The sequence below is a fragment of the Rhincodon typus genome, chromosome 2 (assembly GCF_021869965.1).
Source record: "Rhincodon typus isolate 14 chromosome 2, sRhiTyp1.1, whole genome shotgun sequence".
In the NCBI taxonomy this organism is placed as follows: Eukaryota; Metazoa; Chordata; class Chondrichthyes; order Orectolobiformes; family Rhincodontidae; genus Rhincodon; species Rhincodon typus.
The window spans coordinates 112,699,463-112,771,551 of record NC_063333.1 but is presented as its reverse complement, the minus strand read 5'-3'; the positions used below and the strand labels follow the sequence as shown (position 1 = coordinate 112,771,551).

Here is a 72,089-nt window from a genome sequence, read left to right as displayed (position 1 = left end):
TGTATTGAAATAAATGCAGTTTAATTCATCAGTCTTCCCTCGTGCTCTCCCATGCTCTTGTCTGCCTTGTCTATTTAACTTGCTCTCTAATTTCTGTACCAGACTCAACTTTCCCTCTTGTCTCACTACTGCGTAGGGTCCCACCCCACTGCCAGACTAGTTCAAACCTTCCCTAGTAGCTTCAGCAAATCTCCCTGCCAGTATATTGGTCCCCCTTCAGTTTGGGTACAATCCGTTCCTTTTGTACAGGTCACTTATGCCCCTGAAGAAATCCCAATGATTCAAAAATCTGAATCCCTGCCCCCTGCACCAGCCACACATTCATCTGCTCCATCCTCCTATTCCTGCTCTGACTAGCTTGTGGCACTGGGAGTAATCCTGAGATTACTACCCTTGAGGTCGTGCTTTTTAACTTGCTGGCCAACTCTCTATATTCACTCTGCAGGACTGGATCTCTTTTTCTACCTATGTCCTTGATACCAATGTGTTCAACAATCTCCAGATGCTCACGTTCCCCTTTGAAAATTTGCAGAAACTGCTCTGAGACGTCCTTGATCCTGATTCAGACAGGCAACACACCATCCTGGAATCTCACTTGAGGTCACAGAAATGCCTGTCTGTACCCCGACCAGAGAGTTCCCCACCACAATTGCTTGCATGGACTTTCCCATGCCCTTCTTTACAGCAGAGCCAGTTGTGGTGCCAAAGACCTGGCTGCTACTGCGATTATCCCCTGAGAGGCTATTCCCCCACAACAGTATCCAAAATCATATACTTGTTTGAGAGGGGGATAGCCATAGGAGTCTCCTGCGCTACCTGCCTACCTCTCCTGGTAGTTACCCATCTTCCTTACTGTCCCTGCAGTGAGACCTCCCTGAATCGACTATCACACTCTCTAATTCCTGTATGCTCCTCACTTCCAACTGCCATTCCAACTGATCCATACGGTCTGAGAAGAGCTGCAGCCTGATAAACATCCTACAGACATTGTTGCCAGGGACACTCAACTGCTCCCTGATCTCCCACATCTGACAGGAGGACCATAGTGATCCCTGGCTACCACCTCTGCCCTCTTAGCAACTGGTGGACTTCAGGAAAAACATGGTTTTACCGTACACTTACCTTGTTGCTGCTCACCCTCCTTAACAAAGCCTCGTATTCACTTAGGCTTGCTCTTCAATCTAACTACAAAGCAGCCCCTTACAAAAATGGCCATAAAAAGGCACAGCAAAGCCTCCTTCCTGCACTTGTCGAAACTCCCACACTTAGCTCAACTCCAAGCATTTTCACTCTTTTGCTGGGAGCACTATAGGTTTAGCTTTTCTAGTATAAGGCCTGCCCTGATACAAGAACTAGATCTAACCAGTTTACATAATTAGCTTAAGTAGATAAAGTAGCTACAGCTCTAGGAGAGCTTGTTTAAACTTTCCTTAGGCCTGAAAAAAAAAATACAACCTTAAATATCTATACTCCCCAATCAATGGTTTTAGATTTTAAGAATGCAAAAGATTATTCTTAAACTCCCACACTTAGCTCAATTCCCAGCATTTGCACTCTCTTGCTGGTTGCACTCTGTAGCCTAACCAATGATTTATACAGTTCCAGCATAATCTCCCTGCTCTTAAATTCTATGTTTCAGCTAATAAAAGCAAGTGTTATACCATATGCCTTCTTACCACTTTATCCACCTTAAGGGACAGGTGTACATGCACAACAAGGTCCTCTGATCCTCGGTGCTTTCCAGAGTCCAACCATTCATCATGTATTCCCCTGCCTTGTTTATCCTGTGCAAGTATATCACCTCAAATTATCCAGATTGTATTCTATTTACCACTGATCAGCCCATCTGACCAGCTTACCTGTATCCTCCTGTAATCTGAGGCTATCCTCCTCATTATATACCAACCCAGCAATTTTCATTTCATCTGCGAACTTACTAATCAAACCTCCTACATTCAAGTCTAAATCTGCTTCCTGCCTCTCAGCCAATTTGCCAAATTTCCTTGAATCTCATGGGCTTTTATTTTTGCTATCAGTCTCCCATGCAAGACCTCATCAAAACCTTGCTGAAGCCCAAGTACATTATATCAAAAGCATTGCCCTCATCCACACAGCTGGTCACCTCTTTGAAAAATTCAATCAAGTTGGTCAGACAAGAACTTCCCTTAACCATGCTGACTGATCTTGATAATTCCTCCCTCTCTTAACGCAGATTAATTCTGTCCCTCAGAATTGCTTTTAATAGTTTGTCCACTACCGAGGTTAGACTGACTGGCCTAGAGTTCCCTGACTTATCGCTTTCTCCTTTCTTGAGTAATGGTACCTCATTGACTGTCCTCCATGGCTCTGGCACCTCTCCTGTGGGCAGGGAGGAATCGAAAACTTTTGCAAGGATCACTGCTATTTCCTCCCTTGTCCCACTCAACAATCTGGGATACATTTCTTTCAGTCCAGGAGATTTATCCACTGCCAGAGCACTCAGAACCACCTCTCTACCTGTGCTAATTTCTTTAATTGTATCGTGGACCTTTTCCCTGATTTCTAAATCATTCATCCCTCTCAATCATGAGCACCAATGCAAAGTATTCATTTAGAACCCTACCTACATCCTCTCGTTCCATGCACAAAGTACCACTGTGGTCCTTAATGGGCCCGACTCTTTTCTTCATTATCCTTAATGTCTGTAAAACAATTTAGGATTTTCCTTTACATGCTGGTATCCTTTCATGTGCTCTTTTAGCTCTTCTAATCTTTTTTAAGTTCTCTCTTGCACATTCTATACTCCTTTAGGGCTTCTCCTGTTTTGAGCCCTCTGTATCTGCTATAAGTCTCCTTTTCTTCTTAATCCAATACTTTGCATTCCTTTGGGACCACAAAATTTGATGGTCCTACCCTTTTTCTTTATTGAAACTTATTGACTCTGTGTTAGATAACACAGTGTGGAGCTGGAGGAACACAGCAGGCCAGGCAGCATCAGAGGAGTAGGAAAGTTGATGTTTTGGGATGGGACCCTACTATCTCTTGACTCTGTACTCTCCATACTTCCTTCTTGAATGAATCCCATCATTCTGAGACAGATTTACTTGAAAGTATGTGCTCCCAGTCCACTCTAGCCAAATTATATCTGATCTTATTAAAATCTACCTTCTCCCAGTAGAGTGCTTTGATATCAGGCCCATTCTTGTCCTTTGCCATAATAAGCTGGAATCTTGTGGTGTAATGATAATGTCACTGTACACCTTCAATATTACCCTGAAGAAATTGACTACACCATTCTCAAGAGAAAAATGTCTGCACCAGCATCCACCCAAAAAATCTTTAAGGGAGTGGGCCATTCACCCAGTGATAAAGAGCCAAGAGCTCAACCAAACCATTTAACTGGTAGGTTCACATGTTCCTCTGGAGGCCAAAAATAATCCTTACCTAGCTGAGGACATGATCATGATGACAGGTCAAATCACTACAACAACTGATAGCAGAAGCAAACTTTCGGGGAGGGATTGGTGTGCAGATTAGTGAATAGAAATGTAAACATTCAAGGACTCTATTAATACTTGCAGGTAGAGCTGGATGAACACAGCAGGCCAGGCTGCATCAGAGGAGCAGGAAAGCGGACGTTTCGGGTCTGGACCCTTCTTCAGAAATGGGGAGGGGAAGGGGACTCTGAAATAAATAGAGAGAGGGGGAGGCGATGATGGAAGGTGGATAAAGGAGCAGATAGGTGGAGAGAAGATGGACAGGTCAAGGAGGTGGGGATGGAGCCCGTAAAGGTGAGTGTAGGTAGGGTGTTGGGATGGGGGTCGGTCAGTTGGTAGGGAGGGGCGGGTGGGTGGGAGGGAAGATGGACAGGTCAAGGAGGTGGGGATGAGCTGGGCTGGTCTTGGGATGAGGTCGGATATGGGGAGATTTTGAAGCTTGTGAAGTCCACATTGAGACCACTGGGCTGCAGGGTTCCCAAGCGAAATATGAGGTGCTGTTCCTGCAGCCTTTGGGTGGCATCATTGTGGCACTGGAGGAGGCCCAGGATGGACATGTCATCCAAGGAGCGGCAAGGGGAGTTGAAGTGGTTCGCAACTGGGAGGTGCAGTCCTTTGTCACGAACCGAGCGTAGGTGTTACACAAAGCGGTCTCCAAGCCTCCGCTTGATTTCCCAATGTAGAGGAGGCCACATCGGGAACAGTGGATACAATATACCACATTAGCAGATGCCCAGGTGAACATCTGTTTAATGTGGAAGGTTTTCTTGGGGCCTGGGATGGGGATGAGGAGGGAGGTGTAGGGGCAGGTGTAGCACTTCCTGCGGTTGCAGGGAAAAGTGCCAGGAGTGGTGGGGCTAGTGGGGAGTGTGGAGCAGACGAGGGAGTCATGGAGAGAGCGGTCCCTCCGGAAGGCAGATAAGGGTGGGGAGGGAAAAATGTCCTTGGTAGTGGGGTTAGATTGCAGGTGGCGCAAGTGGCGGAAATGATGTGTTGAATCCGGAGGTTGGTGGGGTGATATGTGAGGACGAGGGGGATTCTGTCTTTGTTGCTATTGCGGGGACGGGGTGTGAGGGATGAGTTGCGGGAAACGCGAGAGATGTGGTCGTGAGCATTTTTGACCACTGTGGAGGTGAAATTGCAGTCCTTGAAAAACCACCCGAAGGCTGCAGGAACAGCACCTCATATTTCTGAAGAAGGGTCTTGACCCAAAACGTCAGCTTTCCTGCTCCTCTGATGCTGCTTGGCCTGCTGTGTTCATCCAGCTCCATACCTTGTTATCTAAGAACATTACTTTCACTATTTTACTGCCAACTGCAAAACTTTGGGACCTACATTTGTTCACAACAACAGTATTGCATTGTTAATAAATCCTGGACTCAGGATCATAGGGTAATAGAGGCATTACAGTGTAGAATGAGGTCAATCAGCCCATCAAGTCCATACTGGCTTTCTCCAGCATAATCCAGGCAATTCCATTCATCTGCTTTATCCCTTTAGTTATGCAAGTGTATTTCCCTCAAGCGTACATCCAATTTCCTTTTGAAATTATACATCATTTTTGTTTCCAACATTCTCATAGGCAGTGAGTTCTAGGTCATTACAGGAAAAGTTATTCCTCACATTTCTCACTGCATCTTATGCCTAAAACCTTAAATTAGACTTCCCTAGTCCTTTTACCACAGCTAGTGAGAACAACTTTTCTTTGTCTACTGTATTTAATCCTGAGATAATCTTGTACAGGGCGGCACGGTGGCTCAGTGGTTAGCACTGTTGCATCACAACACCAGGGACCCGGGTTCAATTCCACCCTCGGGTGACTGTCTGTGTGGAGTTTACACATTCTCCCTGTGTCTGGTGGGTTTCCTCCGGGTACTCCAGTTTCCTCCCACAGTCCAAAAATATGCAGGTTAGGTGGATTGGTCATGCTAAATTGCCTATAGTGTTCAGGGGTCTGTAGATTAGGTTGGTTATAGGGGGATGGGTCTGGGTGGGATGCTCCAAAAGTCGGTGTGCACCTGTTGGACCAAAGGGCCTGTTTCCACACTGTAGGGATTCTATCAAATTTTCCCTCCAAGGAGAACAAACTCATAATCTCCAACCTAACCTTTTAGCTAAAATCCCTCATCCCAGGAATCATTCCAGTAAAATTCAAGGTCTCACATTTCCTTCCTGGAGTGTGTTGACCAGAAATACACTAGTTGTGGCCCAACCAGAGATTTATGGAAGTTCAGCTTCACTTCCTGCTTTTGTATTTAATGCTTTATGAAACTCATCATCCCACTTTACTAACTACTCCCTTAATATATCCTGCCACCCTCATGTCTCTATGTCCATGTTTGTGTCTCTCACTATCCCTTCTGCCAAGATTCATCTCAAACCTTTCAGCATTAAATTGCACTTTCCCCTTGTCTCCCCATTCTTCTAGCTTATCTCTGTCCTTTTGCAGTCACACCTCCAAGTTTAGTACCATTGAGACATTGCAATAATTTACTTTGCATTCCAATATCCAAGTCACTTATATATATCAAAACAAAAAGCAGAACCTCCATCACCAATCCTTGGGGAACACCACTGTATAACATCCTCCCGTTTAGAAAAATTTACAACAACTTGATGTTTTTGTCCTTAAGTTAATTTTTATAAAAGTTGATTCTGACCTTCTTTTTCCATAAATCTCAGTTTAGGAATAAGCCTTTCATGTGATACTTAGTCAAATTCTTCTTAAAATCTCTGGACAACATCTGTTGCATTCCCTTCATCTGTCTTCTCTTTGGAAGACTGGGAGAAGGATCTGCTACCTTGAGGCCACCTGCTGCTATTCAAGCTAGATTCTGCTGCCTCTGGGACTTTAGAGGCCAAATGAAAAATCTCTGTCAGCATCCTTTCATTGACTATAAGTGGCCTTTGTGGAGCCTAGCTGGTTGACTATCACCTCGCCCCCATCCCATCTCTGTGAAAATAGCTATGTTGAGATTCAGTTGGAGAACTGGTTCTATGGCCAGCTATGCTATTTTTATTGCTCCCAACCCCAGTGCAGTCTTAAAATTGACTCCAATTTGTAACAAGGGAAATTTAGAATTTTTTGCAATCCATATATAAGTCTGAAAGATCCTAAGTATGTGGTTTTAAAAATATATTCTTTGTTGTAACTAGTAAGTGCTTGTTTTGCAGGTTCATGAGAGAAGAAAAAAGGAATGGAGACCTGTCACATCAGATTCTGGTTACCACATTGCTGCTCTGGTTTCTTTTGGTGCATTTTTTGACACTAAGCCTAGGATTGGATCAGGGATATTTGTGGGATAAGTATCATCAGTTTATTTTCACTCTTACATGGGATGAGAGCAGCCATGATAACAGGGGCAAATTTCTCAAATCTATAACTCCAGCCATGATCTCAGTGCCTGGCTATGTCACTACAGGAATTTGTGGCAGCAGTGTGCCAGTGATGTACAAATGATCAGTGTCACTAACAACAGGGATAGATGAATTGCAATAGTTTGAATGTATTCCTCTCCTGTTTGTAACTGGGATCAGCTTCCAAAATTATTTACTTATTTTCTTTCCCCTCTCAAAAATCAATGGTGGTGTGTTTCCCCAAGGTCTGTTAGTGAAGTCCAATTTAACAATGACTCACATCAAATTCTTTAGGATTAAATCAAAGTGGGATTTATTTTACTACATTCATAACCTGGGAGAATGGTGAGGAACACATATTCACACACGCATACATCCAAGAAAAAAAAAGAGAAAGGAAGGGAGAGAAGTTATAAATTACAAATTATTTTAAATCAAAGGTGTCTGCATTATTTCATGTGAGTTAGACAGTCCAGTACATCAATGTCCAATTGAGGTTCTTTAAGTTGACTGTGCGCAGAAGTCCTTTATGTAGGTCAGATACACTCAGTTTGCTGATGCAGGTGTTGTAGTGTTAAGCTGGAAACTGAATGAAAAGCAAAATACAAGTTTCTTTCCAGACTTTTGCCAAATGCTAAGATTAGAGGCATTTAGCTGAGGCTGGAGCTATTTATTCTTTGGCTGTTACAAGCAAACTAATCCACAGACTTCAAAGCTGTATCATTGAATGTGATCAAGCAAACTGGTCATTTCAGTCATGTGACTGAGGCTTCTGGTGGAAACACTCAGCTCATGAAATGATTTTGATGTTCCCTTATCAGACACCATTGTGCTTTTGTAGTAGATGATTGAGGAGACGTTTGCTTTAAGTCAAGCAATAATAGGTTTTGATGGTCCCCATTGCTCACAACTAGGTGAGATGAACATCTAATCCATGAGTCCTTTGTGTTGGCTTGGTTGGAATGTTCATATAATGGCTGTTATTTTAAGAGAATTGAAGTATTAGAGTAAGGAAGATTTACTGCAACTGTACTAGGTGCTGGTGAAATTACATTTGGTGTACTGTGAGCAGTTTTGGCCCCCTTACTTAAGGAAAGATATTATTTCATTGAGGCAATTCAGAGAATGTTCATTCGGATGATCACTGGTATGGAGGGATTGTCTTAGGAGCAAAGATTAGACAGGATTTGACTCCTACTGATTGGAGTTTAGAAGAATTGAAACATATAGGACTCTTAAGGGGCTTGACAGTATAAATGCTGAGGCAATGTTCCCCTCATGGGAGAGACTAGTATTAGAAGGCTTAGGTTCAGAATAAAGGGGCACCAATTTAAGATTGAAATGAGAAGGAATTTCTTCACTCAGAGGGTTGTAAGTCTTTGGAACTCCTTACTGCAGAGAGCTGTGGGGGCAGCATCATGTGCATATTTAAGGCTTGGGATAGATAGCTTCTTGATCAGTAGGGGAATCAAGGGTTACAGGGAAAGGCCAGTAAAGTGGACGTGAGAAATACCAGGTCAACCATGATCCCATTGAACAGCAGAGCAGGCTCAAAGCCAAACACCTACTCCTGTTCCGTATGGTCTTATACAAGGAAGATCATATTCCACAAATAACCACTACAAATCAAAGAACCCTGAAGTTACCTTAACTTCACTTCCTCACACCCTGCCTCCCACAAGGACTGCACTCCATTCTCCCTGTTTCTCCATCTCTGTTGCATCTGTTCTGATGATGCCACTTTCCACTGGACTGCCTCCAACATGTCCCCCTTTTTTCCTCAACTGAGGATTCACTTCCACTGTTGTTAATGTGACCCAATTCTGACACTTCTGCCCTCACCAATCCCCTCCTTTCTGGAACAACAATAGGGTACCCCTTGTCCTCACTTTCCACCTTACTCCTCTCTGCAATCAAAGAATCATCCTCTACCATTTCCACCACCTCCAGCAGGATGCCACCTTCCCCTCCCCCCACTGTCAGCACTCTGTATGGATCGCTCCCTCCACAATATCCTGATACAGCCCTCCATCACTCCTAACATTTCCTCAGTCTTCTATGGCACCTTCCCATGCAATCACATAAAGTGTAACACTTGTCCATTCATCTTTTCCCTCCTCACCAATGCACCTTCCAGGTGAGGTAGCATTTTACTTGTACATCTTCCAATATAGTCTACTGTACTCACTGCTCACAATGTGGATTCCTTTACATTGATGAAACCAAAAGAAGACTGGATGGCTGCTTTACAGAACACCCTAACTCTATCCGTAAGAGTGACCCTAATCTTCTAGTTGCAATTCTGTCCTGGGCCTTCTACAAAGTTCCCATGAAGCTCATGCACACTTGAGGAACAACATCTTATTTTCCACCTCAGCAGTTTTTTGCCTCTAGGGTTCCAAATCCCTCTCCAGCTGATACATATTGGTGTCTTGTTGGCATTGCTCTCAGCAGAGCAGACCCATTTTCTCCTTTTCACAACTATCATTTACTCCTATATCACATGTCTATCCATCCTTCACTACCATTAGCACTCTCATTGTCTTTTGCTCTGGACACCCTCACCATCTGTTCCACTTATTCCTACTCCCCCTCTGTCAAAAGCATAATAACCATCATTAGCCAAAACCCTTTCAGTTGTGAAGAAGAGTCACATTGGACTCCGTTTCTCTCTCTGCCAGATCTGCTGAGATTCTCTAGGATTTTCTGCTTAGATTTAAGGTTTTTGTCCTTTAGTAATTGCTGGTCAGGACCTTCCAGAAATTATGATCAACCGGCATCACATGATCAGTGGCATCCATATTGTCTATTCAGCCGTGTCAATTTTTAAGAAAATTTAAGCAAACAGAAGCAGTTTCAAACAAGACAGTGTAGGATCTCTTTTTTCCTGCCTTCTGCATATAACACCAGGATAAAGAAATTGTGTGTGTATGTACCTCACATTTCACTTGTAGGATAACAGACTAAGATGCCTAATTAAAAGTTTCTGCTCTGAGTAGGCATTGAGATTTCCCTGCAACCATTATTATGAACTTAGCAATTGTTTTGCTTATTTTGAATTGTAAATACAGTAAAAAAAAGTGGAGGCCTCAGAACTGGAACATTCTATTTCTATCTTTAAGCTCCTAATATTAAAATTGTTGTTAAGGTATTGCCACTGGGTCATTGACTTAACACATTATCTCATTAGATTTGGAACTTTCTGATTTAATATTGCAGGCTGTTATCTGAGAGTTCAATTTTTGCAGTTCAAACATTTAAAAGTTAAATTAATACAACTTTTTTTAAGATTATTGTTACTTGTCACGTTATTCCTCTTTAGAAATAAAATGCCGTATTAGAAAATGCATGCAGAAAAACTGTCTTTGTGCAACCACCAGAATCAATGTGGTCTTGAAATATGGTCATTATTGTCAAGATCTGGAAAATCCACACTGTAGTGGATGACAGAAAGCGATACAAAGAAAAATAGAAATATTTCTCTAATCCAAATGCAACTTCAGTGGGGAATTTAGCATTATTATGGCATTTCAGGTGTTGGTCAGTCAGACTGCAACAAGAGCAACCTCTTTTTGAGAGAATGGTAGATTCAGTCCTCCTAAGCATCATTTCAAAATTGGAGAAAAATAGTTTCAATCTCTAAATGAAACTCTTTGAAACATCTTATCTGTAAATTCACTCATCCCAAATTGAGTCAAATCATTTCAAGTCAATAGGCCTACAACTCCTATGGCACTTTCATCTCTTTTACTAGGACTTTCTGTAGCTTGAGGCTGTTGTATAGGCTGCATAATGTTGCTCAGCACTGGACTGGTCATTGGTGATACCAATGGTTTTGCACTGATGAAGTTTTAAAACCATTACCTTTACCACAGTGTTTTTCGAAGTATTTTCCATTGTGGTCCCATTTTGGAGCTTGATAAAAGGTGTGATCTTAGACCTGAGTGAATGGAATGTTGGCAGGTGTTCAGACAGGTAACGACTCATTCTTAAGAATATTAATTTAAAGAAACAGAAAATTTACCAATAAGTAATGTACTGGAGAATATGATCAATAGCCGTCACAAAAGGAAAGCCAATGTTTATCTATAAAGCCATATCACAGCATTTAGAAAATTTATGGTAATTATAAAGTCCTCAAATAAAAAACAAGGAAGTGCAAGTCTCATCTAATGCATTAAGAGAAGCCAAGAAAGAATGACCACAAACCTGTTTATTGGGAAAATACCCCAGCAAATTGGAAGAGATAAAGAAATTAGGAATGGAGTTAAAAGTCAGCTGTCTCCTAACTCCTGAAAAGTCAAATTATACAAACTGAATGAAAATAACAGTTTCAATATCAATCGTGTCATAGATAAGTTTGACTTTGATTGTTAGCGTAAAAGACGAAATTCAGTCCGCTGCCTCTCCCGATTTCCACTTCCCTCAAACAAACACAATAGGCAAAAGGAGCCTTTATTTGCTCTCAATGCTGGGTGGTCTGTGCTAACCTAACCTTTTTTTCTGTTCCTTCTAAACGCTCTCCTCCCTGTCTACATTCGTTTTGTGTTCAAATCGAGACTTTGAACCAGCTAACCTCATAAATTGAATTTGTTTCCTTCCTTCGTCTTCATGTCCCGAAACCATCGGATTGATGTAAACTAATTTATAATTTATTTTCATCTTCCCTGTCGTGTTTCCTTAAGTATTCACTCTATTTCTAGAATTTATAACCACATGGCCGCAATAAACTAAGAATAAGAGATTAAGCACAAAAGGATCTGGACAGTTTGGGAAGACGGACTTCTCAGTTGCACCTAGCATATACATGTGGATTTTTGACAGAGAGGTAAACAGGGAAATAGATGCAGACGACAGGACACAACCCAGGCTGGGGATTTGTACGATTTCGTTCATCGAAGTAGGAGCAGTGAGGAAAGTTAGCAGGATCTTAGCAAGTGTAGCCAAAGCACTGCGAACTTTTATTTGGTCATATCAGGAGTACCCAGTGCAATTCTGGTGGCTGACTGGTAAGATGTTTGGGCTGTAAAGGACAACCAAGTTGATATGGAGCTACGAAGAGATGCCAAAGAGAGCTGGGATTATTCACTCTGAAGATTGGAAAATTTGGTGGAAGCATCATGCAAGTATTCAAGATTGAATCCTGATCATTTGTATTAGATTGCTGCAGACTGTAGAACTAGGGGAGGCCCACTTTGGAATAGACGTTGAGGAGTTTTGATTTTAATCACACGGTGGGTAAATAAAAATGTGAAATCGACTCCCCAAGCAGGCAGGCCGTGCAGGAAAACAAAACAGCACCGGAAAATCGGAGATAACAAGGTGTAGAGCTGGATGAACACAGCAGGCCAAGCAGCATCAGAGGAGCTCCTCTGATTCTCCAGCATCTGCAGTTCCTACTATCACCGGAAAATTGGAGGTGATTGACCGGCGATGGATTTGGGAATATAGAGTTTCTTTTTATCTCGTTCTGTGCTTAGTTATGTCTTTAAGCAGGCACTCAACTGTTAAAATAAACTGAACACGTTTTTCCTTCAAAGCCCTATTTTTTGAAAACAAACATTTCGTTTTAAGAAAGTGTATTTTAAATGTACGGCAGTAACCACCGTTTTCCCCGTTCTAACAAACCTCGGGGCAGAACGCACTCGAATCCGGATCTTCCGTACCACAAGCACCCAATTGCTCTGAGACAATCCCCTTTAAGCATTTTCAACCACCCCCCACCATTTCTCTCTCTCTCTCTCTTAAAGGCGTATGCATTGCTGGAGGAGGACTAGGGAGTTACCTCGAGAAGGCCGTTTGTCTGATGTGATTCTGTAATGCCTTCAGCGCCCATTCGCGACGCTGGCTGACAGGGAGCTCGGAGAGAGTGAGGGTTCTGCTTTGAAGGGTGCGCTCGCTCATCTCTGCTGTCCACCGCATCGCCTCAGTTCTGGCTGGGCGCCGCGGCAGGCAGCAGTGGTAGTCTCTCTTCTCCCCATATCCTGCATCCCAATGCCGGCCGCCTCGAGTAAAAGCGTTCCCCAGCAGCAACAGCGAGCGGGCTGTTCAGCCATGGCCGCCGGCGACTATTCCATCAATCTGACGGTGCAGCAAGTCTTGAGCCTGTGGGCACACGGCACCCTGCGGCATTTTACAGGTAAAGAGGGACACAGGGAAGGGACCGGGGGTGGGGCTGGAGTTGTTGGGGAGGATGTGTTGACCCTGGTTGTGGGGTTATTGGAGGTGGGAATGTACTGAAGTGTAGAGATTGCAGCTAGTGCTGGAGAGCCGGCTGGGGAAACTGAGGCTGCTTAAACTCCAGGCCGCGAAGCCAAGTGAAGACATGGGGAAAGGTTTCAATGAAATTCACAGCAACAAGAGGAGGGCTGGCCAGTTCCCCCAAATCCCCGGTTCTTTCAAAGCAGGCCGAGAGTTCCTTTACAGCCCGAGTTGCGAGCTGTGCAGTTTACAATATGTAGCAGTTGGTTGTAACAATTGTTTCTTTTTGTGTGACTTGGAACATTGAGGGCCGCAATGGGATCAAACCCGGAGGAAAACGAGCCTTTTGATGCATCGAAACCAACAGGCTTCGGAGGGAATGTTAGTTGAGGTTGGCCAGGTTAATTCGACATTTTTGGAATGGAGGCAATACATGTTCTTTTAATGTCTTTTTCACATAAGTTGGAGAAATAAAATGATGTTCACGCCCTCACATTAAAAGGGGCGGGCAAAAAATTCTCAACGTTTTAAACTAACTTTATCCGGTGTAAAAATGATTGGTGTTGAGCAATACTGAATAAAAAGTTAATTATATTATCACGGGGTAAGGAAATGAGACACTCCAACATGAATTATATATCGAGCTACCAATCTGCCAGTGGGATTGTTCTTTGTCCCTGGCAAGTGATAATATCACATCACATGCAATACTATTCAGATTGACTACTATAATGAAATGCCAGTTAATAAGCACACTGCGTAGTGCAAATGATTTAAGATGGGATAGACAAAGGCGCGGGGTGGGGGGCGGTGGAGAGAGAGGTGCTCTTGGTTATGAGGTATTTGAGGTGGGGTGTGTGTATATTTTGTTCTAAGAGTAATTGCTTACAATAACTTACAATGAAAGTTTACCTTGAACTTTGTTTTAGACTTTCATTTTTGAAGATGAAGAAGGGAATGGGGGTTGGTGTGAAAATCAACTTTACTTTCAGTTCAAAGAAAGGAACAATTTTGATATAGAGCCATAGAGAGATATAGCACAGAAACAGACCCTTAGGTCCAACTCATCCATGCTGACCAGATATCCTATGTAAACCTAGTCCCATCAGCATTTCCAAAGTGCGATGTATGCTGGTACAGTGAGTAAATTTAAGGAGGCGGTAGACAGATTTTTAATTGGTAATGGGTTGAAGGATTATAGAGAGAAGGCAGGAAAATGGGGGTGAGGAGCCTATCTTCTACGATCAAATGGTGGAGCAGACTTCGATGGGCCAAATGGCCTACATCTGCCCCTGTATATTATGAAATATTTGGCCTATATTCCTCTAAACCCCTCCTAATCATATACCAATCCACATGCCTTTTACGTACATTCCATTCTCATGTAAAATGAAATCCCCCAGATTGGTTATTTATGGTAAATAAGGGAGAAATAAACCCTTCATTGTGAATGTGAGACAACAACTGGAGTATTGTGTGTGGATTTGGTCACCTTACCTAGGAAACTACATACGTACCACAGTGGCAGTGTAACACGACTAATTCCTGGAATGGTGGGATTTTGCCATGAGGAGTAACAACATTGGCTTGAAGGTATGGGACAGAGGGTAGAGAGCCTGGAATTGTGTGACCAGCAGTGTGCTGCAAGGATTGGTGCTGGACCCACTTTTTTGACATTTATATAAATGATTTTGTTGTGAACATAGGAGGTATGGGTAGTAAGTTTGCAGATGATGCCAAATTTGGTGGCATAGTGGATGGTGAAGAAGGTCATCTCAGTACAATGGGACCTTGATCTGATTGGCCAAGGAGTGGCACATGGAGTCTAATTTAGATAAATGTGAGGTGTTGCATTTTGGTAAGACAAACCAGGGCAGGACTTATACCCTTAATGATAGGGACCTAAGGAATGTTGCTGAACAAAGAGACCTTGGGGTGCAGGTTCATAGTGTCATGAAGGTGGTGTCGCAGGTTGACAGGGTAGTGAAGAAGGCATTTGGTACATTTGCCTTTGTTCGTCAGTGTCTTGAGTATAGGAGTTGGGATGTCATGTTGTGGCTATACAGGACATTTGATTAGGCCACTTTTGGAATTTTGTGTTCAGTTCTGGTGTCCCTGCTATAGGAAGGATGTTGTGAAACTTGATAGGTTTCAGAAAAGATTTACAAGGATGTCGTCAGGATTGGCGGGCTTGAGCAATAGGGAGAGGCTGAATAGGCTGGGGCTATTTTCCCTGGATAGTCTGAGGCTGAAAGGTGACCCTAGCGGTTTATAGAATCATGAGGGCCATGGATAGGGTAAATAGACAAGGTATTTTCCCTGGAGTGGGGGGAATCTAAAGTTTGAATGTGTTGGTTTAAGGTGAGAGGGGAAAGATTTAAAAGGGGCAACCTTTTCAAGCAGAGGGTGGTGCGTGTATGGAACGAGCTGCCAGAGGAAGTGGTGGAGGTTGGTACAATTACAACATTTAAAAGACATCTGAATGATTATATGAATAGGGAGGGTGTAGAGGGCTAGGATGCTAGATTAATTCTAGAATGCCTGGTTGGCATTGACAGGTTGATCTCTTTCTGTGCTGTACAACTCTGATTCAGTGAGTGATTGGCCAGATTGTGCCTATATTTTCTAAAGTTCAGAAGAGGTGAGAAATGATCTCATTCTGAAGTATTCAAAATTCTCAAATTGCTCTAGAATAGGTGCAGAAAGATTCTGGTTGGGGAAAATAGAACAGGCTGGGATGGGGGAACACTGTTTTAGAATAAGAGGCAATTTCAGACTAAAACAAGGAGACATTTCTTCACTTTGAGGATGGTGAATCTTTGGAATTCTTTATCCTGGCAGATATAGGAGTTCAATCATTTAGAATATTTATGACCAACTTCAATGTCTTTTTAATACAAAATATATGGGGTAAGTGCAGGAGAACAGTGTGGTAAAATATCAGTCATAATTATAACAAGTGGCAGAGCAGACTTTAGGGACTGAATGGCCTACTCCTGCTTCCAAGTCCTGTGTGATCTCTGCACATTTACATGGTACATGTAAGTATACTTTCATGTGTTATGGATATGTACATTATGCTTTGCACTAAGATGTTGTGAATTGTTTCTAGTTAGTCAGCAATTGATATTGGAGAATGTCAGAGCAATGTACAGCCATCCAGGACAAAACAATCCACTTGATCAGCACCCCGTGCTCCTCTGTGAATATTTACTGCTTCTGTTACTGACACATAGTGGCAGCAGGGTGCATCATCTACAGGATGCACAGTGATAATTCATTATGGTTCCTTTGTTTGCATCTTTCAAACCCGTGACCTTTACTACCAAAGACAAGGACAGTGGATACATGGGAACATCACCACCATTGTTTCCCTCTTAAACCCCGCACAATCCTGACTTTAAACCCAGAAGCAAAACAATAATATAAAAAAAAGTCCTCTTTATCTTACTGTGGATGTACTTACACCCAATGGACTGCAGCGGTTCAAGAAGGTAACTTCCCACCACCTTCTCCAGGGCAATTGAGGACTGGCAGTAAATGATAGCCTCTCCAGAAAAGCCCACATCCTGTGAACAATTTTACGATCGTAGGCATGATATGGGCAGCCGTGCCTTCAGCAGCCTCTGCCTAAGGTCTGGAAATCCCTCCTTATGCCCCTGTCTCTCCCCGAAACCTTTTGCCAAGATTTTGGCCACTTCCTATCCTAATATATAATCCTGTTTGTGCATAGGTGTCAAGTTTTGTTTGATAAGTTTTTGCTTCTCTTTGAAGATCCATGGGATCCATTTACTAAGTTCGAGATCATTGTTCCAAAATATGGGAGTAGAAGTAAAAAAAAACCTCAGAAGACAAAACGTATTGCTGCTTTGTAAAATAGTGCAGAATTTGTTCTATCTTCAAATCTTTGTTTGTTTTCTTTGCCAATACCTTGACGAACATCCTGAATTTGATCTCTGGGTACATTCCGCATGATTAAACCAGACCTATTCGTAGCGAGTTATTTTACTGACAGGGAATACTGCACCTTCCATAGCATAAATAGAATGCACGTTGGCAAAAACTACAACTGCATAATTTGTGGGGGAGGGGTTGTACTAAATAGATATTTTTAAAATGACGAGAAGATACAGTCAAATCCTCATTGTTTTAAAGCAGCTTAATCCCACTTGTTATACTGATTTGTACCAGCTTTATTGTGCAGGATTTTATTTGATAAATTGCGGCTTGTTTTGTTTCCACATAATGCCTTGATAGGACCATCACAACATTGTGCTTTCCCGTTGTACAATTAAGCTACTCACAGCCCTAGTGCCGATACCCCATTAGATTTCATCAAAAACAAGTGTGTTTTTGTTGATTTCGATACTTAATACAGCTCCCCTTTGAGAACACCCATTTCTTTTTAAAGTACTGCTATGCGTAAAAGATTATTTAAGACTATTTAAACTAAAGATCCATAGTTCAATGACTTCATGTGCTTTGAACCCTTTGTTCTCAAGCTTAACAATTTCTCTTAAAAGGGCTGCATCAAAGATAGATATTATAGACTAATTTTTATTCTTCAACTTGCATTTATAGTGTTTTTAATGTAGAAAAATATTCCAAAGTGCTCAACTGAGACATCGTCAAAGAAATAGAGACTGAGCAAAATGAAATATTGAGGGTAACCAGTAGCTTGTGTTCCATTTTAGTTTTGATTGAAATTTATGCCAGGAGCTGAAATGTGACTCTGACTGTTGTGAAAGACCAGATCATAGCTTAACCATTTTTAAAAAACTGTTTTATTTTGCTCCTGTTTGCAGTCAGGTAAGGTAACTGGCTATATATATATATGTGTGTGAATCTGTTAGGCAAAAGTAGTAGGATTTTTTTTTTAACAACAAGCAGGAGAGAACATTGTAACTTTCTTGTGTCCATAAGTTGTTGCATTGATGTTGTGAAAGTTAATAAGTGAATGAAAGGGTGTTTGTGTGAAATATACAAACATTCTTGACTCATGGTGTGTAGGACCAGTTACTCTCTCCATCATGATCAAATCAATTAAATATGGTTGCTTTTGTATCCATTCAGATGGCTCTATATAGAGACCTTGCATATGAAATAAAGCCATTTGGGAAGAAGTTCCTTTTGAGGTAGGAGAAATTAAGAGTTCAACCTTAATAATGAATATTTAAACATCTGCATTTTTTAGAAATTGTTTATAAAATCAAAGACCACCCTAAAAGGTTATTTGGCTCATTAAATCCTCTGTGGCTCTTTCAAGGAGCAATCCAGTTTGTCCCAGACTTCTGTTCTTTTTCCATATCCTTGCACTTTTTTCTTTGGAAAATATTTAACTATATTGAAGTGCATTTGATAAATTGGGAAAGTTACAAAGGAAGGTTTTCTGAACTGTCATATCACATTGTGATACATTGAGTTCCAAGTGCAATATATTTTTTTTGGCAGTTCTGAATGTATTTGCTACTGTAAAGTGCACACTTTAAATAAGCAGATACTTTGGATTATACTATATTACCACAATTATACACCAGTTAAGTAAACATTCCTTTTCATTGTCCACCATAAAAGATCATCAGTATTTCAATATATCAGACCTAAAACTGGCAGATGTAGGGCCAGTGGCAACAATGTTAATTTGACCTCTTATGCTCACTATTAACATTAATTGGCAGTACATAATCAAGTAACAAAGTAAATTTAATGTTGCATCTAAGACTTCCTGAATTCTGCGCTTAATGGTCAATCTAGTTAATAAATATGAAAAACAAATATGCACAAAGAAAAACCAAAGACAGACGGTGTGGAGGGTCTTGTGGTGTCGAGTAATGTCCCTGCCACTGGACCAGAACATCTATTAAACAATAAAATTGACTCTAAATCTGAAATACAAAGGCTAATAAGGAGAGACGGTGTGGATTTGTTAAAGGCAGATCATGTCTGACTAGCATGATTGACTTCTTTGATCGAATTAGAGTATCAACAATACATATGGACTTCAAAAGGCATTCAACAAAGTGTTACAGAATATTTGTTGAGCTGATCCGCTGGAATTGGAGGGAAAGTGTCTGTATGAATATAGGATGGGCTCAGTGGCAGAATACAAGGAGTGGTCAGATTTTTTTTTTCAGCTTTGGAGATATTTTGCAGTGACATTCTCCCAAGTGTTGGTTTTGGGTCCATTATTCTTTTGAATTTTCATAAATGACAGATTTTCATATGGAGGTAGCACTATAAAGCTAATGGATGTAATGAAACTTGCTAAAGTAGCAGCAAGTGAGGATGGTGGTAAATACAAGATGTGGAGATAATATGGTGAGATGGGTAGTAGCAAGGCAGCTCACATTCACTGGAGAGGTAGGAAGTGATGCACTTTGGGAAGGTTGTCATGGAAAGACAGCATGTTTATAATTTCAATTTTGAAATGTGTTGAAAAGCTGAGAGATATCTTCATAGTCACATTGTTTAAGGTGGTACAAGGAATTTGTAGTGATTCCTTTTTACAAAAAGGCATGAATCAGCTATAGGAGTTCAGTTGGTACTACTCTTGCATCTGATCCACAAGGTTCTAGATTCAAGTCCCACTTTGGGACTTGAGCATAAACTCAAGGCTGACGCTTCAATGCAGTAACTGCAGGAATGCTGCGCTGGCAGAGGTGTCTTTGATGTGATTTTTAACCTCTGCCCTCTCAGGTAGGCTTAAAGATTCAATAACAGTATATGAAGAAGACTGACTAACATTTATCCCATAGTGAGCATCCCAAAAAAAATTATCTGGTTATCATATTACTGTTGGCAGAGCTGGTGTCCACAAATTAAATGTTGTTTTCTGACCTTGCTTTAAAATGGAAATTATTGGCTGAGAAGTGCCTTGAAAAACACCATATAAATGCAAGTCTTTCATTTTTAACTTGGGTTTATGAATAGAGCACTAAAGCAAAGAGAGAGACTGAGGTCTAACTTCCTTCTTTGTTATAATATTGAAAGAGTAGCGTGGTCTTCTGTCTTGTGTTTTGCTTTGCCTGCCTGGGCATTCTTGTGAATTAGTCAGCCACTGTTCTTGGTATTTTAGGCCTTCAGTAGTGGATTCAATCACTCAACAAATTCTACTGGGGAGAGTGTGGTCCTTTCTGGACTTCTTGACTCGTAGGAATGTGTGAAATAGGAGCAAATTATCCTATTTAGTTTCTGAAACCTGCTCTACTGTTCAGTATGATCATGACTACTGTGTTTGTTTGTCTTTTAATTTCCACAGTATCCATTCTAAACCCCCTCCCTCACCATCACCAAAAAGAAAGAGACCTTTTGATTCCCTTGCCTAATGAGAACCTATATACAAAATGCTGGAGAAACTCCTCAGGATTGGAAGCATCTGTGGAGAGAGGAGCAGAGTTAATGTTTTGATTTTGGTTCTGTTTCTGTCTCCATAGATTCTCCCAGACCAGCTGAGTTTCTCCAGTGCTTTTCTTTCAGATTTCCAGTACCCTTAGTATTTTGCCTTCCTTTGAAAATCTATCAACCTCTGCTTTTGAAATATTACATTTAATCCACTTCCAATTCTGGCTGAGACACTGTTCCAAAGTTGTACAATCCTCAGAGAACATTTCTCCTCGACTGTCCTTAACGGAATACCCCAAATTTTAAAACGCTAACCAGAGGAAACATCCTTTCCAGGTTCACCTTGTCAAGACCATTCAGGATCTTTTATGAACTTGAATTCATACAGCCAAAGAGCTCTCCCAGCAATTCCTATTTCCCCTAACCCTGACCCTAGCCCTTAACTTTCTAGGTATTGTTACCAATAAAGCAACCAAACTTTCATGTTTAGTTGCAAGTTAGCACTTCTGTTGTCCTAGATTTTATTTGTTCTCAGATTGAAATTCCACATGTACCCTATCTAGACATTTCAGGATCATTACATGTCTGAATTACTCTTACACTTCTAAGCTCCAACAGATAGTGCCCAAGGACTGGAGGACAGCCAGTGTCGTTCTGTTATTCAAGAAGGGACCAAGGGATAAACCAAGAAACTGTAGGTCAATCAGTTCAATCTCTGATTGGGGAAAATGATTGGAAGCAATTTTGAAGGACAGAATTAATTTACACTTGAAGAGGCGGTGATTAATCCAAGAACAGTGAGCATGGTTTTGTCAAAGGGAAGTTGTATCCAATTGAACTTTTTGAAGAAGTGGCCAGCTGTGTAGATAAGGGCAATGCTTTTGACATAGTCTACTTGCATTTTAGCAAGGTTTTTGATAAGGTCCTGGAGGGGAGCCTGGTAGTGAAGGTAAGAGCCAACGGGCTCCAAGGAAATTTGACAAATTGGATAAGAACTGGCTGAGTGACAGGAAGCAGAAAGTGATGGTTGAGGGGTGTCCTTGTGACTGGAAGCCTGTGTCCAATGGGGCTCTGTAGGGATTATTAATGTTGGTTGTTGTTTGTGGCATATGTAAATGATTTCGATTTGAACGTAGGAGGTTTTGATTAGTAGGTGGTAAGTAATGAGGATAGCCTTAGATTACAGGAGGATATAGACGAGCTGATCAGTGGCAAATAATCAGCAAATCAAGATGGCGACGCCAGCGACATAGGCAGTGTTCAGGCTGCTGGGCCTATCCGCTCTAGACAGCTGCTTCCTCGCTTCTTTCCTTACCCTTTTTTTTTATAGGTAGCCTCTCTTTCTCTCTTTTACTTTTTTTCTTGTCACCGGTGGCGGAGAGGGTGACCATTGCAGAGGAGAGTGGCTGAAGCAGGAATCTTGTGGAGGCATTGGAGCCAGGGACTGCTGGTTGTGGTAGGCTGGGAGTGGGTCCTCCAGGCAGTGGCGAGATAGTGGATTCAGTGGATCCAAGGATTCCTAATTGTGTAGGCCTGGAGCAGGGACTCCAGGCATCGTGGCTGCAGCAGCAGGGGAGCCAAGTACTGCTGGTTGCGGTGTGCCTGGAGAGGGGGCTCCTGGTTATTGGTGAGAAGGCGGCAGCAGAGTTGGAGTCTCCTGGTTGCAGGGAGGGTGTGGCTCCAGCTGAGAGATGGGCCCAGTGATGAAGAGATGGCACCTGAACAGCTCAGGACTCTTGGTGGAGGCACTGGAATGAAGATGGACTCTTATCTTTGTCTTTTTATTCTTAAAATATTCAAATGGTGAAGCTTTTCCCTGTGTTTTACTGTGTTGCTCATTTGTAGAATACAAGTGACGATAAATCATTGTTATCAAATAGTATTCAATCTGAGATGATGCGCTTGGGCAGGACAAACAAGGCAAAAGAATACATGATGAACAGTAAGAGCATGGAAAGCACTGAGGATTGAAGAGACTTTGGAATGCATGCACACCTGTCCCTTAAGCTAGTGGGACAGGTAGATAAAGTGGTTAAAAAGGCACATGTGATGCTTGCTTTTATTAGCTGAGGCATAGAGTTTAAGACTAGGAATGTTATGCTGGAACTGGTTAAAGTTTTGGTTAGGATATAGCTATTGTATGTAGCTCTGGAATCTAAATAATAGGAGGCGTATGATTGTTACAGAGATAGTAGGAACTGCCGATGCTGGAAAATCTGATATAACAAGGTGTAGAGCTGGATGAACACAGCAGGCCAAGCAGCATCAGAGGAGCAGGAAATCTGATGTTTCGGGTCTAGACCCTTCTTCAGAAATGAGGAAGGGTCTAGACCCGAAATGTCAGCTTTCCTGCTCCTCTGCTGCTTGGCCTGCTGTGTTCATCCAACTCTACACCGTGTTATATCAGGCATATGATTGCACTGCACAAGGTGTAGAGGAGGTTTACCAGGATGTTGCCTGGAGTGGCGTTTTAGTTATGAAGAGAGTTTAGATAGACTGGGGTTGTTTTCCTTGGTGCAGAGGAGACTGAGAGGGTACATGACTGAGATGTTTAAAACTTGAGGTGTATAAAAAGAAAGGAACCTTGCAGCTTGGTAGAGAAATCAATGACTGGGGATATAGATTTAATGTAAAGTGCAGGAGGTTTAGTGGAGATGTGAAAGAACTTTTTTGTTTCTTGTGGTTAATGGGGAATCTGGAACTCGCTGCTCTAGCTCAAACTCTGAGCCCAAACCACCTGACCTGCAGTCACTGCAGGCGGGTTTGTCCTGGATCACATTTACAAACAGGAACTGTCACATTGCATAGTTGTAACACATTACCTGCTCTGCCATCCTTTAATGTGTTTTAATTAACAACATAACTAATTTAATCAATTATTTCTTTCCTCTGTGTATTTTATTAAACTTCGCACCAGTTCCTATACTATTTTAAATGTTAGGAACTGCATGGTCCTTGCCCACCTACCAGATATTCTGAATAGCTAGCTAGCTTCTCTGCCTTAGAGTATGAGTTAATTCCTAATCAATGACATCATTAAAGAAGAGCAGTGAGCACTGCCTTATCCTTGACTCTCGGACTCCCCTAACTTCTAAAATCACACTTCGTGCTAAATTTCCTCAAGATACCCCTATTTATATACTTTTGAACAAAAGAATTAACTCAACCCAGCTGCAGAATAAACAGTTTCAGTTGGTTGATTTCTTTAACTAACTTCAGCTGCTAAGTACCTTAAGAGATCTTGTATAATGCTGCTTAAATTGGAAGAAATTTTAGAATTTAAGCAGAGAATTACAGTTTAGTGCTAATTGTGAAACATTAACAAAATTGGATTTTTTAAGAGATGAAGTATTCCTTTATTCACCAAATTCCCAGCATTGTTCAAAATCACTTTCAGCGTGAAATACCACTTCTTTGTCCAGGAGACCCAATTCTGCACAGCAGACCTTTAAATATATTTCTAATTTTCTTCCTCCGTCTTGTCTTTTCTCTCCTTTTTTTTTGGGCTCTTTCGTGTTCTTGATCTTTTCATTGAAAACTGCTGATGTGACATCTGACCTCCTAATTTCTATTTCCTTCACTTGCTGTAACATGTATATCTATGAACTTTCTATACTTGCTTTGTGGGAAACCAACACTCTTGACACTTTTTCTTTCTCTTTCCTCCCATGGGCTGTTACCCTTCTGATGAACATGCCTCTAGGGATCTTCCCTCCAGCCCCTCCATCCTCATGGTCCCCAACTCCGACAGCCCACTTCTACATTTCCTTCCCAAAAGTCACAACATGCCTACCTGGTAAAAATGTTATTTCAGCCTATTCCTGCCCCACTGAACCATCTTTTCCCTCCTATCTTGACTTTCTTTCTTTCCCCTCTTTTTATTGGTTCTCTTCCTGCCAATATTTGCATTTTTTTTTTGTTTTGGTGCCTTCACTTTACTTTCTAATTTTCTGGCCCTTTTTTTCACCATGGACATCCAATCTCCAGACATCTCGACTCCACAGCAGGATGGCCTTATGGCTCGGTATTACTTCATTGAATGAAAATCCAACAAGTATTGCATCCGCTGCCACTTTTTTTAAATTTTATACGGTTGATCTTGCATTAAACAATTTCTTAATTTGTTCAAATAAGAGCTGTTGTTTGTAGGTATTCATGTGGAATGTGTGGAACACTTGTGCCAATTTAATTTAAGTTTTCTTTTCTCCCTGGAGTTCTCTTTCTGGTCCATTTGACTATACAAGTACCCTTTCCTGCTCTTGTCCTGAACTGGAAAAATTTGTCAACTTATCTTCTGGTTGCCATTTTTCTCTTCTGCTGATCTCTTTGCCCTCAGCTGACTGCAGTTTACTAGTGAAGCTCAACAGCTCAAAGGGAAGAGTTTCATCTTCAATTAGGTACTTTATAGCCTTCAAGACTGACGTTTGAGTTAATCAATTACAGACCATAATCCCTTTGTCCTACTTTGTTTACTTTGCTTATTTTGGTCTTGCTTGTGTTTTACTTTTTGGTTGGTTACTGTTCATCATCATTCCATTGGTACCTCCTCCAGACATTTCCTATTCTTATCTTCCCTATCCCTAACATTCCCTTTTTTATTCTCTTTAAATTTCCCTCCCCTCATTTCACTTGGCTAAAGCAATTTGTATTTGAAGTTCTTCCCCCTTCCAATGACCTGAATTGTTAACTTCATTTCTCTCTCCCAGGGCATTCTGCTTGAATATTTCTCTTTTTTTTTAAAATTTAGGTTCCAGTGATGTCTGTACTCTACCTTTTTCATGCATGAATGGCAGAAACAGATCAAATGGCATTTGTTCTGCTCTATCTGTTAACAATTCCGTGTGGTTGTTTACTTTTGCTGTCTGCATGATATGATGCATTTTATGATGGTGAATTTTTGGTAATTTTCTAATCCTGTTTTATTAATCTGCCTTTTATTCAGGCAATGAAATTCTGTCCCACCCTATCTTGTTTAAACAATGCCCAGTTGGTATTGTGGCATTAGTCCAGTTTGGGTGTGTCCATCAGTTATGTATATGCTTTATTTTTATCCCCAAGAATTGTAGCTGACTTGCATCAATTAGCCAGGGCTTTAACTTAATTTTTGTACTCCTTTTGACACTTTTTTTTCGCTGATTTTGTAGCAGTAAAAACATGCTCACGCATTTGAGAGATTGTCATTCAAATATTACTTGGGGTATATGATACAGTATCTTGTGGTTCTGGCAGTTTATATATAAAGATCACAACTTTGAGTTTGTGCTTCTTGATCATTTCTGAGGTCTCTTAAAATCTACCTAATATGACCTTGCTGTTTTCCTACCTGTGATCTAATATTGACCTTGACCATGACCTCTGGCTGTCACCCTCCCCTTCATGTTCTCTGCAGCCTTTTAGCAACATCCTTGACCTTGAATCTAAAAAGTAGCATAGCATCTTACAATTTATGCCTGTGGTTGCAGAGATGATGACTTCTGAATCTCTGCTGCTTTCCCATTTTCTTTCCCATCACTACAGCTGAGCTTCCTGTGCTGTCATGGCCTTGCTTTTCTCTGCAATGCCTTCATTAACATTCAGAAATAAAGTGAATTTAGTAAGGGATTTAAGCTAAGATTTTGTCTCGAGTCTAAAGTGGTGCTCTAGTTATCTCTGTAAAAGTGGTAGTGGACCGGTTTGCCACAGAGAGCTCTTGGTTGGGGGCTGGGGGGGGCGTGCAGCAGAGGCCTTGTGTATATTGAAGGTTTAGATATAACTTTGATTAGGGGAATTGAGGTTTCTGCGGAAAGGACGGCAAAGTGGACATGAGCAGTGTTGGATTAGCCATGATCCTATGGAATGGCACAGCAGGCTCATGGGGCCAAAGAGCTACTCCTGTTCTTAGTTCGTATGGAGTTGGCGAGTGTTTTGATAATTATAACAATTGCAATATTTTTGAGTTAGTCCAGTTGAGACTTGAGAAGTCAAATCCTTGAAATTACACAGGCTTGCTGCTCAGCAGAACACCTTTTGCTGTGTTTGTAGGAATGACCCTGATCTCCCAGTTGCTTGCTATTTCAGTAAAGTACCTCACTCTCATGCAGCAGGCCTAGTACAGAAATGGTAGCAATGTTTCAACGAAGCACAATGCAAGCTTGAGGAGCAACACTGTATATTCTAATTAGGCACTTTATGACTTGAGGGCTCAATATTGAATTGCTTAACTTCAGAAACTGACCATTTTATGTACATCCTCCATTTTATTTGCACTCTCCCACCCCCATCCTGGCCAAGGCAATTTCTTGTTTGTCTTGTCTTGTCTTAGTAGAAAGAACCTATTGTCTTGCTGTCACATCTTTAAATTTGCATCTATTCTGCTCTCTCTTTATCTTTCACCACCATTAATAAGCCCTTTCTCTTTTGCACAGGGCCTATACACTATCTGCCCTTTGCTCTCCTCTGCCTCTGTCAAAAGTGCGTTTTTATTTTAAAAAAAAAATTTCCAACAACTTTCAGTTCTGAGGAAGTCATACCAGCCTTGGAACATTAACCCTGTTTCTCTCTCCTCAGATGCTGTCAGACCTAACTGAGTTTCTCCAGTATTGTGTGTATTTGATTTCTAGCATTTGCAGTATTTTGCTGTTATTCTCTTTCAAATTAAGACTGTATGGTCACCCTGGGACTCGAACACCACATGTTCCTCTTTCCTGGCTCATGGGTAGGGAGAATTTCCATATGGGATAAGGGCCTTGGAGTAAATTAATGCTTAAGTAAACAATTGAATGTGTTCAACAGAAAATTCATTCCAGTATTGTTTTAAAAAAAAAATCAAACTCAATGAGGAAAAATCCATCTGTGTTCAACTTACTTACAAAGGAGATTAAAGATGGTAATAGACGAAGGGTCTTGCAATGTTGCCAAGAATGACAGCCTGAGGATTGGGAGAATTTTCAAAACCAGTGTTTGACCTACCAAGAAATTGAGGGGAAAAGGTAAGGTGAATCCTCAAATCAGGGATATAAAGACTTATTGTAAGAGTTTTTACAAGAACATAACAAGGAATATATAAGTATTTACCTCTAGAAGAGACTGAGATAATTTCTCCTATCACAGCAAATCTGCAAATGGCAGATATTGAACAAGTACTTCTGTCTGCCTTCACCATAGAAAGCACAGTTGCATATCAGAAATAAAGGGCAACCTAGGGGACTAAAAAGAGTGGGGAAACTAAGGTAATTTAATCTCAGCAGAAAAAGAAGTACTGGCAAAACTCAAGGGACTACAATCTGACAAATTCCCAGCCAAAGATTCTAAAAGAGGAGGGCCAATGTTCCAAAAATTTCTTAGATTCTGTCACAGTCCCTGTAGAGAGGAAGAGAGAATATGGGGAGTCATGGGGTGATTAACCTGACAACCATTGTCCAGAAATTGTAGGATTCTGTTATTAAGGAAGATTTAGAATGACTTTTCAAGTGTTTTGTTATAATCAGACAGCATACCTTTTTGAAGATATGATTAGTAGGATAGGTAAAAGTGGGACTAGTAGATGTAGTGTATTTGAATTTTGTGCAGCCACGCACAGAAGGTTAATAAATAAGATAAGCAGTCATAGAGTTGAGGTTAATATATTACTAGGGATAGAAGATTGTGTTCAATGGATGAGAAACACAAAGCGATTTAAATTGGCTTTTCTAGGTTGGTAGATTGCAACAAAATCAGGGTGCGCACTTTGGCTTTTTATGACTATTTAATAACTTGGGTGAAAAGACAGTAAGGTATGTAGATTTGTAGGCAATATGAAGCTAAATGGGAATGCAAACTAGAAGGAGGACAGGACCTATAGATTAATACGGAGAGCTGAAATGATTGGGCAATTTGGAAAATGTGTAGAAGTGAGGTTATTCACTTTCTGGATAGAATAAAACAGAACATTTTAAAAGCATGACACTTGGATGTGTTGGTGTTTAGAGACACTTGGATGTACTCCAAAAAATACAAGGTTAACACGTGGGTGGAGTAAGCAATTAGCGGGGGAAAATGACATGTTGGCCTTTTATTGCAGAGGATTTGGATCACAGACTTCTTTATTCCTTCCTACAATTGTACATTTTTGAAGAGATCACACATGGGATACTTCCTGGAAGTTTTGTCTCCTATTTAGGAAAGGAACTATTTGCATTGGAGGCAGTTCATAAAGGTTCATGAGATTGCACTCATCCTGGGGGATCATTATCCAAAACAGGTGGAGTGAGCCGAATGAATGTATTTTTCTGGGGTTTAGAAGAATGTGTGAGGTGATATCATTGAAACATTCCAGATTCTGAAGGGGTTTGACTGTTTAGACACAGTGGTCGGTTCTCCTGTCCGGGGAATCTAGAACAGGAAGAACGCAATCTTGGGATAGGGAAGAATTGTTTAGTTCTGAGTTGAAGAGAAATTTTTCACTCCAAAGGGTTGTGAATCTTTGGAATTCTCTACCACACAGGCTTGTGGATGCTCCACTATTTGAATATTATTAAAGTTGAGAGATTTTTAGCTTTGCAGGGAATTAAGGGAAAAGAGAAGTGGAGTTAAGGCTGATAATTTGATGCAGGAGCAGGCTAGATTGGCTGCATGGTCTGTTCTTGTTTCTAATGGCTTGATCACTTCCCCCTAGCATTCAAAAGCATTATCTTTGCTGATTCCCTCTAGCATCAACGTCCTGGGAATCAGCACTGACCAGAAATGTAACTTCAACTGTATAAATCATAGAATCATACAGTTGAGAAGAGCCCCTTTGGCCCATCAAGTCTGTACCCTGAAAAGAATACTATTACCTACAGTAGTTCCACTTTCAAGGCTATGGACCTAGTGCAGGAATGTTATGACACTTCAAGTGCTTAGCCAATTATCGTTTTTTTTTAAGAAGTTGAGGTTTCCTGCCTCAATCCAGTCAATGCATTCCAGACAAACCCCAACTTCTGGGTGGGGGGGAAAAAAAAATCCTCATTCAACCTCCTGCCTTTCACTTTTAAAATTATGCTTGTTATTGATCCTTTGACTGAGGAGAGCAGCAGCTTTCTATTCACCTTGCCCAGCCCCTCTTAATCTTTTGTACAGCTCAGTCAGGTCTCCCCTCAACTTTCCGTGCTCCAAAGAAAACAATCCAAACTTATCTATTCTCTGCTCATACCTAAAATCCTCCATTCCGGGCATTTTCCTGGTGAGTCTCCTTTGCGTCCCCTCCAGTGCAATCACGTTCCTTCTGTAGTGTGGTGACAAGAACTGCACCCTGCATTCCAACTGTACCCTAACCAAAGTTTTTGTGTACTGTTCCGACACGACTTTCCTGCTCTTCTAACCTGTGCCATGACTGAAGGCAAGCATCCTGCAAGCTGCCTTAATTACTCTGCTAGTGAGTCCTGTCACCTTCAGGAATCCATGGACAAGCACCTCAAGATCCCTCTGAGCTTCCTAGAGTCTTTATATTCATTGAGTACTCTATTGTTTTCCTCTCTCTGCCGAAGTGCATCACCTTACATTTATCAGGTTCACCTCCATCTGCCACTGATTTGCCCATCAGATCAATCTGTTTGTCCTCCCCTGTAACCTAACACCTTCCTTTTCACTGTCAGTCACCTGGCCAGTTTTAGTAATCCACAGACTTATCATCCCCCTGATATTCTCATCTACATCATTTGTGAATTTCACAAATGATAAGGCACTAGCACTGATACCTGTTGTTTGCCACTGCACATCAGCCTCCACATTCTTTCTCAGTCTCCTGCCACTAAGCAGATTTTGGATCCACCTTGACAAGTTTCCCTGGATCCGTTGAGCTTCTACCTTCTTTATTGGTTTTGTGCATGGGACCTTTTTGTCAAAGGCCTTGCTGAAATCCATACAAACTACATCAACTCCCCTACCCTCCTCCAAACACTTGGTCATCACCTCAAAAAATTCTACTAGATTTGTTAGATGTGACCTGTCACTGATAAAGCCATGCTGACCATCTCTGATCAAACCTTGCCTGTCTAAATGTTGATTTAAGTTCCTCCCTCACTCTTTTTTTCTCCAATAGTTTCCTGACCACTAATGATAGTTACACTGGTGTGCAATTCCCTGGTCAATATTTACTACAATAGTTAAATAAAACTAGGAATTCTGCATGAACTTCTCTGTTCCAGACTCTCCCAAAAGTGTGTCCACCTACAAGGTGCAAGTGCAAAAATATGATGGGATGTTCTTCATTTGCTTGGATGAGTGCAACGCTGAGAGCACTCCAGATGCTTGACACCATCAAGCAAGTCGCTTGATTGGCGCTCCATCTGCCACCTTTGACATTTCACTCCCTTCATCACAGACACACTGTGGCTGCACTTTGCAGTACAACTTGCAGGAGATACAAAAATCTACCATACCTTCTTCTGCACCTTCCAAACCTACAATATCTACCATCAATCAGATCAAGAGTAGTAGATGCATGGGAACACTGCGCGAAAGTTTCTTGCTATGTTGCACACTATCATGATGTGGGTTTAGGTAATGGTTTTTCACTGTTGCTGGGTCAACCAGTACTGTGAGCATATCTACACCACACAGAGCAGCATTTCAAGAAGGTGACTTACCTTTAACTTCTTGCAGGCAAGTTGAGATAGGCAATAAATGCCCATTTTGCCAACAACATTCACTTGCATGAATAAATTATTTTTAGAAAAGTGGAACTTTAGTTTCCACAATGAGATCTACTAAGGGCTCTAGGAGGAGTAAGAAATGCAGCTCCAGACAATGAAATAGGTTTCCTCTTCCCCAGCACTCCCTATGTTAGAATGGTTTCCAGTTCTCGTGTCCACATCAACCAAGTTTTAACCCCAAACTGGGGTCTGATCCCTTAGGTCTGTGATAACATCCAGCTCTTGTCCAAATTCCTGCCTCTTCTGACAACCTTTTGGATTCTATTCCCAGTAGTTGGAGAACCTTCCTGCATATCTCCTGCTTGGAGTTTTGAGGTGATGACCAAGTGTTTGGAGGAGGGTAGGGGAGTTGATGTAGTTTGTATGGATTTCAGCAAGGCCTTTGACAAAAAGGTCCCATGCACAAAACCAATAAAGAAGGTAGAAGCTCAACGGATCCAGGGAAACTTGTCAAGGTGGATCCAAAATCTGCTTAGTGGCAGGAGAGAGGGAGGATGGTGGTAGAAGACTGAGAAAGAATGTGGAGGCTGATGTGCAGTGGCAAACAACAAGTATCAGTGCTAGTGCCTTATCATTTGTGAAATTCACAAATATTAAGTTGACAAGTATTAAGTTGACTTCTTAGGCTACAAAATGTGTTTTTTTTAAAGTTTTTTTTTATTATGTGATAGGTGTAAAACAGACCTGCTGAAAGTAAGTAAGTAAAAAGGAAGTATTGGAAACATTCAGCAGGAGAGAAACAGAATGAAGTTCTCAGGTTGATGTAAATATAAGAATATTTACAAAATGTTTCAAGAGATTTTTAACATTTGCTTCCTTCGAGGAAATGAGAATGAATAACAGCACTGTGTGACCCTAAACCACAAATAAATGAATATTTTGGAGTTGGCAAATAACTAACACAGCCATATAATTAACAACTTTGGTCTTCCTCTGTCCACCCCCACCATTAACCCCAAAGCCTGAGATCTACTCCTCATGATCACTGTTGGCTGTATCTGAGATCAGCATGATCATATTAAATTGCAGCACAAGCTTGAAAGGCTAAATTGCCTACTCCTGCTCTAAGTTTTTATGTTCTTGCCTTTCCTCTGGTTATAACTATGGCTTTTTCCCAAATTGCTTCAAAAGCAACTGATTGGAAAATTAGTTAAGGTCAAACCAGTAATATTTTCTTTAACCATGTAATGGGCAAACAGTTTGCAATGACATCTGAACTTTCTTTCTTTTGTTCACATCAGGAATTGAAAATGCATGTCTGTTATCTAGCAGTAATGGGCAAGACTGTTTTGTTTTTTTTTTCATGTGGATCTGGTGGTCATAGAATTCATAGAATCCCTCTAATGTGGAAACAGGCTATTCGGCCCAACAAGTCCACACTGCCCCTCCGCAGAGCATCCCATCCAGACTCATTCCCCTACCCCTGATTTCCCATGTCTAACCCACCTAACCTAAACATCCCTGGGCACTATGGGCAATTTAGCATGGCCAATCCACTTACCCTGCACATTTTTGGACTGTGGGAGGAAACCAGAGCACCTGGAGGAAACCCACGCAGACACAGGGAGTATATACAAACTCCATGTAAACAGTTGCCCAAGGGTGGAATTGAACCTGGGTCCCTGGAGCTGTGAGGCAGCAGTGCTAACCACTGAGCCACTGTGCTGCCCCTAAATAATACCACTAGACCATTGCCACTCTACCATTTCGCATAGTGGTCTTTGAGATACCATTCAACCTCATGTGTGGGCTAATGCACTATGGTGTGTTATATCGTGTAACAATCCTGTCCTCGTAAATATTTGTTTAATATTGGAACGTAATAGAAAATCTTCTGATGCATGGTTTTTAAAATTGCAGTCTAGTTATTGTTACATTTCAGTGTTATGCAAAATCGAAATGATCACTTTCTTTTTAAACATTCATCTATGAATAACCTGAGTGATTTCTATCTATCATGAAATTTGCCAACTGTTCATTTTGAGTTTGATCTCTAAAATTAGCTAATAGAGATAATTGCTGCAGACAGTAAGAACATCCAGTAGGTATTGTAGAAACAAAACTTTAGGTGGGCAGATTGTGTGTAGGAGAAATCCTTAACCCTATTGCAGCCAATTCCTGGGAGCTTACTTTACTCCTTTCAAGGAGTTTTGCTCTATTTACCAAATGAGTTGTAGAACCTTAATAAGCTTATGTGCCTTGTCTTTTCATGAATGTCAGCAATATAAAGTTTGGTTTGTTTTATCCATCCTAATTATTGCTTTCTTTTCCCCCACAGAAATGTGGTACTGGGTTTTCCTCTGGGCTCTCTTCTCCTCTCTCTTTCTGCATGGTGCGGTGGGACTGCTAATGTTTGTGATGCTCCAAAGGCACAAGCAAGGGAGAGTAATATCAGTGATAGCCATTGTCGTGGGATTCCTGGCATCCATAACTGGAGGAATGATCACCAGTAAGTACTTGTGCCATTACATATGTGCCATCTTGTGAGGTCAGCATATGCTGGGTACAGTTAAATTCTGTGCCTTTGCTTTAATTTCTGGCAACAAAATGATCTAAAAATTGCATTTTGTTGTGCTTTATTTTCTTTCTTTAAAAAAAAAAGTAAATGAGAGCCCCAAATTTTCTAAATATGGTGCTGTGATTGGTGTTTGCACAGTGCAAAATGCAGTATTCTGTTCACAGAACAGGGACACAAAGCTTTCTGAAAGTCTTGAGTCTTCTTACCATCTAAATCTTTTCAAGAATAAGTGTGGTCATTTCAGGAATTATTAATCACTTTTTTTTCCTATTATTGAACAGTGAATTATGGTTGTGGGAACAGAATAAGAGATGTGTATCATGAGACTAATTATAACTTGAATTTATAAGATCACGAAATGTTTGCCATTATAACTGGTGATTTGCAGCAGTTGGCAAAGTGACGGCGATTGCTGAGCCTGAAGAAAGCCTGCTAGTTGATCTAGTGATCTTTGAGGCATAATGAAAAGCACTAATTAAATCACTACTGTGAAAATTTTACTGTGGGAAATAAAAGGAATAAGGTAGAAGCTGAAATATAATACATGAAATGTACTAGATTTTTTGTTTTTAGACAGTTAAATCTTTCAAAATTAATCCGTTTAAGAACGCAGCAACATACCAATTTTTGGGGGGCTGCTAGACTGGTTTTTCAAGGGTAATTTTTCCTCGATGCTATCAAGACCCAGTTATAGCTCTTTGATCAAAGCTCAGTTTGCCATCGGCCCAATGAGAACTATAAAAGTGGGGAAAAAACCCTGATCTTCAGCATCCACAGTAATTTGAAAAAAAACATGGAGCTGGTGAACCTCAGCTGGTCTGATAACATCCTGTGAAGAGAAAAACAGAGCTCATGTTTTGAGTCCAATATAACAAATAAGTTTTTTTTTTCCCTTGGTGAAGGGGAATCTTTCTTTTGAGTAACTTGTTGAGTTTATTTGTTCAATTCAAGTGCTATTAATACAGGTCTTTTTTTTTTTGGTCCATATTTATGTCTACCACGGAACCTTGGCAGGCACGTTAGTTTTTAAATTTATGTTCATGTTAATTTGTATATTATTTTGTATTTTCAATAGCAAACCTCTTGCATTCTCATTTTCAGATTTATCTGACCAGGCAACATTGTGCAATTGTTATCTAAACCTGTTCCCCACTAAGTTCATACAGGATGAATCAGCAAAGGAGAAGCACAAGTCAGGCAGGGTTTCCTCATCATCAGTTTGCCAGGGCAACAAGAGATAGGAGGGAAATGTGCACATAATGCCTTAGAATGTATGCATTCATTGTGCAGTCCATACTTATTTTATACTATTAATATTTCTGTATTCTGTTGCCATACCTTTTCCCTAATTTGGATTATACTGGGTGCATCCAATCTTGAAGTCCTGTTCTGAAACAGTATTGAACAATGGGGAGAACTTAGCTCAAACTGAGATTCCAGATAATTGTTACATGTATTTATTCTGGAACTTTTAAAGTATGTTATTCAATGTGGGGATTGTTTGAAACTAAATTGGGTGTGCATTTAATTATTTCCAGAAATACATTACTGCTTTCCTGATGCTTTGGTTTTAAGAGAATGGTTCAGGATGGAGGTTTCTCAAGTATAAAGATCCATTAGGAGCCCTGCATTGCTGCTTTGTGTTTTTTAGGGACAACCTGCTTTGTCTTGGTCCACTGGGGCATTTGACAGGCTAGTAATGGGCCATCCCGGCAAATTTAATGAGCCTGAGGGTGGAGGTCCTGCCTGCTAAGAGCTGCTGGACCATCCTAGCCTATTGAATGGCAATGCCACTAGGGAGGTGGTGGCTGCTGCCATTATATAACTCACTTGAGATGTAGAAACGTTGCTGGGTCTCAGTGCAGCGGTAACTGGTGAGATCTGCATCGGAATGTAGATTGGAGGTGCAAGAGGTCAGCAGAAAATGCAGGGTTTGGCTTTCATCACCCATGCTAACCTCCTAATTGTCCTGATGCCATGCCCCTCAAAGAGGCATACTGGGTGCTGCTTGTCCCCTGCCTGCTGGTAAGTTAATAAGTGATGATGAGTCCTTTAAGTAGGCATTAATTATATCCACTTGAATGTTTCAATTGCTATTTAGGTGGGAAGGCTGTCCAAGCCCATCCCAACTACAGACTTAATAGGAGTGCAAGTGGAATAGCAGTGGAGTCCCCACTTAGCATTCTTCCACCTGGACTGTTCAGATTGTGCTGACTCAAATTTTATTAAATAATTTAGCACAGAAGTTGTTTGGGTTGTACAATGATGTTAGTGCCACTGGGTTGGAGAATATCAAAAATGATCATGCTAATTAGTATTGTTTTGCACACATCATCTTGAATTAAATGTAAAGTTGGAGTCATGATGTTTTGAGAATCATGTTGGCCACGTTTCTCCATTAAATTTTAGGAAGTAATGTGAGTTTCTTTCCAAGTAGGGGTTGCCTCCATTAGATTCTTCACAAAAAAAATCAACTGAAGTGAATAATTGTTTACATAACTTTTTCAAGTTTCTTGAATTTCAGCAATGAAACATCTATAGTTTCTAACCATTAAGCAATTGAACTTGTTGACTTTATCTTTGAAACTCTACAGCAGCCATTATGAAAATTTTAATAATTATTGTTCTAAAAAAGTCATAAGGTTGGTTCCAGTAGCTTCCTCTCTGAGTACCAAAAGGACGAAGTTCAGCTTGGTCACTGGTGCACACTGGGCAAGTATGTTGTTGCTGCTAAAGGAATGTCACATTTGACAGCCAAACTCCTGACAGAAAATGCAATCTAAAATCCAGTTCAAAACTCTGGCCTGTCCTTGTCAGACTGACTCTCCCCACAAGGTCCCAGTTACCATTCAACGTTCATTATCTTTTGGAGCATAAGATCTCTTCCAGACCAGCAAGAACCAGTTCCCAGGCGCTGACCTCATTTAACGGCCAACATCTGTCAACTTTTTAAGCCTGATGCTTGTCCTGGTATCAAAGATTCTGTAGAATGTTTTGATCAAGAGCCAACCTGCAATTAACTTCCAGGCCTGGCCGAACAAATAATTTTTTTTTTAAACACAAGCTGTTGCCCATAGTCCAAAGGTCATCTTCAGCTCACAGCTCTTAGATCACAGCTTAAAAACAAATTTGATAAGAGTGATTAAAAGGAGGAAGATAAATAAAAGAACCTCCAGGGGCTTAGGGAATTGCAGAGCTTGGAACACAGTTGGAACCAAAAGCACAAACAATGGTGAACCAAAAGCACAAAGAATGGTCAACCAATTTTAAAATTTCTTCAATATTGAAGAGGCCAGAATTAGAGAAATATGGATATATCAGCACTGTTGGCTAAAAGAGATTACATAGGTGTGAAGGGCAAGCCTGTAGAGAGATTTTTAAGTGAGTATTTTAAAATGTATTGATTAAACAGAAGCTAGTTTAAATCCAGAAACGTGTTATGAATGAGACTGCAAAGAGTTTGCAAACTCTCGGACTGCTGCCATTGATTTCAACCGTAAATACCTTGCATCACCTTCCCAATAAACAATCTAAGCTGTCCTTTGATTTCAAACATCAAACTAGCCAGGCTTACTGTCTGGTAGGCTCTAGAGCATGTCATGACTCCCTTAATTTCACCTTACAGTTACTGATGGTATCCAAAACATCACCATATTTTAAACCTTCCTATTGTAACAGTTGGCAGTGAAAAGTAGGAGGTGGGTCTCATGAACAAGATGAGTTCAGAGAGCACACAGAAAAATGGAAGGAATCCAGGGAGAGTTACAAATTCAAGGCAAGTGCATGGGATAGCTTTAGAGGAAGTTTGGCCTGGTTGGTTCGGGGGAAGGAAGAGAAGTAGCCACTGATAATCTTAGAAATAAATACTCCATGATCTCTGCAGTCCTGCTTAGAAGAGGAATTTCAATAGAAGACAGAATCCAAGGTTACCTTTTACATTCCAGGATTGTCGTAGAAAGGTGAACTGATTTCACATATCAGATCCAGTGGTGAACAGCTAAAGCACTTGTCTAGCTTTATTCAAGCTTGCTTTCCTAGAACTTGAGGCATCAGAGATGAGAACCCATACCAGGAAAATGGCATAGAGGTAAAGGTGATTTTGGCCATTGAAGGTGAGGGCAGTGGCTGGGAGAGGATAGTACTAACAATGCTAATCACTGGGGGCATCAGGGAGCCCCAGACCCCTTCTCAAGTAGCCATCTCATGCCCTATGCGTTGTGTGCAAGTGCCATGCCGCATTAAAATATGAGGGAGCAGAGGGTGAATTTGCCCACAACACCCAAGGGGAGAAATATCTATCCAAGAGGATGCTCCAATTATAGACAGTTTCTTATGCACATAGGCTCACTATCTCAACAGCAGCAATTATGGAGAGAAGGGGGAAGAGGAAGGCACCTGAGGGTAGAGGGGAAAGAAGAAGGCAGCTGCAAAAGCTACACTATAATATTTACTGTAATATAAATGGGAAATGTTGGAAATCCTTAACACATCTAATGGCATCTGTGCTGAGAGAAATAGAGATCAGTGACCCCTTGTCAGATCTAGCTAGATTGTGGTCTTGATGCATTAATTCTGTTTTGCTCTCACTATCGCTGTACAGATACTGCCTGACTACTGAGTATTTCGTTGATTTTTCTGGTTGTATTTACAGATTTTCAGTTTCTCTCTAGTACTTTTATTAAATGCTTGCTGCTGGAAATTTGTAAATAAGATTAACTTTAATTTAACATGAGAAAATATTTATTACAGTGTAACTTTTTTTGTTTAATAAAGCCCTTTATTTTAGAGTATGAATAGCACGTTGCTGCTAATTAGCTGTGAATTCCAGAAATTCATTCTTGTGCTTGGGATTTTTGTTTATAGCACTTAAAGTTTTTGGATGTTGCTGTTCAGATATTTCATAAAGCAAGGTTCAGAGAAGTGGAGTTGGCCACGTAATATGATAGATCAAGTTGCATGTAATTGTTTGACTTAGTCATGATTGTAAAGTGCATCATGGAACCTGCGCTTTTGATGAGTTTTTATAATGAGAGGTAGAGTACAAAAAAACCAAGAAGTTGCCTTGCGCCTGTATTGAAACAGATCAACACCACTGTGCCTATAGATTCAAATTCTGGACACGAGAAGGACGTGAAGACTTTGTAGAGAGTTCAGAGACATTTACTAGAATGGCTCTAGGAATTGGGGATTACAGTGAATCAGAGACGCAAGGAGCCTGAGGGAATTTGATGGAGATATGAAAATAAAATGAAGGATTAAATAAGGGGGACAAATAGGAAAATGGGGCTGAGAAGACACTCTGACCTTATTAGCCTGATCTTGCTCCTTTAGCGCTATATTCTTAGTAAATACAAGTGGCTTAAGGATTGATAATCCAAGGGTTCAGATATAGGTTCATTTAAATTGATAAATGAACCAAAGGTACCACAAGGAGAAACTTTCACAGTTAGGTTTTGGAATGCGCACACTTCCTGATATTGTGTTGATGATTTAATTTGGTGTTCAACATGAAATTAAAGTAATACTTGGGGGGAAAAAAGAGGGAGAGCCTTTGTGGGGATGCAGAGAGATGATAGGATTGATTTTTAAACTTCTCTTCAAAAGAACTGGTACAAGTTTGAGGGGCTTGAGTGGCCTCCCTACATGCTATAATGCTGTATGGATTCCACAGCTCCTGTAAAGGCAAGAGACAAAAGTTGAGAGTTAAGTGAATGGATGAGGGAAACCAACACGAAAAGGAGCCGGAACTGGAGAAGGACCAGAGCCAATAGTTAGCCCCTGACTGATGTGAGGAAGGGGTGTGGTGTCTATGCTCGGGGAGGTGAAACAAAAAATGGTCAGACATATTCCCATGAAATTTTGAGGTCAAAGTGGGGTGTGCATTACTGTGTTGAAGAGAGATTAAGGCAGAAAAGAAAGCCAGTAAACCTGTATCGTTATAAATGCAACTTGACTACAGCCATGGACAGCATGTGATCTTCCATAGAAACATAAAGGTAGGAGGAGGCCATTTGGCCCTTTGAGCCTGCTCCATCATTCATCATGATCATGGCTGATTGTCCAATTCAATATCCTAATCCTGCTTTCTCCCTGTATCCTTTTGATCCCACTTGCCCCAAGTGCTGCATCTAGCTGCCTTTTGAATACATTCAATGTTTTGGCATCAGCTGCTTCTGGTAATGAATGAATTCCACAGGCTCACCATTCTTTGGGTGAAGAAATGTCTCCTCACCTCTATCCTAAATGGTTTACCCCAAATCCTCCAACTGTGATCCCATGGTTCTTGACACACCCACAATTGGAAACATGCCCTCTGCATCTACTCTGTCTAGTCCTGTTAGAATTTTATATGTCTGAGATCCCACCCTCATTAGTCTGAAGTCCAGCGAAAACCATCCTAACCTAGTCAATTTCTCCTCTTATGTCAGTCCTGCCATCCCTGGAATCAGCCTGGTAAAGCTGCATTCCCTTGGGAACAAGACCATCCTTCCTCAGAAAAGGAGACCAAAACTGCACACAGTATTTTAGGTGTGGCCTCACCAAGGCCCTGTATAACTGCAAGAATGCATCCCTGCTGCTGTACTCAAAACCTCACAATGAAAGCCATCATACCATTTACCTTCTTTACCGTCTGCTGCACCCGCAAGCTTACTTTCAGCGACTGGTGTACGAGGACACCCAGGTCCCACTGCACACACCCCTCATATCTTGAAGTTTTTTCTATTTTTTTTAAAACCAGTGACTTTCAATTCATTTAAGGATAGCCCTATTCATGCAGTAACTTGAACCAGGTGTCTTACCTGCTGCCTTATGGTTATAGCTAAAAACCTGAATTAACATTTTAATTGGCTTGAATTAAGATTTTCATTGGTATTTCACATTTTGATGTAATTAAAAGTTATTTTTGTAACTTGTTTTTAACTTCCTTAAACCTTGAGGGATTGTCTATTGTTACATTTCTTGAATCCGCTTCAATTGTAAAATCCTTTGTAGAATTACAAAATTATGATTCATTTAATGGATGTTTTTAAATGCCACCCCCAAACAAGTTGAAATGCTGTGTACTGTTAGTTACCTCTCTGATTTTATTGTAGGTAAAATTTTCTCACGAAATTTCATGAATCCTATTCAATTAAGAAATCTGTACAGCCCATACAAAAATTTAGTTAGGCCACATTTATAATTTTGCATGCATGTTCACCATGCCACTGGAAGTACATGGATGCTTTGGAGAGAGTGCAGAGAAGGTTTAGCAGGATGTTGCCTGGCCTGAAGGGCTTTAGTTACGAGGAGAGGTTGGATAAAATGGGATTGTTTTCACTGGAAAGATTTGAGACTGAGGCTCAACCTGATAGATGTCTACAAAACTGAGAGGCATAGATAGGGTGGATAGTCAGAGGTTTTTTTTTCCCAGGGTGGGAAGGTTAACTGCAAGAGTGCAGTTTCCAGGGGAGAGGTGCGGAGTAAATTTTCACACAAGCTGTTGGATGCCTGAAATGCGCTGCTATTGAAGGTGGTGGAAGCAGGCATATCTTGGTAGATGCACGTGAGGTGAACAGAGAGATAGACCCTCTACTTATTGTCCATGTGCGGTATCTAAGTAAGGATTAGGAATTGACGCAGGTTTGGTGGGCCAAAGGGCCTTTTTCTGTATTGTATTGTGTAAGTCAGTTCTTCACTATATATATAGATCTGTAGTACACATGATGTAATAAATTCTTGTTTACTTATTCTTTTATTATTCATATCAAGTTGATCAGTTCATCAAAGTTGGCTTATAGAATGTAAATATTTTATACATCTGAGATCCCACCCTCATTCGTCTGAAGTCCAGCGAAAACCATCCTAACCTAGTCAATTTCTCCTCGTATGTCAGTCCTGCCATCCCTAGAATCAGCCTGGTAAACCTTCGCTGCACTCCCTTGAGAGCAAGAGCACCCTTAGAAAAGGAGACCAAAACTGCACACAATATTATAGGTGTGGCCTCACCAAGGTCCTGTATAACTGCAAGAATGCATCCTAGCTGTGTTTTTCCAGCATTTTCCATATAACTGTTCATTCTCTGTAGCTGCAAAATCTGTTTAATTGATATATGATAAATGACCCAACATCATTGCTTTTTCAGAGTGCAGAATTTCACAAGTGCATGACCCACTGAGTGAAGAAATTCCTCCTTCCTCCACTTTAAAAGGAGACCACTTATTTTTAAACTATCACCCCTAGTTCTTGGATTTTTTTTTTGTTTGGAAGGGAACCTTCCCCTCAGTATCTACTATTTATTATGATCATGTAAAGCTGCAAGTGGTAACCACCGGTCTAAGTGCATTCAGACAGTGAGTCACATCACTGCAGTGGGTTGAATGTCTTGCATCCTATGGCAGATTTTTGTATGCTACATTAATTCACAATGTGGTGTTCAGACAATAGTCCTTAAAAAATTTCACTTGCAGGGCAGTAAAACTTTTCGGTATAGACCATTGTTTTTGACGGAGATTAAAACATAGAGGATTTATTGTTGAATCACTCGCCAGATTTTTGGCGATGCTGATGTCAGCCTAGAAGTTGTGAAAGCTCAATATCTACACTCGCAGCATAGATAAACCCCTTACCTTGCACATTTAATTGGTAGATATGATGTTGCAAGCAGAATATGATTCCTGTCAAATTGCCAATGGATCTACCTTTCTAAAAATCCATAGAACCAAATGTTTTGATTAAAATCACCCCTGTTTTTTTGACCCATCTTTCCTCATCAGCTAACTTCCTCATCCCAGGAATTGATGTGATGAACCTTTATCAGAACTGCTTCCAACTATTTCCTTCTTTTTTAAATAAGGAAAGCAAAATTGTATGCAATATATTAGGTGTGCTTTCACCAATGAATTGTTGTGGCAAGACTTCTCTCCCTCAAACCTCTTGCAATAAAGGCAAGAGGTTTGGTTACCTACCTTCCCTATGTCTGCATACTAAAACTTCTTTCATGTAGAAGGACGCACACATCCCTTTGTATGCAGGATCCGTAAGTCTCTGTCTCTCCATTTATATACTATTCTGCTTTTCTAGTCTTTCAGCTAAAGTAGACTATTTGCTATTTTCCCAAAATGTAATGCAATTTTCTTGCTGATACACATATTAGCTTATGTACATTTCTTTTCTTTTGTACTTTCTCTGCCCTCCTCCATGCGTGTTTTCCTACCTGTCTATGTATTGTCAGCATAATTGGCTCAGTATTCTTCATCTGCCAAATATGTCATATATGAAGATTGTAGACATCTATGTCACCTTTATCATCTACACTGTTCTGAAAGTGGCCTATTTAAAATGGCCCAGTTTTTCTGTCAGTTAACCACTGGCTAACTGTCTTAATTTAGCATCCCAATACGATGCATCTTTATGGTAATGTTCTTCATAGCACCTTGTTTAAATTTTTTAATGATGATCCAAGTACGTATATATTCCTTTTGTACCTGCTTGTTAAATTCTCAGAACTTAAAATTTGCGAAACACTATTTTCCTTTCAACTCCATAATGATTTGCATTGCAATTAGATTTCTAGATGTCTCATTTCTACCTTCTTGATAATGGATTGTAGTATTTTGTCAGTGTCATATTGTTGGACTAACTGGCCTATAATTTCATGGTTTCTATCTCCCTTCTTTCTTGAATGATAAAATTATATCTGCATACTTCTGCAGAATTTAGTGAATTAGGAAAATTATAACCAAAATGCCCACTTTCTTTAAGACTCTAGGATGCAAGGCAGCAAGATCCTGAGACTTGGTAGCCTTTAGTTCCATTAATTTTCATAATACTTTTTCTCTAGTGATTGTGATTATTTAAAGTTCCTGCCCCTGTTTTGTCTTGTGATTTTTTTTTTAAACACTTCTTAATGTTTTTGTTTCTAGGAGGAAGACTGATCAAAAGAACACCTGTTCATCATTCCTGCCATTTTCATACTTGCCATAATGAATATTCCAAACTCCTCCTCTAAGGACCAACTTTAGTTGCTCTCTTTCTTTTCTGTTGGTAGAAGCTGTCACTGTCTATTTATATTTTGTGCTAGTTTACTCATTCTAATTCATTTCTGTCAAGCCCATGTCAATTTTGAGATGTTGGATGTTATTTTAGTTTCAACAATAATAACACCTCTTCTTGTTTATAGGGTTCATTATACAAAAAAAAGAAAAAATATGTCCTTTTGATTCTAACATTTTCCTAATTTATCGTTAACTACTGATCTTTGCAGAATTGTACAAACACATTTTTCTTTCAGTTTGATGCCATTCTTAGCTGTGGATGGTTAATCCTTCTTGTAAAGATTTTTATTCTCCGTGGGATATATTTTTGTGGAGAATTATGAAATATCTTTTAAACCATCTGCAACTGCTCACTTTTTAAGCTATTTTACCAGTCTACTTTAGCCATCTCTGTCATCCTCTGCTTGTATGCCTGTATTTATATTTAAGACACTAGTTTCATATCCCGGTTTATTATTGTCAACTTTGAAAATTCATCCATGTTATGATCACGCTTCTCGAGGGTACTTATACTATGAGATCATTTAATCCTGTCTTTTCACACAGTATCAAGGCTAACATTGGTAAAAAGTACTGATGGAAGAAACTGTCCTTAATACACTCTGAGCTCATCTCAAGACTACCTTTACCAATTAATTTATCCAATCTATACAAAGGTAAGAATCAGCCACAAATATTGCATTATCTTTCTTGCAAGCCAACATTATTTCTTAATGTACATTCTTATTCAATGTAGTTATTGTTAGGGGGCTTATAAACTACTCTCACCAGTAACTCAATTCTCTTACTATTTCTTACCTCCACCCAAACTCTTTCTACATCTTGATTTAGAGGCGTAGGGTTTTAGAGATGTACAGCATAGAAACAGACCCTTTGGTCCAACCTGTCCATGCCGACTGATATCCTAAATTAACCTAGTCCACTTTGCCAGCATTTTGCCCACGTCCCTCCAAACCTTTCCTATTCATCTTCCCATCCAGATGTCTTTTTAAATGTTGTAATTGTACCAGCCTCCACCACTTCCTCTGGCAGCTCATTCCATACACCACCGTCTGCGTGGAACAAGTTGCCCTTTAGGTCCCTTTTTTAAATCTTTCCCCTTTCGCCTTAAACCTATGCCCTCTTGTTTTGGATTCCCCTACCCAGGAGAAAAAACCTTGACTATTCACCCTATCTATGCCCCTCATGATGTTATAAACCTCTAAGGTCATGCCTCAGCCAGAGAAAATAGCTGCAGCCTATTCAGTCTCTTCCTATTGTTCAAACCTTCCAACCCTGGAAACATACTTTTAAATCTTTTCTGCACCCTTTTCAAGTCTAACAACATTCTTCCTAAAGCAAGGAGACCAGAATTGAACACAGTATTCCAAAAGTGGCCTAACCAATGTCCTGTACAGCCACAACATGACTCCCTAATTCCTATAATCCATACACTGACCAAAAAAAGGCAAGTGTACCCAATGCCACCTTCACTATTCTGTCTATCTGCAACTCCACTTTCAAGGGCTGAACCTGCACTCCAAGATTGCTTTGTTTGGCAATGTTCCTGTAGACCTTACCATTAAGTGGATAAGTCCTGCCCTGATTTGCCCTACCGAAATTTAGCATCTCTCACTTATCTAGATTAAACTCCATTTGCCACTCTCATTGGCCCATGTGATGAAGGTCCCATATGATCAACCTCCTATGGTACTGAGGTAATCTTCGCTGTCTCGTACACCACCAATATTTTGGTATCATCTGCAAATTTACTAACCATACCTCCTATATTCACATTCAAAACATTTATATTGATGACAAAAAGCTGCAGACCCAGTACCAATCCCTGCAGCACACTGCTGGTCACAGGCCCCCAGTCCAAAAAGCAACCCTCTCCCACCACCCTCTGTCTCCTACCTTCTAGCCGATTTTGTATTCAAATGGCTACTTCTCCCTGTATTCACAGTGATCTAACTTGATTTACTGCATCAAGATCATTTCTAGTTCCTAAATTTATCTCTTCCTTTTCAAACAGTGCAACATCCTGTCACTTCTTTTCTGACATGTCTAACACATTTGTATTTTCATTTTCTAGCCTTGGTCACTTTGCAATCGTATTTTATTGTGATAGCAGCTGTTTTATCGCTCACTTATTTGCAATAACACTATCAATTCATCCATGTCACTTATGAATACTGTGCATACTTGAATGAAAAGCTTTTAATTTTCTTTTGTTTTAAATCTACTTTGTCTATATTTGGTACACTGCTGTGCTTGTATACTGTGTTCCTTCCTGTCACATTCTGGTAATTACTACCAATGTTGCTAACCTATATTACTACTTTATCATTTCTTGGACCTTTCTAAACTTACCTTTGTATGAACCTAATTATTAGATTTTCAAGAGGGTGCTCATACCAGTGAGGTTCACCTTGAGGCCCTCCCCAGTCCTGGCCCAATACACATGAAGTCAAATTTTTCTAACAATTTTGATCCACACCATTAACTCTAAATCTTCTTTATCTTGCATCAATTTACTTGCAGCCCTGATAGCAATCCAGTGATTTTTTTTTTCTCTCTTTTACTTAAGAGCATATGAATTAGGAGCAGAGATAGATCACTTCGCCCCTCGATTTTGTTCAACCATCACAATTTAGTTTAATAATCCTGAGGGATCTTGACAGGATATACCCAGAAAGGACGTTTCTTATGAGAGAATCTAGAACTAGGGATCATTGATTTTTAAACAATGGTCATCTACGTAAAACCAATTAAATGAGATTTTTTTTTTGAGGGTCTTTTAAACTGTCTGCCTAAAAAGGTTGTGGAAGCAGCCCTAGAATATTTTTCAACAAATCTTATTGGATGGTGGAGCAGACTTGAAGATGCATGGTTTACTCTTGCTCCTAATTTGTATGTCTGTGTAAGACATACATGTACATCTCTGTCTTAAAAATGTGATCCCTTATTTTTAAACAGTCATCCCTAGTCCTAGAATCTCCCTTGAGGAAATATACTCAAGACTAGTCATGATCTTGTGCTTCAATGAAGTCACTTCTACCAAAATCCAGTGGATACATGCTAGCTTGTCTATCCTGTATGTTATCCCCACATCATGATCCCTTACTTTTCGTGATAACCTTTGGCACTGTATTTTAATGCATTTTGGAAATTGAAGTACAATACACCCCGCCCGCGGTTTCTCATTTATTTACTTTTAGAATCATAGAATCCCTACAGTGTGGAAACAGGCCCTTCGGCCCAACAAGTCCACACTGACCCTTGGAGAATCCCACCCAGACCCATCCCCCCCTATAGCCCACCTAATCTACACACCTCTGAACACTATGGGCAATTTAACATGGCCAATCTGCCTAGCCTGCACATCTTTGGACTGGGAGGAAACCGGAGTACCTGGAGGAAACCCATGCAGACACGGGGAGAATGTGTGGAATTTGCACAGACAGTTGCCCGAGGGTGGAATCGAACCCAGGTCTCTGCTGCTGTGAGGCGGCAGTGCTAACCAGGAGCCATCGTGCTGCCCCTAACACAATTCTAGGCAGTCTATTTTTGATGATGTTGTGTTCAGTGATTAATGTTGGCTAGCCATCAGAAGGACTTCTCTCTCTTTTTTTTTTGAATAGTTCTGTGGTATCATTAATAACCAGCTGAGAGGGTACAATGGATCACAGACCTTTCCCAGCATAGTACACAGTACTTCCCTGAAAAGTCTGGCTGAATTTATATATGAAGCTTCAGAATCAGACTTGAACCCGTGGTGTTCTGACTTGGAGTTTGAAGCTGTTGTTAAACCGCTTCCATCATTTAATTGCATAGAAATATAGGAGCTCTTTATGATTTGAAGAAACTTGTTTTTCCCCAGTTTTTATTTGTGATTTTGTGCTCCAGATTTGGCCAATTTCTTGGAAATGTCCATTTAGTAATGTGATTGCTCCAAATTCATGAGAATATGCCAACTTGTACGCCTTCGTTGGAAAGAGGCAAACGTCATTCCCTTGTTCAAAAAAGGGAACAGGGATAACCCCGGAAATTACAGGCCAGTTAGTCTTACGTCAGTGGTGGGCAAATTCTTGGAAAGGGCTCTGAGAGACAGGATTTATGATCACTTGGAAAGGCACAGTTTGATTCATGATAGTCAGCATGGATTTGTGAGGGGTAGATCATGCCTCACAAACCTTATTGAATTCTTTGAAGAGGTGACCAAACACATGGATGAAGGTGGAGCAGTGGATGTGTTTATACGTGGATTTAAGTAAGGTATTTGATAAGGTTCCCCATGGTAGGCTCATGCAGAAGGTAAGGAGGCATGAGATAGGGGGAAATGTAGCAGATTGGATTCAGAATTGGCTGACCCTTAGAAGACAAAGGATGGTAGTGGATGGAAAATATTCAACATGGTGTACAGTTATGAGTGGTGTACCACAAAGATCTGTTCTGGGTCCTCTTCTATTTGTGATTTTTGTGAATGATTTGGATGAAGGAGTGGAAGGGTGGATTAGCAAGTTCGTGGATGATACGAAGGTGGTCACGTGGACAGTGCGGAGGGCTGTTCTAGGTTGCAAAGGGACATTGATAGGATGCAGAGCTGGGCTGAGAAGTGGCAGATGGAGTTTAACCCTGAAAAGTGTGAGGTGATTCATTTTGGAAGGACAAACTTGAAAGCAGAATACAGGGTTAAGGGAAAGATTCTTGGCAGTGTGGAGGAGCAGAGGGATCTTGGGGCTGATGTTCACAGTTCCCTGAGAGCTGCCACCCAGGTGGATAGAGTTGTTAAGAAGGCATATGGCGTGTTAGCTTTCATTAATAGAGGGATTGAGTTCAAGAGCCGTGAAGTTATGCTCCAGCTATACAAAAGCCTAGTTCGGCCACGTCTGGAGTAGTGTCCAGTTCTGGTCACCTCATTACAGGAAAGATGTGGAAGCGTTGGAAAAGGTGCAGAGGAGATTTACCAGGATGTTGCCTGGAATGGAGGGAAGGTCTTACGAGGAAAAGTTGAGCGAGCTAGGGCTTTTCTCTTTAGAACGACGAAGGATGAGAGGTGACTTGATAGAGGTGTACGAAATGATCAAGAGGTATAGATAGAGTGGACAGCCAGAGACTTTTTCCTAGGGTGGAGGTAGCTTTTACGAGGGGACATAGTTTTAAAGTGAAAGGAGGTAGATATCGGGGAGAAGTCAGAGGTAGGTTCTTTACTCAGTGGTAGGGGCGTGGAATGCATTGCCGGATAGGGTAGTGGAGTCGGCCTCATTGGGGGCATTTAAGCGGCATATGGATGATAGTATAAGTAGTGGTGGAGGTTAGATAGACCTTAGGTTTAGGGTAAAAGTTTGGCAAAACATCGTGGGCCGAAGGGCCTGTACTGTTCTCCCGTTCTCCCAAGGATAGTTTCGAGTTGCCTTGTAGAGGACATCTTAAAGTTCCAGTACATTAACACCTTAGTTAAAAGTTGTCTCATTCATGAAAATCAAAAGTTAACCATAACTTTAACCAATGTTAAAACTGTAGTTATATTCAGTAAGACCTTCCTTATCAGGGAAAAAAAAGCACATTACATCCGCTAAGTTTTTAACTCTTTTTAATTGCTAAATGCCTACACTGGTAAATGAAAGAACTTCCTTGTATTTTTAAACTCACCTTATTTTTAAAAGAAAAATGTCTTGCTCCTTACAGTATCTGATCCTCCTGGTCACTGCTGACCCACTCCGCTCCTTGGTCTTCTGAGTTTTGGCTCTTCCCAATGCACTGTCTCTAGCCACTTTTTGTTTCTGGAGTTGCATTCTCATTCAAGATCCAGATCAGATCCAATCCAAAGTTGGGGTTCTGATGGGGGAAACCAGTTCCGATGGATTAGAAGTGCTCAGGGATTTTAGTGTTTGTTTGTTTTTGATGCTTGTGCTAGCTGTTTCCCTCTCATGAACCCTGATGGTGAATGAGGGCTTGAAAATACAGCAGTGAGATAGGAAAATCCTACTTAACTGGGAAGAGTGCACCACTTATCATGCTCATTGTTCTGCAATTCTCCAAAATGTATAAAATTCCAATTCGAACACCTAGATGACTAATTTGCCTGACTGACTGCAATTCAGGGCAAAAGTAATTCAAAAAAGTTCTATTTACTGTCATACACTTTAGAAATCCTTTCCTTTGTCAATATTTGTTAATCTTTGCATGACTTAAATGATATATCTTTAGAAACCTCCTGTGCATATTCATGATTAATATAAATGGTTTGACACTTATTTATTAATGAAAAGAAGTTATATATGAAACCAACGTTCTTAAGATCAAAAACTCAGATTTCAAGGCTGGCTTAAACTGTCTGTCACAATTCCTTCTGATTTCAACATTGATAGCTGACTGTGTAAAGCGATAATTGATTGTCGTTCATTTGATGGTTGATCTAGTGGACCTAGGATTTTTTTGTTGGAATTCAGTCTTCTAAACTTTCTTGTTTTTTCTGTCTCTTTTTTTATCCACAATGAGAGAGGTTGGGGGGGTGGGGTGGGATTCAGATTTTAGGCTCTGAATGATGACTCCCCTGTGCGTGCCTCTTTTGCTGAATTGCAGTTTGTTACAATTGGAGGGCTGACTTCATGCAGTTTTTCCTTGATTATTAGTGTTGCTCTCTCAAAGTATCCCCTCACTGCTTCCAAAAGCTGGATTTTCTTGCATGACTTAAAAAAAAATGTGCACCTGTTGATTTTTCTAAGTTGCAAAGCTTTCACTTTACCTTTTTATAGCAGTCCAAATTCCATTCCAGTTTATAGTTGTAAAAAAGAAGAAAAATGTATCATCCTTTTTATAGAAGTCACTTTTTTTTTAAAAAAAACCTAGTTTGTAAAAGCGCCAGAACCTCAACCACCAGGACTCTCTGCTTTCGCAACGTTGGAGATCTAGCTTTGGATGGCATGTGGATGTGTTGAGGACTTGGAAAGAGGCCCCACATGTCTCAAAAAAACAAATCTCTTGACTGTCTTTGAGATTACAAGCCCCAATTGGTGTACTGATGTTGAAGCAAAACAATGTTAAGCCCCATGTAATTTACCTGTGATTTAGATTTTAAATGCTTATGTCCTTTTGGGAAGTCAATGAGAGTTTTTCAAATGTCATGAGACGTCAATACATTTTGATTTATGGTGCAGTGAAGGTGTTTGTGAAAAGTGTTTACTATATTATATCCTGTAATCTCCATTTAATGGAACTTAAATTGCAAATCAAGTCTTGTGCAGTTCATGGATTCATAGAATCCTTAGTGTGGAAATAGGCCCTTTTGGCCCAACAAGTCCACACCGAACCTCAGAGCTTCCCACCCAGACCCGTCCCCCTATAACCCACCTAATCTACACATCCCTGAACACTCCGGATAATTTAGCATGGCCAATCCATTAGCCTGCTCACTGTGTGAAGCGATGATTGATTGATTGATTGATTGTTCTTTTGATGGTTGATCTCGTGGACCTAGGATTTTTTTTGTTGCAATTCAGTCAAACCCCTTTTTTTTTTTTGTCTCTTTCATCCACAATGAGAGAGAGAGATTCAATTTTTAGGCTCTGAATGATGGAAAGGGAGGAAACCGGAGCACCCAGAGGAAACCCACTCGGACAGGGAAGACGTGCAAACTCCACACAGACAGTTGCCTGAGGGTGGAATCAGACCTAGGTTCCTGGTGCTGTGAGGCAGCAGTGCTAACCACTGAGCCATAGTTGTACAGCACTTACCAGCTGTAGTGCTGGTGCAGTTGTACGCTGAAGCAATAAGACACCGCTCTCGTTCTGTTTGCACGCGTTGTTATTATACACTATAACATTGTAATTATAACACCGCGTGAATTTCCAAACTGCTTCAGAAGTGGTGTGATTTCTTAAATCCTAGAAACAAGGCAATGTGTAGTATCTGTATAGCAGTTTTTTTTTTAAAAATTGAAATAGTGTTTCCTGCCTAGTGGATGAAAGGTTGGGCTTCTAATACTACTGAAGAATTTTGGAAGATTGATAACAGGGCAACTTGTGTGATATGTATGTTTTTTGTTCCTTTATTCATTAGCGGGATATGGACATCTGTGGCTAGGCAGCATTTATTACCCATCCCAAATTTCCCAGAGGGCAGTTGAGAGTCAACCCCTTACTGTGGGTCTCGAGTCATGTGTAGTCTAGACCAGGTAGGGATGGCCGTTTCCTTCCCTGAAGGACATTAGTGAACCAGATGGGTTTTTCCGACAGTGGATCCACGGTCATTGTTAGATTCTTCATTCTAGATTTTTTTAAAATTAAAATCAAATTCCACCATCTGCCATGGTAGGATTTGAACCCAGGTCCCCAGAACATTTACCTGGGTCTCTGGATTAACAGTCCAGCGATAATACCACTAGGCCATTGCCTCCCCCATGCTGCAATACGTTGGAAAAGGCCAATTCAAAGACATTTATTTTTAAACTGGTCAGCCTTTCTACAGAACTAACAACTTCCTCTGCATTTAAAAGGGTAACATCCAGGTGGTACTGAGCATAGCACTACATATTTGTGCCACACACGGCCGCCTGCAAGTTCCTACACCCTAAGGACTACAGTAGTTGAAGAAGACAACATACCATTGACTTTGCCAGGACAATGGGGAGGCAATGGCCTAGTGGTATTATCGCTGGACTATTAATCCAGAGACCGAGGTTCAAATCCCGCCACGGCGGATGGTGGAATTTGAATTCAATAAAATATCTGGAATTAAGAATCTAATGATAACTGTGAACATTGTCAGAAAAACCCATCTGGTTTACTAATGTCCTTACCTGGTCTGGCCTACACGTGACCCCAGATCCACAGCAATGTGGTTGACTCTTAACTGCCCTCTGGGCAATTAGGGATGGGTAATAAATGCTGCCTGGTCAGCAATGCCCTCATCCTGAGAATGAATAAAGGAAAAAAAAATTAATGCTTCCTTACAAGTGGAACCCATCTCCCACTCATCAATTTTTTTTAAAAATTGAATAAAATGTGAAGAAAATTTATATCCTCACCCTGTTGCTATTTTACTGGCAATTATTGCACCAAAAGAATATTGACTGGTGTGTCAAATTGTCAGCCACTTCTGAATGAAAAGCAGAAGTGCTGGAAAAACTTAGCAGTACTTGCAGCATCAGTGTAAAGAGAAACAGTTGATGTTTCATGTCTGATATAACTTTTTTTTGGAATTTATGGAAGAGCCGTATTGGACTCTGTTTCTGTCTTCATAGATGCTGACTGAACTGCTGAGTTTTTCCTATAACTTCTGATTTTGCTTAAGATCTGCAGCACCTGCAATATATTGCATTTGCGTGATTTGAACTGTGTGTGTGCGCGCGCGCATGCTGTATGCAGTAGGTCAGAACTGTTTTCTAAAGTGATCTGCAGTTCACATTTTCAGCTTTAATTATCCATTGCACAGAGTTGGCTGCCCAGATAGGTTCTCGCAATCAGTCATAATGTGGAATGACAACGAAGTTGTATTTTCCTGCAGAACCCACTTTGTGTTTCATTGTATGTAAGCTCTGGGAGGTGAGAGCTGTTCATGTGGTAGTAGCCACTAATCAACAAATGTTGCAACCATCATTTATGCCAGAGGTGCTATTGTACTTGTATTGATCAGGAATTTACATTTGTGTAAATGATAACAACAAAGGAATGTGCCTTATTATCACTTTTCCTGGACCATTGAATATAATGCATTTAACAGTAGGCAAAATATAATTCTGTCTTCAGCTCCTCTGAATCCACTGCTTTTTAGTTTCACTTGTTGTTTGTGGTGCCCTTTTTGGTTGATGTCTATCTCTTTTCCTTCCTGGATTCCTATTCCACATCTGTCTGGGGTTTTTTGTGAGACCCCTATAGGTCCATCATAGATCCATCTTCACTCCTAGAATATTTTAATTACTGATTAAGTTGTGCTGTCTGAAATGCTTGTTTTTGTTCATCGCTTTGTTTAACAATCAGTTGCTTCGGACCCATCTTGGACACTTGCATAGGAGGCAGTTGAGCTTAGTCGGGTGGCAAGATTTCTGATCTGGACAAAAGTGCAGCCACCACACTGACAATAAGACCATAAGAGGTGGTAACAAGTGGTCCATTTGGGAAGTCAAACAGCTTGGATATTCAATGAAAACAGATCACAGCTGATCTGATAATCCTCAACACCACTTTACTGCTTTATCCTTGTAGCCCTTGATTTTCTTACTGATTAGGAATCTGTCTTATCTCTGCCTTGAATGTAAATTAAAAACCCAGCCTTGACAGACCTCTGTGGTAAAGAATTCTACAGATTCACTGCCCTCTGAAAGGAAAGAAAATCTCCTTGTCTCTGTCTGAAATGGGTGACCCCTTACTTTGAAATTATGCCTTTATTGTTCTAGACTCTCGCACAAGTGGAGAAATCTCTCCTCATCTATCCTGTCAAGCCGACTAAGAATCTTGTTTGTTTCAATTATGTGTCCTCTCGTTCATTTAAATTGCTCTTAAACATTCTGAATTTTGTTCTCCAATCCAATTTATAATCTTCTCTCTCAATCTCAGTTGGAGTCTTATGACTAATTCTGACACCATATTTCAGGAACGATGATTGTCAAGATGCAAATGGGAATTAGTGACTTCACTTTTGATAGAAATTGGAAAAGTTAGGACTACTCTCCTCTGAACAAAGAAGATTAAGAGCTGACCCACTGGAGATTTTCGTGATGAAAGGTTTTGTAAGCATAGAGGACTAATATTTTCTCATGAGTTTACCAGCAACAAGATATCAGACTTTTGCCAATTATTTTTAGTCTTGAGAAATCAAAAGCTTTTATTGAACCATCAGTTTCTGAAATACCTGAAGAGGTGTAGGTATTAATTCCATAAATAAATGTAAGAGTAATTGGAAAGATTTGAAGATGAGGAACTTGTTGGGATACAAAATGAAGATGTGGGACTGCTGTTTGGTGTAGTCAACATAGGCACAATAAACCAAATGGCCTCCAAAACGCATGTCTCTATGGTTCTAGTCACTGATTTGACTTCCAGATTAACAAGCATTTGAAGTCCTCGCCTGTCGTGATTTTAGGAGAAGCTGGTTACTCAACTTGGGATAGAATGGGCAAATAACCTGACTTAAAAGGAGGCTTTTGAGGGAAGAGAGGCATAGGATTTTAGGAGTGAATTGCAGAATTTTGGGCAGCTTAGAGAGTTGCTCAGTGATGATAGTCTAAGGAGAGGAGGAAATCCTAATAAGGGTAGAGTGGTGGATTCAAAAGAAGAGTCAGATTGAAGAAAGATGTAGAAATATGGGAGGGTGAGGCATTGTAACAATTTAAACATGAAGAAGAAACTTAAGAATTGAGAACAGCAAAGTTCTTGGGGACATCGAAGACCGCAAGAAGAGGTGTAATTGATGAATGTGTATACACTATGTTATACATGATCCTGCTATCATAGCCATTGTGTGAAGCTGATCAATTAAATTTTCTGAACACCACTGGAATAAAAATGTCAACATATTAAATCCATGCAGGGCTCAAAATAGAATTCTATCACTTGCAATGTGAGACGTGAACTCTTGTTTGTGCAAAGAATGTGTTTGTGTGGAGGTCCAGGGGAGATTAAATGCTCACCATTTAGAGGAGGAAAATCTCCGTTAATCAGTGAACCAAAATGAGCAATTAGAGTTGAATTTGGCTGATTGTGTCTTGATCTCTGGCTTAGTCATAGCAGACAGATTGGCAGTGGAAGGGTGTTTTTCAGATTGGAAATCTGTGACTGGTGGTGTTCCACAGGGAGCAGTGCTGGGTCACCTGTTGTTTGTAATATAAATAATTTGGGGGAGAATGTAGGTAGCCTGATTTAGTGAGTTTGCAGATGACCCAAAGATTGGGGGTGCTGCGGATAGTGAGGAGGATTGCCTGAGGATTCAGAAGGATGTAGATAGACTGGAGACCTGGGTGGAGAAATGCCGGATGGAATTTAATCCAGACAAATGGTGATGCATTTTGGGAAATTTTAATGCAGAGGGGAAGTGTACAGTAAATGGCAGAACCCTTAGTAGCATCAACATAGAGGGATCTGGATGTAAAAGGTCCACAGTTGGCTGAAAGTGGCAACGTAAATGAATGAGGTGGTCAAGAAGGCATATGGTGTGCTTGCCTTCATCGGTTGGGGCATAGAGTATAAAAATTGGCAAGTCATGTCACTGCTGTATAGAAATTTAGTTAGGCCACATTTGGAATATTGTATACAGTTCTGATCACGACACTACCAGAAAGATGTGGAGGCTTTGGCGAAGTTACAGAAATGGTTTACCAGCATAGTGCCTGATTTAGAGAGTATTAGCTATGAGGAGAGATTAGATTAGCTTGAATTGGATGAATGCCGAAGGATGAGTATCGATCTGATAGAAGTTGTAAAACTTCTGAGAGGCGGGAATAAAGTGGATAATTAGCCTTTTTGACAAGGTAGAAATACTAAGTACTAAGAGACATATATTTCAAGTAAAAAGGGGATAAGTTTTTAAAGCAGATATGAGAGGCAGGTTTTTTTTAAGTGGGTTGTAAGTGCCTGGAATACACTGCCAAAGGAGGTGGTGGAGGCGGATACAGTAGCAACATTTAAGAGGCAGTTTGACAGATATATGAATAAGCAGGGAATAAAAGAATATAGACAGCATAGAGGCAAAAGTTTTTGGTTGACAAAGGCATCGTATGTCTGCACAGTCTTGTTGGGTCAAAGGGCCTGTTCCTGTACTCTATTGTTCTTTGGGAATAGACAAGTTAAAATGTTTTGTCATATTGAAGAGCATGAAGGTTATGTGCTAATTCTAATGAAGTTGAATGGGGAGCTAGATGATGAGATGCAGATTTATCTTCCATCTTGGATAGTAGCTTCAGAATTTGATCTTCAACTACTGGGAGCCAGAAGTTGCTGCCTTATTTTCATGTAAATAATTGTGTTGTTTCCCTTTTAACGACAATATTTGGTTCCGTATCTAGGTAGCTGTTCAAGATTGAAAATAGATTCCAGATCTTCTTCTCTTCTCTCTCAAACTATCCCTCCTAAAAACAGTGAAAAAGTGCTGTAACTTCATCTCTAAATTGAGGAATAGAATTGTTAAGTTTGCCTTGCCCTTCTCCATCTGTCTACATCATGTATTTGTATAATATATGACTTGTGCTTTGGTAAAATTTAAAAATTTTCACATGACATAAACTTGTCACTGTTCATTGTTCATTGTTACCACACGTAGCAATGAAACAAGACTACAGGAGGATGGGCAGACACATGGTAGATGAAGATTAATGCAAAATAGTGGTTAGAAAAGAAAGGGGGGGGGAAGGTAGATAGCATGGTGGATTAGCTTAAATGAACATTGTGGTGTTGAAAAGAGGATATCTTTGAGGAAATAAGGACAGAATCCATTTGGTTAGATGTAAGAAGGATATGTTCACTCTACTAGGTGCATTCTATAGACTTTAAAATAACGAAGGGGACAAATCTGGTTGATCACAGCTTTGCAAGAACTGCAGAATACTTACATTGGGAGACTTTATCATTTTATCAGTCAATATTTGGGTAATTAGAGTAAAGGCAAAAGAGGGGGAGGAATTGCTGAAATGTTTTCGGGAGAACATTCTTGATTGTGATGTTATCAGCCCTAGTAGGAAGAAGGCATTCCTAGATCTGCCACAGGAAATTAGGTGGGCCAAATGGACTAAGTGTCTGTTGGACAATATTTGACTAAGTGTGATCATAGTAGTCTAAACCTAACGGTACAAACAGAGAATCAAGGAATATTCTGAAATAAAACATCTAAATTGAAAGAAGACTAACTTTACTAGAATGAGAGGCAACCTGGCCAGTATAAAGCAGAACAAAAGTCTGGCAAGCAAAATAATGGGCGATCTTGACAGAAGAGAATCTTTTTGGGTACTGGATACATTCCACAAAGGGGAACCAAAGTCAGGCCATCATGATGAGGGAGATTCACTTTTTTTTGTCTATGATGTATATCAGATGAATTCAAGTGAGAACCTGAACAAGTTCAGTAAGTCAAGAGAAGAAATGAAGAGAACAATAAGATTGGGAGAATAAAATTGGCAGTTAATGTAAAGGGGAACATACTATTTACATGCCAGTAAAATATTTGGAAGTGGGTCATAAAGGGTGAAGTGGATCCTATTGGGAACAATGTGATTAGAGGTGCTGGGCAAGACTGTAGTGTTTGATGAATAGGTTTTTATCAGTGTTAAACAATGAGGAGTCTGCTGACAATATTAGTGATTTGGAGATGTAGAGATCGTGGACTGGTTGAAAATTGACAGGCTGGATTAGCTGTGCTTAAAGTAAGTCATCTAGTCTAAATGGCTTGCATCCCAAATTGCTAAAAGAATTGGGATGGGTAACCATTCTTATTGCAGTAACTAAAACTGTGTATAGTATTTTTGAAAATGCTGGTTTCCTCATGTGTTACATTTGCTGCCAAAGCAACTGCAAGGTATGGTCATCACACATGAAAATCCTGCTATTGAAAGGTAGTATTTTTGAATCAACAAATTGGATCAATAGGAACAAGAAACAATACTATCTCTTCACTGATACAGCAATTCCAGTACATATGCTGTCTAGCATGGGATAAACAGTCGCAAATGACATGGGAAGTGGGACGGCAAGAAGACTGGTGATTAGGGAAGTGAGAGAAGCTGAGAATCGAGGGGCATGGAAGAAGCAGCAATAATGGGCACACCAGTTCGGGTTGATGGCATTAATGGCATCAACTCTCTGTTCAAATGCACTTAGCAGGACAATCACAGCTTTTGTATAGTTCTAATGTATGCTCCCTGCTCTTGTATTTTATTGACTATTAATCCAGAGACCCAGGTAATCCTGTGGGGACCTAGGTTCAAATCCTGCCAAGGCATGGTGGAATTCAAATCCAATTTGGATTCTTAATTGCAGATTATTTTTTAATGAAAACCATGAAACTGTTGTCAGTTGTTGGTAAAGCACATCTGGTTCATTAATGCCCCTCAGGGAAGGAAATCTGCTGTTACCTAGTCTGGTCTACATATGACTCCAGACTGGACTTTTAACTGCCCTCTGGACATTTAGGAATGGAGAATAAATGTTGGCCCAACATTCACTATGAATTTAAAAAATAACAATCTTGTCTACCTATCATGCTGCTTCAAGGGATCTGTTGGCCTACACACAGATCTCCCTGTTCATTTAAACATCTGTTTTCTTGAGGACTTGATACTGAGCTCTATGGAATTCTAGCAGTAACATGGTGTCCGTCCCAAAGGACTCATTGACTATCATCCGTTTGCTTCCTGCATGGAGCCAGTTATATATACAAGTTTGTGTCTTCTCATGGGCTTTTGCATTTCTGACCAGTCTGCCGGAGGAGTTCTGTCAAAGGTTGTGCTAAAATCCATATATACGATATTAAACATGCAACCCTTATCAATTCCACATGTAGGCAACTAAAAAAATTCAGTCAAGTTAAGTAATGTAGAATCTTTCTTTTTTCTAAACCAGTCCATGTTGACAATATTTGAATAATCCATGTTTTTCTACTTGGTGCTTTATTTTGTCTCTCAAAAACTAGGAAGTTGCTGGTAGGGCTGCTATTTAGCACTTAATCAATGCCTTTTGGAAGTTCATAAATACCACTACCATCTCTGTTAACTCATCAAAAAAAAGTTAATAAAGTTAGTTAAATGCAATTTCCCTTTATCAAAAGTTATTTTCTATTTCCCTCTCATTATTTAAAGTGCCAAATAGTCAATGGATTTAATGTTAACTTTGTTTCTCTCTCCACAGATGCTGAGTTTCTCCAGTGCTTTTTGTTTCATTTCTCTAGCATCAGCTATTTTGCTTTTATTTGAGTATTTAATTCACTGCCACTTCTCTTGCAGGTATATCCAACTTGTAGAGGTTCTGCACTTCTCTCTGACAGAATTTCCATTTGACGATTCTTCTTTTTTTTTTCAGTTTATTCATCTTCATTGCTTTCTATTTCCCTTCTAACCTTTTGATTTAGGCATTGAAGAGTCATTGGACTCAACATTAATACTATGTTGCTTTCTCTTAAATTGTCAGACTTGCTGAGTTTCTCTAACATTTTATTTATTGCCTTTACCAAATCTGTGTTGACATTCCCTAACTTCTACTTGTCCAAAATGACTATAATTGGAGGAAAAAAATTTAAATGTCTAAAAGTTAGAGACATTTAGTCTGAAATCGTAGAGTTTTTCTTTGCATGTCCATTTGAGGTCTCCAGTCCTGTGGTCACCCACCTGTATAGAAAAAAAAATAGTGGATTTTAGCTAGTGCTTCTGATTTCTACCTTTTAACCTCTCCATATTGTTGGATCCATCACATCTGGTCCTGGTGTCACATAAAATTTTAGTCCAGCCGGTTGGTCATATTGTTGGTAAATCCTGGTTTTATTCTTACAGATGCACATATTTTCTGTTGCTAGAAAACCATTGTTTAGCTCTCAATTATCTTCATTTTTTTGTTTAAACGTTCACAATTTACTTCTTGTGAAGTAATTGTTCTTTTTATTTTGTACAGGTGCAGCAGTGGCTGGTGTATACAGGGTAGCAGGGAAAACTATGGCTCCACTTGAGGCTTTGGTATTTGGTGCTGGACAGACAGTTCTCACAGTTGTCATCTCATTCTCGAGGATTCTAGCCACCCTATAAGGGCAGGTTTCATTTAAGCTAAGCGGTACTGTTGGAGCTCTCTATATGGGGGATGTTTGAGGGAAAAACCACCCGAAGACACCAGAATTGAATGCCAACCTGCAAGGTCAGCAAGTTGTATGAAATATCCAACCTTTGTGATCTCCAGGCCAGTAGGGGAAGACTGTTTGCTGTTTGGATCTCTGCAGTATGGCGCCTTATGTGCTTTTTTTCCAGAAACAAGGACATGAAAGTGACTGAGGGATCAGTGAAAGCTCACGAGCAAAACATTTTATACAGTCACCATTAATTATTAATGGTGGCAGATGCACACAACTGTAAATGCACTCTAATACAAACTGCAGGGAGAGTGTCAGTGTTACATGTGCCAAACTTGGAAGTTTTTAAACATTATTTTGAAAATGTGAACTGATATCCAGGTAAAAAGTGGGCTCTGGGGAGATGTTTACTACTGTACATAGGTAAGATATTTATAAGAATTGGACATGGTGTTCTTGTTCATCCTCTCTCCCACAGACCTGAGGATATTGTGTTTGTATTTGTATTGTAACGATAGAAAAGCCCCATCAGGTGACTAGGTTTAAATAGCACCATTAGTGACAAGCATTAGTGCATTACCATTTTAACCTTTTTGTAATGACCAATCTTGTTTTTGTTCATCACTGCGGCTTCCTTAAACAGTGCAGACTATTCAGCTATACTTTATGGGAAATAATCACTATACCAGTAAACAAATCACTTGACTGATTCTTACTATTGCTTCTTGAGCATGTCACCTTTTTTAGCCAATACGATTGTGCACAAGCTAGCTTTTAGCAGCGTGCATGCCAGCAGCAAAAAAAGACACAAACCACTTATTTACTCAGTTTACACTTCTTAATATACACGGGAAAATATGGTTGAGTATTTCTGAATGATGCTGTGAAATTCGTACATTTCTATCAATACCTACACCACCCAAGCCCTCACCAACTTCCTCACCCTTTTGCTTTGTGGAGTTTTTTTTCCTGTGGTTCAAATGGCTGCACAGTGGTTTACAGGGTCTGCTTTCTAGGCAGATCTGAGTTGCTGTGCAGTAGTTTACAGGGCTTGCCTTCCCAACAGATTCAGTTTTTGATTTGCATGCACCACAAACTGCTCTCACCTGTTTATAGCGAAATACTGGCTCTTAATTATGAAGTGGAAGTTGAATACCTTGGTATACTTGAAGCATGTCTGTTGTATGCAACCTTTTTGGTTTTACATTACTGTAGTAAATTATGTGGCTGGAAATGCTCTGACACTGCTGTAACAGAGGTAGTTTTAGAGGTGATAAAATGCTGTTATGTTTGATTGTATGAGATGGGCGTTACTGCATATTGAATGCATTGAACATTTTGATTTATTTGTAACATTGAAACTGGGACTGTAACCAAAGATTTGTAAACCAGGTATTGGGGTCTTGCCCATTCTGCTGCTAATTTGTCACTGTCTTTTTGTTTAACTTGAGTAAATTTCTTTTTGTAAATCATTTTTAAACTTTGGTTATCAACTTGAACATTACATTGGAGACTGTGTGTGTGGTTCTGGAAACATTAGGATCCAAATGTTCAGTTCCAGACCTAGTTTTAATTTTGTTTTGTTAACTAAATATATTCATGGTCATGAAGACTTCAGGCTTGGTTCATTTTAATATTTTTTTTAAAAAAAAATTCATGTGTCCCTGATGTAAGCTTTCCAGTTTCAAAAGGCCTCCAAAGGGGCTCAGTGTTGATTGCAATTTGAAGAAATGTGCTCAATAGGAAACTTAAATTTTATCTGACAATTTATGATAACCTTGTGGCTATCCCTTTTATTAATCTTGTTTTACAGCTACAGAGACAGCAGACCTCACCCATATGTATCTGATGTATGTAAACTATTCTAAACTACTAACTAGTTTATTAGAAAAATAATTTTTTTTCGACAAGCCATCCTCCACACACCATTCAGTAAACAATAGCTTGCCATTTTTAAAAAATAGTATTAGTGTCGCGTCAAAAACATTATTTTAGTATATACGTGGGATGGATGTAATGCATTTGTTTTGTTAGCATGGAACATTTTGTAGCTGTCTCCTTTGGACCCACTCAGTAAACAAAACGTTCCTTCATTGTATCTTGAAATGGCAACTATAAACAAAATATCAGTAGAGGACTGAGGAACAAAGGAACATCTGAAAGCCAGGCTGTATTTGTATTGTCTAAATCTGTCAAAGGCCATTTTCTTAAATGCTTCTTTTAGTAAACTGCACAAGTTTAGAAATCCTTTCAGGAGAAAGGACTGGGATGAAAAAAAATCATTGTACCTGATTGCAAAGTAGAGCCTAAATCCATTCAGTTGATGATGCCCATAATTTTGATCTAAACAATCATGTTTCAGAAAATTTTGCCTCATTGTAAATGTTCTGTTTGACTCATTCTATTAGGAATGAAGTCCTACAGCTTGCCAAAAGCTGCAGACAGATTGTCAAGTAGCTGAGCCTTTGAAATTCCATGTGTTCTCCTAATCTCCTGCTACAGCTGTTAAATCGTTAGATAAAATGAGACCCCTTTAGAGCCATTTAAAATTGTACCTTGTTCCAAGTTGCAACCATCAGTGTAGTTTTGTTTTGGTTACCTGCTGGCTGTAAAGAGGTTTAAATAGTTGTACCACCACCATGGCAGATGGTGGAATTTAAATTCAATAAATATCAGCAATTAAATGCCTAATGATGACCAGGAGCACGCTGTCAATTGTCAAGAAAACCCATCTAGTTCACTAATGTCCTTTTAGAGAAAGAAACTGCCATCCTTTTCCTGGTCTGACCAATATGTGACTCCAGACCCAAAGTAATGTGGATGAGTGTTAATTGCCTTCTGCCAATGACCCCCGCAACTCATGAATGAATTTTTTAAAAAAAAATGAGCCAAAACTGATAATTTAGCCTTTGCTAACATTTTATTGAACTATTTGAATGATTAGTGGATATAACAAAAGAATGTTAGTTTATGGGGTGACCAATACTGTGCACTCTAACTACTGCCTATTTAGCATTGTCTCTCATTCCTTTTGTCTCACGCATGACATTATTTTTCTGACAATGCTAGGAATACCCCAGTTGTGTCTGCTGATATTCTGGCGTGAAGTTCTACAGATCAATGTCAATGCCTCAGACTCTCCATTAACATCTCCATTATAAACTTTCTTATGAATATTTTACCTTTTTATTGATTCAAAAATTAATCTCTCTGAAGAAAAACCTAACCTATATTTTTATACTTCATTAAAGATCAGTATTTATTATTGTAGTTCTAAGTAAATGCCAGGATTTATTTTTTGTCTTGCTTTTCCTGGCATTGTGTTCTTTAGTTGCTAGGTAGCAAGGTACAGTCCAGTAAACTTACTGTTTCTTTAATTTTGAAACTACAATAAATCAGCTGTCTGCCACAGCCTTAAACTTTATGTCCAACTGGTCTTTATTCTTGTTACTAATACCGAGAGTCTATTACGTCCCCCTGGTGTGTTTCAAATCTTATCAGTTATCCTTTACAGACTTGGTTAAAAAAGGCTGAGTTCAGTCAAATTAGCTCTAAGCTGTCTTGTATCTCTAAAATGATTTTTAAAATGAGAAATGCATCTGTATATATCAAACACCGTATTCTAGGTTAAAATGTAAATTCACATGCACACTGGAAGTTATAGAATTCTATCAGTGAGAATTACTGTTCTTGAGTACTGGGCACTATATTCTTTTTTTTTCCATTGTAGTCTGCACAGTTTGGAAAACTGGTGATCAGGAATCCATAACTATAGTTTTCTTAAAACAATAATCCTAGTGCCACTATGGTAGCTCAGTCTGTAAAAACACTGTGCTGTGTGTGTCTAATCCAAGGAGATCTGTGTCTTGGTTCAACTTTGATTTTATTTGAAGCACTTTATTATTGTTTGGTGTAAAAGATGGGAGATATGTAAATTAGTATTACATCTGCTGAAACGTGATGGCCCAGAGTTCCATCTCTATTGAATTGCTTGAGTAATATGAATTTGAGTGATCTTTGTTCGGATCTTGCTGATTAAGGAAATTAATGTCCCCATAAATCGGCATTAGTCTGAAAAGACTCTACGTTAAGATACTACAGTATTAAAATTTGGATCAGCTTGACTTCTTGGATACGTATTGATGGTAATATGGATGCAGATGTGTATTTGACCTGTGCCCACTTGATATTGAAAAGCATATACTGCTGTAAAAGGTCTAGGTTTTTTCACTTACGGTATGTCATTTTAAATGGATTTATACATTTTGTTTTAGATTTGGAAATCTAGTCTAAAATGTTTGTCTGTTTCTTTGGCTCTGGAAGGATTTGTTGGTCAGTAAATTTTACTCCCATATCTGATATTGGTGCCAAAACAGAGAATTGAGGCTTTGCACAGGCTCTAATTTTCAGTCAAGAAGTTGATAAAGTTTGTTTTGTGCAAAATGAGATGAATTTATGTCACTTTTGAAGACAGCAGGTAAAATCAAAAATGTAAAACCGTGAAAATTACAAGAGCTCTGCTGATTTCTGCAAAGAAGAAACAGAGCTTAAGAATTGGATGTAAGCGCCTTAACAGGGCTAAATGAGTGTTTGGCCCTGATAAAGACATTGTGTCAGAAATGTTAATCAGCTCTTCCTAGGTAACAAAACTTGCTGTGCATTTCCATTTTCTTTTATTTACTGCATAATTATTCATTTTTTGTCAAAGATTTTTTGGTTAGAAATGTTGTTTATTTTGACTACCTCATTGTCATCTTTAGCTATCTTAAAGTTTAAAAACCTGCGATAAGGTTAAGATTAGTGGTATGTGGATTGAACAGATGATGAATTCTTAAATTCATTGTTTAAAAAGTATTTAAACAAAAATTGTCACAGTGCACTGCATTTCCCCCCTTCCTGAAAATTCTTTATTTTTTTAACCTTTTTCTGGCATCCCTGCTGTACAATTGTTAAAGGGGTTTACTTCCAAGGCACTGCCCTTTGCCCTTTGCCCTTTGTTTCCTTCAGCCAACACTGAGAGTTTACACCACCGTAAATGGATATTTGGCACAGTTTAACGTACTAAAATTAAAAGCTCAATGACTGCCAGGGCTTTCTCTACAGTGTTATATGGTGTGATTTCATGCAATTGTATTATATTTTTGTCAGCATGCATGGAATTATTTTTCTTTCTGCTAAACTTTCTTATTACAAATTATTCAAACAAAATTCAGTATGTAAAAAAAAAAAATTCCCAGGAAACCTTTTTTTTAAAGAAGCTGCAACTGTAAGCACTGCACTACAGCTGATGAGCTTGTTAAATGGAGAGAAAGATTTCCTGCAGTGGAAAGTAACCTGCTATTTGTTTTAAAATATCTCTATAAACAGAGTAGATAGTATCCTTAGTTTATGATTTATATTGAAACTGACAGCAATATTTTTAATACATTGTAAAAACAAAATCCAAAAATGTCTATTCTGACGAGGCAGTTTTGTTCTAGAAATAAGTGCAGTATTATGTACCCACAACTAAGGCAATAAATCTTTATAACTCATTGCTCATTGTAGTTTAGATGGGGTCTGATCAAAGTTTTGTACAACTGAAGAATAAATTCTTCACTTTTTTTGAAATTCAGCCATTTTGTTTGTGGTAATTCATGCATACAATGAAATGTTTTATTGAAACAAAATTGGTCTTACAGTGTCAGCATTGCTGGTGAGGTCAGCATTTCTGCTCATCTGTCTCTAATAGCCCTTCGCAACATTGTGCTGAGCCACTGCAGTCCTGAGGGAGGGTGGGGTGCTGGTAGATACACAATGTTAAGGAGGGAGTTCCAATATCTTGTCCCAATAACAGTGAAGAGATTCAATGTAGTTCAAGTCAGGGTGATGTGTGCCTTCGAGTAGGCCATCGGCGTTTATGTACTTCCTTGCTGCTCTTTGTGATGAGGTCGGGTTTTAACTGCAATTGAAAGAGCCCTGACAGTTTGCTGTGGTGCATCCTTCTGATGATGCATATTGCTGTCATTTGATGCTAGTGGTGGAGAGTGCAAACGTTTAAGGTGGAGGATAGGTGCTGATCAAGTGTATGGATTTGTTTTGGATGGCGTTGAACATCTTGAGTATTAACATTTGAAGAGTTGCAAGTAGGACTGAACAAAGTGCAATCACCTGAACATTTGTCAGAGGGAAGTCATTAAAGCAGTTGAAGATGGTTGGGTCTAAGAAACTCCTGCACCTGTTCCTGGGCTGGTTTGATTGCCTGTTAAAACTATTTTGATTACTTTTTGTATCTATGTGGTAACTTTTTGTGACTTGTGTATATTGACACCTGACTCTCTTTTGGTCCAACATCATTCCTAACTTTTCACCATTAAAAGAATATTCCAATTTGCTGTCTTTTCCTGAAAGTGGATGAACTTGCTCTTGCCCATCGTAGACTCCATCTGTCATAGTTTTGCCTTCATTTAAGTATCACTTGTTTTTAAAAAAAAAAAAATTCTTCTGTAAGCATTTGACCAACTGGATCTCCTAAGTTTGCCTTAACTGCAAGCTTTGATAACTGGCCATTTAATCCTAAAAATGTATGATAAAAGCTGTTGCCTCAGGTGCTTTTCTTACTCTTTATGCAGGAATTGGGAAGGCCATTCCAGCTGTTCAGTCCTTCTGAACTATTGGCCAGGATGGTGGTGAGGAAGCAGGGTGAGAATGTTTTTAATGTAGTCAGATTGATAGCACTTTTGTCAAATATACAGTGCAGGCCTCTGTGTTTCCTATTGTAAAATGTGTGAAAATGATCAATTTCAGAAATTGTGCAGTAATTGTGACTTTGATGCTTTGCAAGTTTTCAGCATAAAGCTGCAATGAGTTATACATTGTCTCTGTCTGTTCAGAGAGGCTATGGAGCTTGTTTTTTTTCTGTATTTATTACAAAACTCTGGGCTTTTTTTTATTTTTTGAAGAGAAGGGCACCTCAACTTCTAGGTGCCACAATAATAAAAAAGATCCATTGTTTCATACCTTGGGTAGTGGGGACATCATAGGAGGCTGCTCCTTGCTTGCAAATACTTTAGTGCTGCCTTCTCTTAGATATTTCTAGCCTGTTCAGCAATGGAAGTTGCTGTAACCAAACAGGCAAGGTGTTTGGAAGAATCTGATTTTGCAGTATTTTCTTTCCTTGCATTCCCTGAGTTGGGTGACCATGAATGAAACTGTTCTTGGCCTTCCCAGTAAAGGTCAGTCACAAAGAAAGAATGGCTAGTTGAGTGACTTGCCAAGGGATTGAACGTGCAACCATCAACCCAGTACTCGTGCAAGGAAGGCAGTCTTTCCATCCATGTGCTGAGTGTTCGAGCTCAAGCTTGAGAGCCAAACTATATTGTTAGTAACTATTTCTTTTTATTGTATAAAAAGATTTCAGAAGGCTATTTTTTTAATAGACGTAGATCTTTGCAGGGAGCACACAACATCTCTTGGGAATTTAAATAATGCAACCACCATGTTCAGCACTGGATGGGATGTCAATCCTAAAAACTCCAGTATTACAAATTGACTAGTTTGAGGCCAGATTCAATGGTGAGACCAAAAAGGAGGGATCTAATAACGCTTTTGTAATGAATAATCGGATGTAACATTTTATTTTGTATGGTTTACCTGTAAATTATGGTAGGGAAGATTTCCCACAGTATTGTTTTCTAGCATCTGAACTGAGTAGAAAAATTTGGTTACTTTTGCAGATGGATGATGTAATAATTGGGGCAAAATTAAATTCAATTGAATGTTGGTGCTTCAGTCCTTTTGCAAACAATATTGTATGTAGTATGCTGTTTGTTTGCAACACCGTGTGGCCTACTGTAGTAGACTGCTGCAGTGGAGAAAATTCTATTATCCAACCTGACTTGAGTGAAACAAAGCATCCTACTTTCTGTATTTAATCAAAATCCTTTTTTGATTTGTTGACTTCTTCAAAATGTACTCTTGTAGCAACTCTGAACACCTACACACTTGTCAACAAGCTTGCTGTTTCCTCCTTGTTGAAATGAATAAAACTACAAAATGGAACAACTTTTTTTTATTTTGCAAAATAAACAATTTGGCTTCGAGTAATGGTTGTGTATATGCACCAACTTCATTTGGTGTTTTGCGTAGCACCCTTTCTTCCTCCTTCTCCTCCTCCCCCCAGCCCCCCATCCCAATGATTTTTAGGTGCATTGGACTCTATAGCTGGGATTGATTTACACATACTGTATGATAATTAAAGCTCTAAATAATGTACATTATAGTTTTTAATTTCTTTTATAAGCAATCATTTTTATTTCCCTATTTATGGTACAGCCCTGTATTGTACATAACTATTTGGAGAATAAAGTTTTGCAGTGAACTATTTTGACTTGACCTACCTTAATTTTCAACTTGTATGAAGTGAATAAGAATGGATGAAGTTGGTCATGAAAAGTGCTGATTATTGCATTGTAAATCATTGAAGTTTATCTTTTAAATCAATGCACCACGGTGCTATGCAACAGAAAACAGCAGGAAATAAGAACAGGAAATGGTGCAAATACTCAACAGCAAAGTTCACATTAACTTGAAACAGCCTGGAAAATATGCTAGTGTAATTCTGTGATGGATAGTATGGATGCATAGCCCACAGAAATATTTAAAGGGAGCATGCACTGAAACAGTAGTCATGTGCAACTAAATTTTACACTGCTTTTCAGCACGTCTGCATCGTCCCTTCCCTCTGGGGAGGAGATGGCCTAAGTAGTATTAGTGCTAGACTATTAATCCAGAAACTCAGTTTGTGCCCTGGGCATCCAGGTTGAAATCCCATCATGGCAGATTTAAAAAAAAAAAACCTCACTGGAGGAGAAGGCTACACAGATATCCTCATCCTTGATGAAGGAAAAGCCCAACACATCAGTACAAAAGATACAGCTGAAGCATTCACCACAAACTTCAGCTAGAAGATGATCCATCTCTGCCTCCTCTAGGAGTGACCAGCATCACAAATGCCAGTCTTTAGTCAATTTGATTTACTCCACATGATATGAAGCCTAGTTAGCCTAGTCAGGGCTAGTATAGCAGCTACTGAAACGCAGTTCGAGAATATGTCTACAGAGTCGGGTTGAGGTCAGGAACAAGAAAGGAGCAATCACTTTTTGGCTTTTCACAGACCCCCCTAACAGTTGCAGAGAAGTGGAGGAGTGGATTGGGAGGCAGATACTGGAAAGGTGCAGAAGTCACAGGGTTGTAGTCATGGGTGACTTCAACTTTCCAAATATTTATCGGAAACTTTTTAGTTCTAATAGTTTAGATGGAGCAGATTTTGTCCAGTGCATTCAGGAAGGATTCCTGACACAGTATGTAGATAGACCAACATGAGGAGAGGCCGCTTTGGATTTGGTGCTTGGCAATGAACCGGGCCAAGTGTTAGACCTGTTGGTAGGAGAGCATTTTGGCAGTAGCGATCATAACTCTGTGTTACTTTTACAATAGTCATGGAAAAGGATAGGTACATACAGTAGGGTAAGGTTTATAATTGGGGGAAGGGTAATTATAATTCTGTTAGGCAAGAACTGGGTAACATAAAATGGGAACAGATGCTGTCGGGGAAGAGCACTATTGAAATGTGGAGATTGTTTAAGGAATGCATACTGCGTGTGCTCGATACGTTTGTCCCTAGCAGGCAGGGAAGATCGGTGGAGTGAAGGAGCCTTGGTTCTCGAGAGAGGTCGAATGACTAGTGAAGAGGAAGAAGGGTGCTTGTATAAGGTTGAAGAAACAAGGATCGGAAAAGGCTCCAGAGGGATACAGGTTAGCCAGGAACGAGCTGTAGAAAGGGCTTAGGAGAGCTATAAGGGGGCATGTGAAAACCTTGGCAGATAGGATCAAGGAAAACTCCAGGTACGTGAGGAATAAGAGAATGACCAGAGAAAGGGTAGGGCTGACCAAGGATTGTAAAGGAAATTTGTGCACGGAGCCTAAAGAGATAGGAGAGGTCCTTAATGAATACTTCAGTATTCACAACTGAGGGGCCTAGTTGTAGGGGAGGATAGTGTGAAACAAGATGGTAGGCTAGAGGAGGTGGATGTTAGTAAGGAAGATGTACTAGGAATTTTAAGGAACTTGAAGATAGATAAGTCCCCCGGGCTGGATAGGATTTATTCAAGGATTCTATGAAGAGCGAGGGAAGAGATTGCAGGGCCTTTGGCGATGATCTCTTCATCCTCACTGTTCCTGGGTATAGTGCCGGAAGATTGGAGAGTGGCAAACATCATTCCCTTGTTCAAAAAAGGGAATAGGGATAACCCTGGAACTTACAGGCCAGTTAGTCTTACTTCAGTGGTAGGAAAATTATTGGAAAGGGCTCTGAGAAATAGGATTTATGATCACTTGGATAGGCACAGTTTGATTCGTGATAGTCAGCATGGATTTGTGAGGGGTAGATCATGCCTCTCAAACCTTATTGAATTCTTTGAAGAGGTGACCAAACACGTGGATGAAGGCAAAGCAGTGGATGTGGTATACATGGATTTAAGTAAGGCATTTGATAAGGTTCCCCAGGGTAGGCTCATGCAGATAGGCACGGGATAGGGGGAAATGTAGCAGATTGGATTCAGAATTGGCTGACCCTTAGAAGACAAAGGTTAGTGGTGGACAAAAAATATTCAACATGGTGCTCAGTTACGAGTGGTGTACCTCAAGGATCTGTTCTGGGGTCCTCTTCGATTTGTGATTTTTTTTTTTTGTAAATGATTTGGATGTAGGAGAGGAAGGGTGGATTAGTAAGTTCGCGGATGATACGAAGATGGGTAGAGTTGTGGATAGTGTGGAGGGCTGTTCTAGGTTACAAAGGGACATTGATAGGATGCAGAGCTGGGCTGAGAAGTGGCAGATGGAGTTTAACCCTGAAAAGTGTGAGGTGATTCATAATGGAAGGACAAACTTGAAAGCAGAATACAGGGTTAAGGGAAAGATTCTTGGCAGTGTGGAGGAGCAATGGGATCTTGGAGTTCATGTCCCCAGTTTCCTGAAAGCTGCCACCCAGGTGGATGGAGGTGTATGGTGTGTTAGCTTTCATTAATAGAGGGATTGAGTTCAAGAGCCGTGAAGTTATGCTCCAGCTATACAAAAGCCTGGTTCAGCCACATCTGGAGTATTGTGTCCAGTTCTGGTCACCTCATTACAGGAAAGAGGTGGAAGCGTTGGACAAGGTGAAGAGGGGATTTACCAGGATGTTGCCTGGAATGGATGGAAGGTCTTACGAGGAAAGGTTGAGAGAGCGAGGGCTTTTCTCTTTAGAACGACGAAGGATGAGAGGTAACTTGATAGAGGTGTACAAAATGATCAGAGGTATAGATAGAGTGAACAGCCAGAGACTTTTTCCTAGGGTGGAGGTAGCTATTATGAGGGGGCATAGTTTTAGAGTTAGATATAGGGGAGAAGTAGGTTCTTTACTCAGTGGTAGGGGTATGGAATGCATTGTCGGAGAGGTTAGTGGAGTCGGCCTCATTAGGGGCATTTAAGTGGCTATTAGATAGGTATATGGATGATAGTATGAGGTAGGGTGGAGGTTAGATACCCTAAACCTAAGGCTAAAATTTCAGCACAACATCGTGGGCCAAAGGGCCTATACTGTGCTGTACTGTTCTATGTTCTAAACAGTTGGAGACACTGGATACTGTAAAGGCTATGGGCGCTGACAACCTTCTGGAAAGAGTACTAATGACTTGTGCTCCAAAACTTGTCACACCCCTAACTAATCTCTTCCAGTACAGTTACATCAAGGGCA

At 40.0% G+C, this 72,089-nt stretch overlaps 1 protein-coding gene across 1 annotated transcript; it reads left to right on the top strand.

The window, feature by feature from the left end:
* Nucleotides 1-12,579: 12,579 nt before the first annotated feature.
* Nucleotides 12,580-64,632, top strand: tmem170b (transmembrane protein 170B). Its single transcript, XM_020514424.2, has 3 exons — nucleotides 12,580-12,972; nucleotides 33,303-33,473; nucleotides 60,148-64,632. The coding sequence occupies exons 1-3, from the start codon at nucleotides 12,828-12,830 to the stop codon at nucleotides 60,276-60,278; spliced, it is 447 nt and encodes a 148-aa protein (XP_020370013.1). The 5' UTR covers nucleotides 12,580-12,827; the 3' UTR covers nucleotides 60,279-64,632.
* Nucleotides 64,633-72,089: the final 7,457 nt, after the last annotated feature.

Coding starts and splice junctions, on each gene's coding strand:
- tmem170b (XM_020514424.2), top strand. CDS start 12,828: ATGCCGGCCGCCTCGAGTAAAAGCGTTCCCCAGCAGCAACAGCGAGCG. Junction 12,973..33,302: donor CACCCTGCGGCATTTTACAG/GTAAAGAGGGAC, acceptor TTTCCCCCACAG/AAATGTGGTACTGGGTTTTC. Junction 33,474..60,147: donor AACTGGAGGAATGATCACCA/GTAAGTACTTGT, acceptor TATTTTGTACAG/GTGCAGCAGTGGCTGGTGTA.